We start from the raw sequence: 72,089 nt of genomic DNA on the forward strand, positions 1-72,089 counted from the left end.
AGTGTGGGAAGACCGGACATTACGCCAACGAGTGCAAAAGGGTGTGTTATGAGTGCCGTGAAGAAGGGCATGTTGCTAAGGATTGCCCGAAAAAGAAAGAGGCGGAAAAACCAAACATTCCGCCAAAACTGAAGGCAAGAGCATTCCATATGATCCTAGACGAAGCAGATGACAATGCGAGGATTCAGGAATGACGGCTTGACATCCAAGGATCGAGTTATAATGTAGCCATAGAATCATATGATGTAGCCTGTTAGAGGCATAGTCTAGGGTGAACTTGAACACCTATGTAATCGTTTCAAGAAATAATATAAAACCTTTGTTTTGTTATCTGATGTGTTAAGTTGTTTTTTTTTCTTGTATGGTGACTTGGAGAGACTGTGGGACAATACTTGGGACGAGTATGAGTAGGTGTGAATGGTAGTAGAGGCCTAAACTACCGGAAGCACAGGACTCACACTTGGATCAGGGAAAGTCACAAGGTTACCAAGAAGCCAGTAATTGATTTCGTTTTATTCAAGTATGCCGTTACCATTGTTTCGGTAATGACTAAGAAGATTGTTGTTATCCCAACCCTAGTGGTCATGTCACATTGAGTCCGACTACGATGAGTAGGTTATGTGGTTCAGAGAACCAAGTTTGATATAGCGTCCGACTTAAACCAAATGATTAAAAATCAAAGCGACCAATAGAAGTATCGGCTCGACGCTAAAGAAGTTGGTAGCTAGAAATGATACATGTTAAAGTGTGATTATATCACATTAGAAAGTGAAGGAAGGCATAGTTTATTTTAGAATTTAACTCTAAAAGACCTAAGTCTAAACGAGCATCACATGATGATACGTCGTAATCTGGAGTCTAACCTGAAGAAGATAGCAGGTGCACAATTAAGTACTACTTACAGACAATAAGTCTAAAAGATAGACTCGAAGGAATAAAGAAGTTATAATTATTACCTAGGATGAAGAGATGACGTATGGAGTCATTATACGAGCCCTGTTTCGTTGATGATTCCGGGACGTAATCATCCTAAGGGGGAGATAATTGTAACGCCCGCAGATCCGGGCTAGTCAATTTAGAGGCAATAGGGGTCGAAAATGACTTTTCGACAAAAGATTATTTAGAATAAATAATCTTAACCAAATTGTAGAATATGTCACAAGGTTTCCGTACATATAAAGAACGCCGAAATCCGAGTTATAACGAAGAAGTTATGGCCCGTCGAAGTTTTACGGCAAAATCAGCACGACACCGGGAAGCGTAAATAGTGAATTTACGATAGAGCGAGATTTATCCTTAGCAATCTAAACAAAAGTCGTAGAATATGTTAAACTAAGAGCGTCGATAAAAAGAACACCCAAATCTGACTTCGTATGAGGAAGTTATGATTTTTCTAAGATTCGGCTTAGCAGTGCACGACCCGAAACTCGAATTTTAGTTCGAGCGGTTTTTGGCTTACGTGACCTAAATGAGAGTTCAATATCTCATTAATAGGAACTCAACGGTAAAAAGACAGACGAAAACGGAGTCGGTATGAAGGAGTTACGAATTCTTCGCGGTCATTTAACAGTCTAAACGCCTCGTACTGTTAAATTTAAGATCGGTCGAGAATTAGCCGACGGAGTCAAAATGGAAGTTGTAGATATTATTTTTACCTACGTGTGGATATAAAGAACGTCAAAAACGGAGGTCGTATGTGAAAGTTACGGATTTTAGAAGTCGGAAGTGTGCTGTGCGAAAATGGGTGATGTGGCACAATCTTGGCCATTGCTTTCTCCCCAAGTCTTGCCACTAGATGGTGACATGTGGCACCAAGTTCAGCCATTTTCACCCTATAAATACCACCTCTCCCACCCTCATTTTCTTCACACCTTTCCCATTCTTTCTTCTCTTTACTCTCTCTCTCTAGAACCTCTCTCTAGCCCCGAAATCCCCCGAAAAGCCTAGGGAACCTCCCTAGCACGAGGCGGAAGCCCCGGAGTGCTCGACGGCTCCGAGAAGAAGAGCTTTTCGGCTCGGAAACGCTGCTCCAAGCAAAGCCTGGTTTTCTATAAACCCACTGTTTCGTCGAAAGAAATTATTTTAAAGTAAATGAAGCGCTGTCCAAGTACCGAGTCACCACCTTCTCAGGTGAGTGCATAGTTACTTTCAGCTTACACATAGATATGAAGTATTTTATATAAATTACGTGCTGTGTGTGTATATTATCTGTATACTTGCTATCTATGCTGGATGAACGTTTTATACATGTTTTCAATGATTTAAACTGTATATGTATTTTATATCTACAAAATGTGTTGGGTAAAACATGGGTAGATGTATTAGTTGCTGTGTGATAAAATGAAATAATGAGATGCCTCGTTATAGATGTTCTTGATGATCTAGTCATCTAGCGGAGTATAGATTACGACCACGGACTATTCTAGACAGTCTAGTGGAACACTAGCAGGCTCGCAACCTGTAGGTGTTTATTCGAACTGTGTGTTTAACCGAACTGTGTGTTTGTTCGAACTGTGTGAACTGTGTGCTCACCAGATATACTCCATCCCAATGATAGTCCTTTGACTAGGTCCCTTGTGTTAGATGTTTTAGGGACGAAATGTGAGGATAACGGGAATGGGTAATTGGGTTGATTGTTTGATGTTTAAAAAAATAATAATTATATTATTGTGGGTTGAAAACCCTATGTACTCACCAGGTTTCCCAACCTGACCCACTCAGTTTATTTATATCACAGGTGTTGATACGAAGTCACTTTACACTGAGAGATTTAAAGAGATGTAGATCACTAGTGTAAATAAATGTAAGTTCTGTTTATGCTTATGTTTCTGTATTAACGATGACATCCCAAACATTTTGAAATGAATAAAATACATTCCTTCGAAAATGTTTTAATAACGTATTTTTCGTGTTTTTCTGGGAACAAATTCCGCAACCTTTTTATAAAATGAAGTACTCTGATTTTTATAAAGCATAAACAAAATCGGTCTTTTCTGGCCGTGATTTTGGGGATGTCACACAAACAATATGATTTCTCTTTTAATATATCATTCATATAATATATTAATAAATCATAATTATTCTCTTTCTCCATAAATCATCCTATCAAGTTGCTTTGGCGAAGGCAACCCAAAAGGATCATGCTTGCAATCAGCTCAAGTACATACCAAAATAGTTATGGGCTTAGACACTAATCCAACAAATTTTGGGGTTTTGCACCCTATTTAAGCATCTTAATCCCCACCTTATGGCCTCATTTCCAACCTCTAAGTCCCAAACCTTAATCCACAAAACCTTAGAGCTTTGTGTGAGTATGTGAGCCATTTTTAGTAATATTTGTGTGTTCTTGAAGCTTGAAGAAGAAGAAGGAGCTAGAAGGTTCAAGGAGAAGATAGTAGATCCAGAGACTTCTTCCATCCTCATTATTTTCTAGTAATCAAGTCTCTAACTTGGCTATTAGTTCATTAGATCTCCTTATTTCCATTTTATGAGGGTTTTGGTTCAAGAATCTTGATCTTTGGGACATGGACGTCCCAAGTGAGTATATATTAAGATCTGGAATTATGGAGGGTTTTCATGGCATAAAGGTGCAAACTTTATGACCATTAAAGCCCCATGTAAGCCATAGAGTGTCATTTTGGCTTTTTAAGCTCCAAAAGGCCATGCATGGAATGAAAAGTGGAAGCTTTACGTGTTCATGGAGTGTTTTGGGTCTAGATCTATTTTAGTATGCATTAGTTTGGTGTATGGATGGCTAGTGGACCAAGATCTAGGTCCTAAAGAGTTAGGGTTTGAGCTAAACCCATGAAGTAGAGGTATTAACGGGTAAAGTTGGAAACTTTACCCTTAAAAGGATGTTCTCCAGTGTGCATGAGGGATAAGAATTTTAGATTTGAATAGTAGGGGCTTAACCCATTAAGATGGCCCAAACAGACTAGGGAACTCGTCGAGTCCATAGAGGAACTTGACGAGTTGAGTCGTGTTGTCCCGTTTCAGCTTAAGGTAGAACTCGACGAGTCAGTGAAGGGACTCGACGAGTTGATTTGCCAAATCGCGACTATGAGTAGCTAGGGAACTCGACGAGTCAGGGAAGTGACTCGATGAGTTAGATCACGATTTCAGGGTTCTAGGACTCGGCGAGTTGGGTCAACCTAGAATGTTGAATTTGACCAGAGGTAAAATGGTCATTTATCCTTAGAAAGATTCTTAGTTTTTGACTAAGTGTTTATTGTGATAATGATAGTCAGGGAGTTGTTGGAGCAGCCATCAGAGATTTCCTCACACGAGATTTTAGCAACGAACTTGAGAGGTGAGTTTTTCTCCAGTAGGAATGGTTCGAAGGCACCAATGTCGGCCCGTTTATGTATGTTAGCATATGCCGGACTTAGGTCCGATGCCAGGGTTAGCCTGATGTAGATTATATGTTGTAGACTTCGGTCCGATGTCGGGGCAAGCCCAGGGAATGTTTTTATGCTTGATGTCTTCGTGATTCTTGCATGTATCTGTTTATATGTTCTGGACTTTGGTACGATGCCCGGGAAAGCCCGAGGAATGTTTTTATTGCATGTGTTTGTTTATTTGTTCCGGACTTCGGTCTGATGTCAGGGCAAGCCCGAGAAATTTTAGTTTATATGTTATGTGTTATAGGTTACGGGCTTCGGTCTGATGTCGGGATAAGCTCGAGGAAGGTTTAGCTTATATTTTTATGTTATGTGTTTATGTTATATGTTTTTTGATATGTTATATGCATGCCAGACTTCAGTCCGATGCCAGGCGGGGCTCGATGCCAGACTTCGGTCCAATGTCGGGCGGGGCCTGATGCCGGATTCATCAGATGTTTGGTGGGGCCCAATGTAGTGAACAAGGCTCAATGTATACTATTATGTGTTTATGTATATGGTATGTGGTAGTTTGGGGAGACTCATTAAGCTTCGTGCTTACAGTTTTCAGTTTTTGTTTCAGGTACTTCCGGTAGCAAAGGGAAGAGCTCAGGATGATTGCAGTGCACACACCATTCTTTCAGCCTGGGATGATTAGACTTTTATATTTTGAAACATGATTTTGATACAACATTTGGTATGATGATTTGAGATACATAACTTATGATTTTATTGTGATGTTTGATGGGTTACAGCTTTTCTTAAATGATTTTAAAACGAAATTTTTGGACTGTTTCACAAGCTCCATCAAATGATGAATCAAGCTCTAAAATGCAAAAGACTGATGTTAGAAACATTTACATAATTAACTCAACACTTAATTAACTCCTAGAGATTCCATAAATAGGCTCCATTTTTGAATTTGGTGTTGCATCAAACCTAATTTGGGATTTTATGAAGAAATTAGGAAAACTAGCGATGAGAATTACCTTTCCAAGCTTGCACACCTTTAATTTAATATTCTTCAAATCCTTTAAAACTCTCTCTATTTCACAAAAGCTTCTCCAAAATCACCGATATAACTCTCCATTTCCCTCAAAAATCATGTTTTTCATCTAAGATGGTGTTTTACTAATCGTATTTAAAATGCTTTTAACTTTTTAACTTATAGATTATTAATTTATAGCGGCGTCAAAACCAAGTTTTTAAAAAAGTGATTGCATTCGTTTATCCGATATCAAAACGCTATAAGTTGATAAACCTTTTTTAGTGTTAGACAAAATAACAAAAAAATATTTCCTAAAGATGTTGGACAACTATAAGTTATAAGAAGTTTTAATAAGTTAGGAGTTACTAACTTATCCAAAACAACTTATCTCCGGTTCCATGCCGTTATATGTTGTTTTTGCAAAGCAGTTTATCCAAACACCCATTTTAACTTATGCCGATATGGAACAGATAATAATTTAAAAAACTTATTTTTTAAACTTAACCAAACTCCATTTAGAGAAATAACTAGTTAATCAATATTTTTGGTTTGGCAATACAAACTTTCCATCTTCTTAGTTTGTAAGTAAGTGGCATTTGTGAAGGATTTCAACCAATTAAGAGTTTAGACTTTTGCCTCACATTCACCCTTTTTCTAACAATTAATACGTTGACTAAGTCAAACCAAGCTATAAAAGGTTTGGTAGTTTGACATTATTAGTCCCCCTTGTCTTATTTTCAAGTTAATAGTTCTATTAACTTCTTCATACTCAAACATCCACTTAAATATTACTTAACTAATTATTTTCTTCTATTATTTATTATTTTAATTGTTTCTTTGTTTATTAATTTTATTCTATTCAATTAAATCAAAATTTTCTATCCCTTAAATAGGATGTTACAAAATATTTATTATTAGGTTTGATGTTTTGGACAATAAAGGGAATACAATGTTCAAATAAATGTGACAATTATTTATTTTTGAATGATAAAAATTATTAAATGTTATAATTATAATATTAAAAGAATTTGTTTGATATATAAATTGATTTGAAGGGCTAAAATGTCTTTTGGATTTTTAAAGGGGTAATAAATAGCATAATGGAAATCTGAAATGCAAATAAGTTAAATAAAATTAATCAAATATGAAAAAAAAAATACAAGTTAAGGGGTAAATTTGACATTTCGAAAGTAGCATAAATGTTAAAGAAAACGGGTTTGGGGTAGTAGTTGATAACATACCAAACTTCAGGGACCGTTCTTGTGAAAAAAGCCCAATTCTTGATCACATGTCTTCATTCTACACAATGATCGGGTGGGGGAGGGGGGTCTATTTAGACTTGCAAATTAGGATTTCTCAAAAAGCTAACTGATCCTAACCTTATTTACTCTTCTCTTTTGACCTTTTCATTTTACATGAAAGTCCAACCACGAATGTAAATGAAACCACTGAGACCATCCTTGTAATGAGTTTGATTTAATGCTTTGAAAACCGATTTTTATTTGAACATGGTCTCATTGGCCAGTTTAACGGGTCGGGTCAGTAGCGGATCCAGTCATATTCATAAGTGGGGTGCTTAAGTAAGGCTACTATAATCTCCTTGGGTCAATGAATTAGAAATAAACAAATATTTACAGATTATCTATATGAATTTTAAGGTAATTGTATGTCAAGTGGAGTGCATGCATCCCACTAAAACCCTCCTCTGCATCTGCCACTACCGCCGGTTCAACTCAGTTTCCATAATTTTTATGTATATCTATTTTCTACACATATATGTATATAAAATAAATGATTTTCTTATATCCGACAGTGGCAACGGTGTTCATTAGCCTATAAGTTGTGTACATTCCGGTTAACCTGATCGATCGAGCTGTTCAATTTGCTTTGGAAATTGGTTTTTGTTGTAACAGGTTAAGTGAAATCCAACTATCAAAGTCTGATAAACTGGTTCAAACGGTTTTTTACCAGTTATATAACATCGATTCAACCTACTTTGTGAAGAAACCGTACGCAGGCCCGGCCCAAGGGTATGGTGAGCTGGGTCGTTGCCCAGGGCACCAATATAGCAAGGGGCATCAGATCATGTCCAACTCGTATGGGCAAGGTAAGGGAACGACCAAAGGGATGTTGAAACGTGAATGAAATGGGCGGCAATTCTCGATTGGTGAAAAAATCATATCGAAGACGAAGAGACTGTGAGGGCTACGAGGAGTCGGAGAGACTGAAGTATTTAAGTATTTCTAGTTCTATCTTTTAGAATCAAAGAGTCCATGACTGATTATTTTCTTCTGGAAAAACATGTTGATTTCTAATTCTTCCTTTCATACAAAGAGGTGAGGGTTGAGGTTTTTCTAATTCCTTTCTTCTAAACAACATTAAAAGTCACATGACTAAAAGTTATTTTGATATTTCTATTTTTCAAGGACTGATGTAATGCCATTTTCTAAAATTCTGATATATGATTTAGTGATATAAGTCTGTTTTTTTTTTTTTTTTTTTTTTTTCCCTGATATAAACATTTCTGATATTTTCTGAAGTTCTGAAAATTTGATATAAGCATTTCTATAATCAGTGCAATATTTTGTTTGTTGGTTATTGTTTTTTTGTCATTGTTGTTTTAATCTTATGTTTATATAGGATATGGATGGCTTTAAACACGAGGTTCATAATAATAAATTATAGGTTAGGGTTGTTTGTTTTAATTTATGTACATATACGAATTAGGATTTGTCATTTGTTAGATCACTTTTTTTTTACAGAAGTGTATTTGTCTTAATCTTCATTGCTTGTGTATACTCATGAAAATGAGCTATTTACTTACCAATTCAACCAAATCTTGAAAGTTAGCTCAAATCACACTTATATGTATTCATCTCAATTTTCCCTACTTGTGCAGAAATGTATGATTGTTTAGTTGCTGGAGTATTTTTGTAAATACGAAATAAATGGATAAAAGGAAAAAAAAAATTCCCTCTCTCTTGATTCAGTATGTTGATGCTACAATAGCAATTTGCAAATGTGGATTTGATGTTGAAGCAAATCTCTTGTTAATGCATAAAAGCTTGCATGTTGTACTTGAGCTTATGGAAGAACCGGTCTCGATTTCAAGAATTCATACATACTTTAAGATTTAACCAATGTAACTTTGACAAAACTTTTTTGTTCTTACTATTTGTAAAATTACATGGCTGTCCTTTTTGTAGACTGATACTTGTTAGATAAAAAAAAATTGCCTATACTTTGAGCACTAAAAGAATATGATTCAATTTTGTTTAATAAATTTACATTTTTTTAGTTTAGTACAAATATAAGGGAATATAAGGGCATTTTTAAGTGCCTTTGCCGGGGGCATGAAATATCTATGGACCGGTCCTGACCGTACGATCCGATCAGGTCTAGAAATTAACATAAAACCGGTTGTTGTTGAACCGTTTACGTTCTTAGTTCACAAACTGAATAGTTCAAAACAGGTTTTTAAAACATTGGTTTTGATAGATGTATTTGTCTATGAGACTTTTCTTAAACCACGGATGCCAATCATGTTTCTAATTATTATTAAAACTACTATATCATATTGTTTTTTCAAAAATAATATTGAAACCTAACGATCCAAATGAAAATTTCATTTTCTTTTTGTAAATTTGACCTCAACATTCATGACCGGTTAATGAGTTAAGAGTTCTCTCAAAATAAGAACAACATTTATACAAAAAGAAATAAACAATGGTTGTTTTTGTAAAAAGTCTTATCTTTTTAATTTAAATATTTGATTCTATATATATATATATATATATATATATATATATATATATATATATATATATATATATATATATATATATATATATATATATTAAAAAAAAACTTGTATTAAATTACGTATCATATTGAATGATATATTTTTTCTAAAAGAAATAATTTATCATTTAGGATAATATTATAGAATAAAATTTATCTCTATTATAATGGTAAAGTTTGTGAGATTCGTCATCATAGTGTACTTGCTTTTATTGTCATGTTTTCTCATTGTACTTCTATAAAATCAAGATTAAATAGGTGCCGACTTGGGACCATGCATGTCTCATTGCACCTTTTTACAAAGAAATATTATTTATTATGAGAAACGGATAAGAAAAATATGGTTTTATATCCGTTTTATACCTGTATATTAATATATTATTGATTATATATAATAATACAAATACACACACAAAATATCATATGTTATTTTATTTTAACTGGATTCCAAACAAATTAGGTAATATATACGACTACATTGTGACAAAAAATTTAATATTTTAATTATTTTCTTATTTATAACAAATAACTTGATTAAAATTACATGTAAATTTAAGATTATGATGAATATTACACATTTAGATAAACTAGAATCAAATAATTGTAAATTTTCATTCAAAAATAAAAATTATATGATTACAAGTATCGATGAATACTTAATTAAGTAAACAATAATGGCATGGGATTCTTGACCATTGGTGTCATTGATGGCCTCACTCAAACAAGAAAAGGCCAAAAATGAAAAGTTTAATATTTTGGGGATAATTCTCGCAAGAAATCGTTCTTCCCGTTTCATGAGTTTTTAATTCCAAAAGCACCCCACATGTTTGAAAATTGTGCTAAACAACATCCATGTTGGTTGCGAATGCCCTCAAATGTATTTGGTATTCAACCACCCAAGTTTAACATAAACTATTTAAATGTTAATTAATTACAAGTGGCAACACTAAGTCATTTAAAATATTCACCCACTTAAATTCTCATGTACACCTCTGAAAAATGAATTGAATTAGAAAATTGATATATATATATATATATATATATATATATATATATATATATATATATATATATATATATATATATATATATATATATATATATATATATATATATATATATATATATATATATAGAATCAAGATCAAATAAGAAAGAAATTTTTGGTAGGAAGGTAAGAAATTTTTTTTCTACATATTTTTTTCACGAACAAACAAAATGAATCATTAGATGATTCATTTGTAAGATGATTCACAAGAAAAAATTCTCAAAAAAACATCTTGATGATTCATTTATATAATGATTTTGTTGTTATTCACTAAAATTATCATAAAAGTAAATTTTTTCTTAATTTACTTAAAAATGAATCATAAAGATGTTTTTTTGAGAATTTTTTTTTATGAATCATCTTACAAATGAATCAATTAGTGATTCATTTTTTTTGTTCGTCAAAAAAATATGTAGAAAAAAAACTTCTTACCTTCCTACCAAAAAAAATTTATTACCGGATCTATATCCTATATATATATATATATATATATATATATATATATATATATACATATATATATATATATATATATATATAGAGAGAGAGAGAGAGAGAGATTTTTCTAATATGTACCGTAAGAACACATATAAAAAATATTAAATATCACAAATATTACCATAACTAAATGTAATGCATTAATAATCTTTATATATATATATATATATATATATATATATATATATATATATATAACATCTCCAAATCATGATAAAAAATTTTGTTTTTAAATATGTTATTCATAAAACAGTTTACTTAAAACATTATCGATAACATATCAATCCATAAAACAACAATCGCAAATTTCAAAAATCATATCATCAATAGTAATAATGTCAGAGTACAATCCCATGGATCTCTAAAAAGCGGAATCAAGTGTGTGCGATGCGCTGCTACCGTGCCGACTTCTTTCCCTTCAACGAAGAGGTACCTTAAACCAAAAGTGAAACCGTTAGCACAAAGCTTAGTGAATCTCCCATCATACCACATACCATAAAGCAAACATACTGTCGAACAATTCTGGGGTGCCCAACCTACCCATGCCAAGCAGTTATGGGATGCTGACCTACCCTGCTAGGCGATTCTGGGTTCCCGACCTACCCATGTCAGACAGTTATGGGGTGCTGACCTACCCTCCAATTTATTCCAACTGAATCTGGAGAGCTGACCTACCCTCCAGTTTATTCCAAAGGCTTATAGACGGTATTAAGTGTTGTTCGCTCTGTTTGAGGTTAAGGGTTCAAGTCCCTTTTAAAACATAGGTGAAATTAGTAGTGATTTAGGAGTAGACTAGAAAATTGTCGTTCCAAAAAAATATGATTTACAATAAACAATTGTTAATGACCATAAATATTAAATGATTTTGTTACGCTTAGTTCCCAAGGTTTAGCAAAGAAGAGAAAAAGAAGATGAAAGAAAATAAAGAGAGAAAATAAGAGAAAGAAAAATGCAGGATAATTGTATTTTATGTTATTGAGTTGGAGATAAATAAAAAAAAAATTAAACATTTTGTTCGTTTCTATGTAAATCCTTCCAAATTGAAAGGAAACTATTTTCTTCCATTTTCTTCCATGAATGAAACCGAGTAACACTTTGTTTTTTTAACTTTCTTCTTACTTCCACTTGTTTCTGTTTTTTTTTTTTTTTCTCTCGTTAAGTTGAACACATGAACAATGTGTTAGAATTATACATATCAAATGATTTCTTTATATCGGACGACGGTGTGATCACATTTCACTGTCACCTTAGCACCAACTTATTTTCTTCTTATTTTCATTTCACTCTTTAAAATCCAGGAAATTGTCAAACTTCACTTCATTTTACCTTTTTTGATAAAATAAAATTACTATAGTATTAAAAACTATAATTTAATAAGAAAAAATTAATTAAAATGGTTAATAAACACAAAATTAATGAAAATATTCCATTGCTCAAAAATAAAAATTACATAACCAAAATAAGAAAACATTATTAAAATATAACAATAATTAAAATACTAAATCATGCCGAATTTTGCCCAAATCCTAAACAAAATGTTAAAATGATTGGTATTTATAAAGTAGTAAATGTTTTTTTTTTTTTAAAATCAAATTTATAATGGTTGAAGAAGAGAAAAAGATGAAAGAAAATGCAGTAAAATCTAATGGTATAGTTCTTCATATCGTTTTCAAGTTTCACCACACTAGGAGTGTCGTGTTCAGCATTGCGGTGAAAGCTCAAATTCACCCCCACCATACCATAAGATGGGGGTACTCCTTCCGTCCTTAAAGTTACACTTGATAATATTTGTATCTCAAGCCTAGACATGTAAAAAACAAATCTAGGTGAGACTATTAATTGAATCTCTAGCCTAGACATGTAAAAGAAACAAAGAGGGTCACAACAAACAAGTCAAAACCTAATAAATAGGGAACAAATCTTTTAACCTGTACTTGACATTCACATTCATATACGTACCAAATCTTTTGTAACTCAGGTTCACATATTATTGGCTAAAAAAAAGGGTTTTCTCTAAAGTTATAAAAATATACATAAAATGGACCACAAACCTAAATGACAAATCTAGTAACATAAACAATACCCCTACAAAAGAAAAGACTGCAACAAAGCATCCAATTTTAGTAGAGTGGTTGCAGAGTTGTTGCAATTTCAACATTTATATCAAGATAATGATAATCCCACAAGATTAACACTTACTTATACACCACCATTACTCACTAACCAATTTTCATCCATAAAAATCATGAAAGCGAAGGACTCACCAAAAACTACATGGAAACCCTACTGCTGTTCGGCTGAAAACAAGGTTTTTCACAGCTTCAGCCGTTGCAGACCCTCAAAATCGGAATTCTCGAAAAATGTAGCCCCATCACCTTCTTTCAGACGCATGTCTTTCTCAGATCTAAGCAGGTCGTCTTCTATGCGTCTTAATGAAGACATACAGAGCTTCGGACCAGACTTGTTTGATTTTAAACTGAGTGAACTCCGAGGTGTAACTCAGAATTTCTCGAGTAATTTTTTGCTGGGTGAAGGAGGGTTCGGGAAAGTGCATAAGGGTTATGTCGATGAAACCATGAGATCCGGGTTGAAACCTCAACCCGTTGCTGTTAAGCTTCTTGATATTGAAGGATTACAAGGTCATCGAGAATGGCTTGTAAGCTTCTTCTTTTCATTCGTCTCTATTAGTTTAATCTAATGGTTTCTTTTCTTTACTTTTTAAAAAAAAATAATAATAATTTTATATGTTTTAAAAAATTAAAGGCGGAGGTGATATTTCTGGGTCAACTTAGGCATCCTAATCTGGTGAAATTGATTGGATATTGTTGTGAAGAAGAAGAGAGGCTTCTTGTTTACGAATTTATGCCTCGTGGAAGTTTGGAGAATCATTTGTTCAAGAGTAAGTTTTTTTTTTATATAAATATTTATTGATTATTGATTTGTTGTTAAATTTTAGGGATTGTAGAGTAATGATTGATAAGGATTTTGTTGTTAAATTTACGTAGGGATTTCGGTTTGTTTGGCATGGGGGATTAGGATAAGAATTGCAATAGGCGCGGCGAAAGGTCTTGCGTTCTTGCATGGTGCTGAAAGCCCCGTTATATATCGTGACTTCAAAACATCCAACATCCTACTTGATTCCGTATGTATATAATTATATTAGGCTACAACATTATTATTATTATTATTATTATTATTATTATTATTATTATTATTATTATTATTATTATTATACAAATATGGACATGATTTAACAGTTCTCATGAAAATTGGCAGGATTTTAATGCGAAATTATCTGATTTTGGGCTGGCAACAATGGGTCCAGAAGGATCGAACACTCATGTTACTACTAGAGTTATGGGCACCTATGGATATGCTGCCCCTGAATATGTCAACACTGGTAAGATCTCTCTAATGATTTTTTTTTTGGTGTAAACTAGGTTATTACTTTTTATATTTAATATTAAATGACTAGATAAATTAACATAAAGTGAGAATTTATTAGTCAAGATTAAGATAAAATATGTTATGTTTTGGTGTAATTAATAGTGCTATATCAAATTTGAAGTAATTTAAGCAAATCAATAATTGAGATTAGGGGCGGTGCTCAATTGAAGTAATTTAGCAAAATGACAGAGATATATAAGATAAATAATTATATAAAAAATTTAAAGTAATAAAGCAAGTTCATTATTTTTATTATGCTGACGTCACTCAAAAGCCAAAAGGAATGGAATCATATGAACTTCTTTCAACTGCCCCTCTTATTCGGGTTTCGGGAGGGCTCCAAATAAAAATCAGCAAACTGTAAACCGAACACTACCAACTGAACTGCATCCGAAAAACCCAGACCCGCTAACCCAAATAAAGTGTGGTTCGGGCTTTTTAAACCGAATACACAAGAATACAAGATACTCTAGTTATCTTCATTTTACCAACTTTCATATATTTTTAAAATCAACCCTTATGTTTGTTAGTATTTTACAAATCTAACCCACATCTTTTTTTTTATTACAATAATGAATGGTGTTGAGCAGGAGATGCCCTAAGAGGCTTACAATTCTAATTTGTTTAATCGATGTGGGACAAATTATTACAATTCATTTCTATTGCTAATGAAATATCGATATGTTAAATTATTGTAGGGCACTTGACCACAAAGAGTGACATTTACAGCTTTGGAGTGGTGTTGTTAGAGCTATTGACAGGAAGAAGGGCAATGGATAAAAAGAGACCAAAAAGCGAACAAAATCTTGTTGACTTTGCAAGGCCATATTTGACTAGCAGCCGAAGGGTGCGTGCAATAATTGACCCAAGGTTGGGTGGACAATATTCGGTTAAAGGAGCCAAAGAGGTTGCCCTTTTAGCCTTATATTGCGTGAGTTTGAACCCTAAAGATAGGCCCAAAATGCCTGTGATCATTGAGACCCTTGAAGGTGTTAAGAATTTGAAAGATATGGCTATTAGTTCTGGACAGTGGGCCCCACCACCTACACAGAAGACAGCAAGAAATGCGGTTTTTATGCCCAAAGAAAGCAAAGATATGAATGGAGGAGGTCGGATTTATTGGAAACAAACTCCTGTCAAGACAATGAGCACTAAGGGTTAGTGAATTGGGATCAAGATTCAGATATGTCCCATTGTTAGTGACTCAATTCTGGTTTGGTAGATATTATGTAAATGATAAAACGCATATATGTACATAAATTTAGATGAATAAGTCGTCGTGTATACATATAAGTGCCTTGTGTGCAACAAAATGGTGCAATACATGATATAAATTAATATGTATGAATCATGCTAGAGTTGACAATGAGGGCATCAATTGCGTACTTAAAACTCAGACTATTTGGAGTGAATCCAATCTTTTGCATCCTTTTCTGAAATTCCATTGACTTACCCATATCACCTTTCTCACAAAACCCTTTAAAAACCTCATTATAGCATTCATTGTCACATACTTGAAACTCTTCTGCAAACAAGATCAATAATGACTCAGCTTGATTCAGATTCTTCTCTTTACAATACCCAAAAATCAAAGATTTAAATATTGTCATATCAGGCTGGATGCCTACTTCAATCATATCCCTCATGAAAGCTTCACCCTCCATGGTTCTTTTTAGTCTACACAAACACTCTATGATTACTCCATATGTGACAAAACTTGGGTTCACATTCTTGAAAAACATCTCGTCTTTTATCTGTATAGCCTCATTTACATAATTAGATTTACAAAATGAAACGATCAATTCATTGTAGATTTTAATCATACAAGTTTCTTCACCATCTTTCACTATGCGTTCCCATAGACTCTTGGCTGCAAAAGGTTTATCCACCTGGCACAAAGCAATGACTAGATCAATTTGAAGATCTCTAGATACTGATATTCCAAATCTTTGAAGCTCTACAATAAGATTCACAGCTGAAATCAACATTCCTTTCTTTTTATATCCTTCTATAAGTACTAAACAAGTGAACTTGTTAGGGGTGACCCCTTTTCTGATCATTTCATGAAGCAACATGCGTGATTCTTGCATCATTTCCTTGTTAATGTAACCACATATAAGAGTATTGTATGAGTATATGTCTGGGTTTATCCCTATTTGAATCATTTTGTGGAATAACTTATGAGCGTCCTTTACATTACCTTGTTTACAAAGCCCGTTTATCAGAGATGTATGAGTAATCAAATCTGGCATCACACGTCTTATACACATGATGTTATAAAGATAGAGTGCATCTTTTAATCGTCCTCTTGTGACATAGCTATCTATTAATGTGTTATATGTGACAATATCAGGATCAAATCCTTCGTCTTCCATCTTCTCTAGGAACCCATTCACCTTATCAACATCACCACTCTTGCATATAACATGAGTTAATATGTTGAAAGTAAACGTGTTACCACGTACTCCGATTTTCCCCATTTCTTCATAAATTCCCCAGCATTCATTGATTCGATCCAACTTCAAAAGCCCATCTAAAAGAAAGTTGATAGAAATGATTTTTGGGACAAAACCAAGCTTCAACATCTTCCTAAAAGTAACAAAACCATCGCGAACCAAACCAGCCTTTAGGTATGCCTTGAGAAGAATATCAAATACAACTGGTTCCCAGCTACAATCTTTGGTGCACAGAACCAAATTTTCAAAAATACTTGCCTTTTCAGGTTTATTCCTGTTGAGCTCTATTAACTCGGAGAAAAGCTTCATTGTCTGTGGAAACTTGCGAGACCAAGCTAATATATGCAACATAAGACAATAGTTATGAATAGTTGGGAGAAACGCTAGATCGTTTTTAACCCAATTGAAGAAGGTAAGAGCTGCAAACGGATCAGATTGGCATCTAAGAAGAACTCTTGAGACTTCTTCGGTCCCCAGATGAGGGATCATGTCTTTCTCAAGAAGAGCGGTTCTTCTTTCTTTGAGATTTGTGCATATAGTATCAACGATTTTGCTAGGGTTTTGGGTGTGAGGGAGAAAATTGTAGAGTGGGTTTAGGAATGAATCTGTTTTAGAATTGGGTAAAGTCTGTAGGGATGAAAAAGCAGCGTTTGACAAGTGATGGATTTTAAGAACTGATTTGAGAAGGGTTGGATTCACTGGACTTCGATTCATTACTTTTAAGTAGGGTTTAATGCTATCAAAATTCAAAACATGAGAGCTGCATACCTAATTTCGATTATCTGGTCTGTTTTGACGTTCCGAAACTTCGCAAACGCATTGAGCACTTTCTAAAATTGGATTGGAACAACACGATCGTCGACATTAGCGGGTTTCGGAGGCTGGCGAAGTCAGGTGGAGTAAGGTTGTGAGAGGCCGTTGGTGCACAACCGCGCAATTTGCCGTTCATAACATAGCGCAACGGCGCCTACATCGGTCAGAACTCGGAACTCGGAACTCGGGACTAAAATTGTGTTTTTAAACGATAAATTTATTTTGTAATATACTCATGAGAATATCATAATGCCAGTATTTTTTTTAAGGGTTTTTCAAAAAAGTAGCCCAAAAATTCAAAATTTTTTGCAGGTGACTTAATATTTTTGTAGGTTGGTGACACCAAAATTTTAATTTTTTTTCCAAAATTTAAACCTTGATAATTTTTTCTTATGATTTTTTTAAAATGTATTATTTGTAACAATAGATTTGTATGGACAATATTATATTCCAAATTTAGATGTCAAAATTAATAACTTTTCAAATCTAAAGTAGTAGGTTATTCTGTGAAAAATATGAAAACTAACATTCAATTTTGATCATTTATAAATTTCGTATACAAACTCAATTTTAGTTGTGTTATTTGTAACGCTATCCATGCATATATTACATTCCTAATTTAGATGTGGTAAAATCATATTTTTTTAGCTCAAAAATAGCATATTTAGTATAAATTATGAAGAAAAAAAAAACTTATAACTTTCAGATATGAAAAAAAAAACTTATAGCAGCTACACTGGGCGTAGTCCCGGATAAGGTTGCCAGCTTCGCACAGCTAGCTCGCACTCGGACAGGACCCGGATAAGACCGAGGAATGCTGGGCGTACCCAATCTTGGACGCGGGGCGTAGCGAAGGAGCAATGTGTCGATCATCGGACGCGAGGCTGGGCTTCATCGGACGGCTCAGACCGAGCCACATCGCCTAACTCGCATCAGGTCTCGCAAAATCGAGTGCCAACTTCTAAAATTCGTATCTTTTTCATACGAGCTCCGTTTTTACGTTCTTTATATCCACGAGAAGGTGGGAACATATTCTACAACTTTCGTTTAGACTCCGTTGGCTAATTTTGACTTTATTTTAAAAGTTATATTATTAACAGGCCGAGACGGGATTGGTCCATTAAAATCCATAACTTCTTCATCCGACGTCCGTTTTCGCTCATCTTTTTCTCGTTACGCTACTCTTAGCGTGATCTTCGATTCTCGTTTAGGTCGTGTTGGCTAAAAACCTCTCGATGTATTATTCGAATTTCGGGTTGTACACTGCTAATCCGAAACTTCGAAAAATCATAACTTCCTCATACGAAGTCAGATTTGGGCGTTCTTTTAATTGACGCTCTTAGTTTAACATACACTATGACTTTCGTTTATATTGCTAAGGCTAAATCTCGCTCTATCGTAGATTCACTATTTACATTTCCCGGTATCGTGTCAGTTCTGTTGCGAAACTTCGACGGGTCATAACTTCTTCGTTATAACTCGGAATTCGGTGTTCTTTATATGTATGGAATCCTTGTGAAATATACTACAACTTGGTTAAGATTATTTATTCTAAATAATCTTTTGTCAAAAAGTTGTTTTCAACCCCTATTGTCTCTAAATTGACTAGCCCGGATCTACGGACGTTACACAATGTCGGCCCATTATGTTAATGTTTATGTTTATGATTATATATAGAAGGAAGACCCGGGGGTAGCCTTAGGAACTTATTGATATATGTTCCAGGTTACGACCTGATGTCGGGCGAGGCCCGAGGAATGTTAGGATGCTGGAGGTCTTTGTGATTCCTGCATGTGTCGGTATGATAGGATCCGGACCAAGGGTCTGATGTCGGGGTAAGCCCGAAGTACGTTAGATAATAGTATGTTTCCGGGCTGGGGATCCGATGTTGGGGTATTCCCGAGGAAGATCCTTGTAGGGAGGTAAGTGTGGGCGAGGTCCCGTATCCCATCGCTAGCTGAGTATGGATGAGGTTCCATATCTTGATATTAGCAAAACATGGGTGAGGCCCGTGGTAGGAAGGATGTGAGTGTGGGCGGGGACCGTATCTCACTACTAGTAGGAGTGTGGATGGGGTTCCACTACTTCAGTAGCAGACTAGGGCCGGGGCCCAAGTTAGGTGAGGCCTTAGATCAAGCTATGGTTAGGGAATGTTTATGTATGTTTCATTATGTTATTTAATTGTATGTATGTGTATGGCGAGCGAGGCTCATAGACAGGCGGGGTCTAAGGGAAACATATATGTATACCGAGCGGGGCTCGATGCTAGGTGGGACCTGATGCCAGGCGGGGCCTGACAACGGATGGGGTTCGATGGCGGGCGAGGCCCAATGCAACGGGCGGGGGCCTAGTATGTGCTTATATGCTCACGGTTGTATATGGCATGTGTGGATTAGTAGATATGTATGGTATGTGGTAGGTTAGGGAACTCACTAAGTTTCGTGCTTACGGTTTTTAGTTTTGGTTTCAGGTACTTCCGATAGCGGAAAGAAGAGCTCGGGATGATCGCATGGCACACACCAAGGAGTTTAGCCTGGGATGTTTACTCTGATAAAATGAATAAGTGTTTTGGGAAAAATACTCTGATTTGTCATATAACCCTTTCAGTATGTTTGAAATGATCTAATGCTATGATTTAGTAATATTTTTAAAGAAATTTTTGGTCATGATTTTTTTGGGATGTTACTGTTGGATAAGGTGTCTAAGTCCATAACTATTTCTGGTATGTACTTGACCCGACCCGGCATGGTCCATTTGGGTTGCATGGCACCATGCAATTGGATAGACTAAAAGAGAGAAATAACACTTGGAGATTATTAATATATTATAAGTTCTAATATATTAATAATATTATTTGATTAGTTTGATCAAGAATTAATTTAGAATTAATTATGTGATCAAAAGATAACTAATTAAATATATGGGTTGATTATGTAAATCATCCATATCTTGTATAGTGGGCTAAGAGGCTCCATGGATTATCAAGTTGGGTTCCACCCATTGGATGCTCCATGGGAGTTACAAACCCATGGGTCATGGAAATGAAGAGTCATGACACATTAGGGTTTAACCCTAGATGTGTCAACACTATATAAGAAACATGTTCTCCACCTAAAATTGGATATACACTAAGAAACAAGAGGGCTTGGCCGATTTTGAGAAGTGTGTGTTCTCTCATAAGTTCTTCCAAGAGCATTTGGTGTTGTGTGAAGCATTTGAGGCATCACACTTGGGGTGCTAGGCTCACAAGGTTTCAAGGAACACAAACAACAACAAGGTAAGTTATTCTATCTATACTTTAAGTTAAAATTATTCCCCATGTATGCTAGATAGGAATATAACCTTGGAATTCAACTTTGCATGATAATTAGACAAACATAGATCCAAGGTTATTAGGGTTGCATGTACACTTAGGAAGTGTTAGAATGCTCAAAACCCATCAGTTACAAATATGGTGGGGCATTTGGCCAAAAATGTTTGAGTTTCACCAAATGTATTAGACTTTTGCCAAATGAGATGTTAGCATGCCAAAATACGCTCAACCTTAAAGAGCATGCCAAAATATGCTATTGGCCAAACCAAGTGTGATGTTAATGCACTGAGATTGTAACATTTGTTTTTCCAGGTATGCTTCTTCCATGTTTAATTTAATTAAGATTCTAATTATAAGGATTTTTGGCTTGCCCACGATGTGGTATTGTCGAAATGGGGTGTACATTCGCAATTGATGCCACGACGTGGCAAGGTTTTGTCCACGACATGGTGGCTATTTTTGGTAGAAACCCTAGATCTTCGTGTTGTACCTTATTTAAATGCACAAACTCCTAAGGTTTTCCTTATTTGGCAGCCTCCACCCTCTAAGATCCTATCATATCCAAACCCTAGCCTCAATATATGTATTTGGTGTGTATATGTGTTTGAATCCACTTTTATGAAGATTAAAGGAATAAGGAGTTCATTTTGGTGCTTATTCGCTTGGATCCAACTTTGATCTTGCATCCTCATCATATTTTTGGCATTTTGGAGGTATAAAGTCTTCACCTTGCTCATTAAATCTCTATATCTAGCTCTAGGTCATTTTATGAGCTTTTTTGTCCATATCTTCTTGTTCTTGGAGTTTGATTGAACTTCAGAACCCTTATGTGCCTTATTCGAGTTGTGGACCATGGTGGTGGTTAGAAATGAGACTTTCATGTCTTAGTTTAGTGCCAATGCAATGGATGCAACCATTAAGAAGCTAGGATTTAAGATATTGGCTTAGTGGGATGTCTTAATGGATAAAGTTGGAAACTTTATCCATCAAGACCTTGGAAAGGTTCAAATACGAGACTTATAGCTCATGAGGTTAAGGATTAAGAGCTTAATTTGTTAGGCTATGGGAGAACAGTTCCCACAACGTGAAAATCTTCTTGTCACGGCATGGTGGCTGGTGTCACCACGAATGCTTTGTCGTATAGTTGCCACAAAGTGGAGGTCAGCTGGGGCTGACTTTAACCGTTAACTTTTTGACAAAGTTGTCTTTCAGTAAACATGAAAGTTTTAAGGTGTAGAATGACAGGGTACTTTTATATTTGTTGATTAGGTGATTTATAGTATCAATCTTTGTTGTCAGAGAATTGTTGTGTTAGTTTACTATTTGTAAGGTGATTCATCTCAGTATATTACCTATGTCACAATGGTGAACCTTATTTTCTAATTATTTGTATATGTATTTATTGATTTGTTGATAAATTCGGGACTACTAAAACTCCTCAGGGTTGTTGATAACTCATAGTATCGTTGATATGCCATAGGGCTGTTGTGAGCCCATAGGATTGCTGATAGTCCTTAGGACTACTGATAGTTCCAAGGTTGCTGGTAACCCATAGTTTATTATTATGTTATGTTGTATGTGATATTTGGGGAACTCACTAAGCTTCGTGCTTATAGTTGTTGTAAGAACCCAAAATTTTGATAAAGTTGACTTTTAGTCATATATTAACCAAAAGGGCAATTTGGTCATCTATGAGAAAAAAATTAAATTATGAAGTTGTGACTTCATGAAAATAGACAAGATAAGTTTAAGTCACTAAGATGAGGTTGGATGAGTAAGTTCAACAGAAAGAATGCATGAGAAGATGCATTTTTGGTCAAAGGGATAAAATGGGAATTTTATGTTTTTTAGGATAAGTTTGTGACTTAGTAGATCAATACAAGTATTAAGTCAGTGAGAAACGACTTAATAAATGTGTAGAGTATGTTCCCACCTCCACGTAGATATAAAGAACATCAAAAACAGGTAAGAAACGAATAAGATATGAGGGTTAGAAGTTGGGACCAAAGTGTCCCAAAGTTGGAATGGAACCAGCTAAGGTAACTGTTGTTAATCAGTTTCCACATCATTGAAAGTGTATGCCATGACACAGAAAGCATTTAAGCGGTCGTTGACTTTAGTTAAAGTTATCTTTGCGGCATGTAAACGAGACAAATTAAGTTTTGTTTAAGTTTTCATTATCCTTATAAACACCACCCAAGCCCTAGGGAATGAGCTTCGACAATTTTGAGAAGGAAAGAGGGGAAAATGGAGGTCAGGGGTTTTATGGCTTGAATTGATGATCAAGAGTTCATGAGTAACCACTTTCTCAAATTTTAAGCTAGTTATAGCTTTAATAGTGTTTTGATTAATTGAGCTAGCTATGTTACATTAGAGTAAGAAAGCTTGTTAGAAGGGTTTAAGAAGGTACTAAGATGTGATAACTGTAGAAATTAGGTCATCGTTAAAGGAACAGTGTTAACCTAGTCATTGTTGTAATAGACCTAAATGTGTAATAATATATGGTTTTGTTTTTTATAGGGTTTTAAACTTTGAAATACATCCAAAATATCAATTAAGTTTTGGATTGATATGAATCCCTAATAAACGAATAGTTTCATTATACATAAGGAATGAGTTAATGCATATGACTGAAAGAGATACGTGTATTAGACATTATTATTGGGTATCAATAGGCTCATCACCTAGTCCATGAAAATAGGAAAAATTTCACATAAAGAACTTCTAAAACGGAGTTCGTATGCACAAGATGCGACTACTTTAAGAATCTGTATGTAACGCCCATGTTTCTAGGCTTGCCATTTTTAGCAATGTAATACTCTAGGTTAACCTTTGTAACCCAATTTGAAATAATAAGAATGTATTATTTGCGAATTATGTGTTTTATACTTATCTGTTTAATTATGTGATTTGATTTAATCAAGAATAAAAATAAGCGTAAAAATGAAATGTTATATAAACCCGATATTGATGCACGAAGATGTAGTGGTTGAGACGAGGTTTCCGAAAATATAAAGAATGCTGAAATCCGAGTTATAACGAAGAAGTTATGACATGTCGAAGTTTCGTGACAAAACCGGTGTGGCACAGCATGACGTAAATAGTGAGTTTACGAAGGAGTGATATTTAGCCTTAGTGATCAACACAAAAGATGTAGATAATGTTGAACCGAGAGCATGCATAAAAAGAACGCCTAAATCTGACTTCGTATGAGGAAGTTATGATTTTTCGAAGTTTTAGCTTAGAAGTAGACAACCCAAAAGTTCGAACTGAGATCGAGCGAGTTTTAGCCGAAACTTTCTAAACGAGAATCTAAGATCTCATCGATGGTAGTGCAACCACATAAATAGGGATGAAAACTGACGTCAGACGAAGAAGTTATGAATTTCTAACGAAGTTTTTCTATCCCGGCCTAATAAAAATAAATAATAAAAAATAAATTTAAAATTAGCCAACGCAGTCTGAACGAAAGTTGTAGAGCATAATCTCACCTACGCGTGGATATAAAGAACGTCGAAAACGGAGCTCGTATGCGAAAGTTATGATATTTTGAAGATCGTGGCACACATATCAAAGCTTATCCGAAGCGTACGCCCAGCGTAACCAATATTACGTCCAACGTACTTGGAAATTACGCCCAGCGTAATCCCAGATTCAGCACCCTATAAATAGAATGCAAGAGCTGCCAATTTCTTTTGTTAAACTCTTTCTTCTCTTTAGTTTTTGCCTCGATTTGCATGCCAATTATATCCTGAAGCCCCGATATCATTCCCGAGCCCCGAAGCAAAATCCGAAGCCCTGAGGATCCCGAGAAGTGGGATTTCCAAGCCGAAGCTCTACCCGCGAGGAGTCCAGTGTTTGTGAAGATCTACCGAAGAATACTACTTTTGCAAGTCGTAGTGTTGCCCGATCATCTTCTAATCAAAGTGAGTGTATAGTCCCTTTCAATACACAATATTATACAAGTAATCGTTGAATGTATTTAAGAATACGGGTTGTGTGAGGGTATTATTATTACCTTCTAACACATAGACTTATATGACTCTCCTTGAAATTTCTTGTTATGTGTATACATATTACTTGCTATTTGGATGAAGTATTGAAAGAGCATGCTATATAGTTTTTTTTTTTTAAATTATGTATAAAGCATGTATATTTTTATCTACTAATATGTTGGGTAGAACATGGGTAGACAGTTGGTGCGCAATGAAATAAATTGATGAGAGGCCTCGTTGTTGGTGTTATTCTAGTCATTCAGTAGAGTATAAATGACGACCACGGACTATTGTAAACAGTCCTGTGGAAAGCTAGCAGGCTCATAACCTGTAGGTGTTGTGAACGATGTGTTCACCGGTGTACTCTATCCCCCACATGGTTGCCTTTAGGACACTTATTGTTGAGGAAGCCCCTCTGCAATAGTGATCGTCCCGATGAAAATCCTAGATTAGATCCCTTGAGATAGATGTTATTTTAGGGACGTAAAGTGAGGATAACGGGAATGGGTAATTGGGTTATTATTGATTGTTGAATTAAATATAATTATTTATTGTGGGTTGAAAACCCTATATGCTCACCAGGCCCCCAAGCTTGACCCACTCAGTTTATATGTATTACATGAGTGGTGCAAGTGCATAAGATGGACGAATCATCAAGTTGTTTTGTTTACAAGTATGTATATGTACATATTTGTTGAATGACTTGTAATGTTATCGTTTATGCTTTATGGCCTGTATCGGAACATGACATCCCGAATTTTGATTATGAAATGAAACTATATTTCTTTATGAAATGTTTTGATAAAAATCTATTTTATCATGTTTTGTTTTGGGGAACAAATTTCGCATCTCTTTTAAAATCAAAAGGATTTTCTCTGAAAATGTTTAAAAAGCATAAATGAAACCAGTCTTTTCTGGCCGAGATTTTGGGGATGTCACACTGTACAACCGAGTAATAGCTTAATGCCTGATAGGTGTCAAAACCCGACTTCAAATGAAAAATGAGAGCTCTTAGGAAATAATTTTTATTTGTATCACCCGATACTTGCAAGTAAATTCCTTCCCTTTAAATTTTAGGTTTTTATGTTTGGTGTGTATCTACATAGGGCTTAGATGGCCTTTTACATGTTGCGTAGAAGGGTATGTTCAAGATGGGGTTTTAGTGATCTACGCAAGGTATAGATCTGGGTACACAGCGCGTACCTGCCTAGAGCCCAAACCCTAATTTTAGGATTTTTGAACCCTATTTAAGGGATCAAACTTTCTTGAGGCCCTTCCATTCTCAAACTCCATTCCCCCAAACGTTCCCTTTGAAACCCTCGTTCCCTTTTGGTGTATTTGTGAGCTTAAGAGTATGTTTGTGTGATTTTTGAAGAAAGAAAAAGGTAGTGGAGTTGCTTAGAAGCTTGAATCGACTTTGGATCCAGAAGTTCCTTCCCCTCATTAATCTCCAGGAGGTATAAAATCTCCATCTTGATGAGTTTTATGACATATCTAGCTTAGTTTTAGGTTTTCATGCTTTTGTCCCCATAAACCTGGTGTTTATGAGTAAGAGTTATGCTTGACCATTAAAGATTCATTTCATATTTTTTTAGGATTGTTAAACCATAAAAATGAGAGCTTAGTCACTCTCATCCATCCATGCAAGTGTTTTTGAACTTTGAATGACCTTTTGGAGTTAGATTATGAGTATGTGCCCTTGGTGTCACACCCCTGAACCAGGACGGTAGAAACGTCCGAAGGCAGATGACATCATTGTATAGTATCAATAACAGTTGAATTCAAATGAAACATAGCAACCCATACATCATTGAGAATACAAGTTTACATGTTTCACACATTGTGGTTGTTCAAAATTACACATCAAACGACTAAAAAGTAGAAATCTATGATGCAAAAACTCTTGTTCTCAAAATGAATTGAATACCTGTTTACGGGTTCCCTGAGAATACAAGTGATTTTGAAAAGCGTCAAAAATAATGTAGGTGAGCTCATAAGAATTTTTGTATGAAAAGTGTATGTAATTGTTTTGTTTAAAATGGTTTTGTATACTTCTAGAAAATCCAATATTTTCTATAAAAATGGGTTGTAAGTCTTATATCCAAGACTAAAAATGTATGTATGACTTTTGTATATTTTCCTTGTAAAATGATAGTGTATGTTCCCCAAAAATCCAATATTTTCTAATTTATGAAGTGTAGTCTTAAACCCTAAGACCAAAAATGTAAGAAATGTTATACTGTAAGATAGTATGTAGTTTTATTCTCTTATAAAACTGATGAGGTGTAAGCTTCTCGTAAACCAAATAGTATAGTTAATCCCTACGTAAGTTATTATAAACATGTTTAATGTGACTGTTATGCCTAGACAACGTTCTTCAGACGTCGGAATCGGTAGATATTTGTCACTCTAGACTTTTCGGTCTAACTGTAGCGAACAACTTAGTTGTGGGGTTGTCAATCCCGTATAGATCTATACACAACTATCTCGCTCTCCATCCAGGAGACTCCGGTTATAATGCAGGACTTAAAATGTACGTTGGATAGGTACGGTGAAGAGAATGTCTCACTAGAGCATTAACGGATTTACGTGAACTACGTCTCCCTTTCTCTTGTATAATGAAATAATTATATCATTGAAAAATTATGAATGTGTGGTTTTGTGACTCCACAACTATACCAGTTATAGTTTGCCGAATATGTTTTTGTGTGAACTTTTTATATAAACTTTTATATAAATATAAAGTTGAATTCTTGTCTAATGTTAATATATGTTATTAAAACATAATATCCTTGGGTTTTAACCCACCAAAACACTAATGACTAAAATATAACAATTTTTACTAGAAAAGCTATTTTTAGTAAAAATTTCCAAAATTTGTAGTTTGTACAACACATATTTTTCCTGTTGATGTTTGTTATCACGAAAAGAGTTAAGTTTTTGTTATCTTTACATGCTAACTTCACATTATACGAATTTTGTGTAGAAAAGAGTGATGATATCTAAATTTTATACAACTATTATACCCACTCTCAGCCGATGCTTAAAAGGAGGGAGGAAAGAGAGGGTTTGTTGTATGAGGGGTATTAGTATGTGTAGTATGGATGTTTGGAGAGTATTCATGTGTCTTCTATGGATGTATGTAGGGTAATACATTGTAAAGATTGATGGTCGCATGTCATGGTCAACTCTTCAGGTCTTGCACCCAATCGAAATCCTATGAGGTTCTCGTTCTTAAGGTGACCAAAATCACCTCTCCCTAGCATATGGATCTCGGTCCGAGGGTAGGGGTTCTCGATCTGAGGGTTTTCTTGGCCTACCTTGAATGTTTTCGATTACAATTTGAGGTTTTTATCTTATTAATCCAAACCTAGACATCCTTAATGCAATTTGAATTTGTAGAAACTTTTGATTAAATTTTAATATAATCTTTTCAATTTTTTATTACAACGAAGACGTGATGTGGATCCTATTTTATCTGTAGATGCACTTTGCTTGGATCTAACTTCCTGGTTGTCACACTTGGTATGCATGAAAATGAATAAAGTCAGAGACTATATCGATTAAGGCATTTATATAGTATAGATCTAGAAGTTTGGTGGCTTAACCTTTTATATTAAGAGCTTAACGATAAAGTTGGGATTTGGCTTAGTATCAAGGGTGTAACTCTGGATACACATTTTATAGCCTCATTCCCCCCCCCCCCCCCCCCCGCCGGTTTTACTCCCTTGGGCTCTACGCATGGCGTAAAGTTGTTGCACATGGTGTAATATTGCTGAGTGATGACTTTTGACTTTTTGACTGTTGCCCGTTGACTTTGACCACATTTGACTATAGATCAAATGGGGTAATTTGATTAGTATATTGAGGCTTCGCCCTTTTTTGTTGTTTAGGTGACATGTAGAGCCGGTAATTAGAATAGTGATCAGTTAAGCTATCTGCTAGACTTTGAGGTGAGTTTTCCTCACTATACTTGTGGGTCGAAGGCACCAATGCTGGCCCATTAGGTTGTATTATATATCCTGGTATATAGGATCTTGTTATGCCGTAGTGACCTGTTAGATTGGTAGATTTGTATGATTACCTATACTTGTTGATTATTTTTTATCTGTTGCATATGTCAACATATTGGTGGTTGGGTTGAGGTGGGAGGCCAACAAACCCTATATGCTTGAGTTGAGGTGGTGGTACTACATCGTGCGGTAGACCAACAAACCTAGGATGGTTGGGTTGAGGTAATATGCCAACAAACCCTGGATTGTTGGGTTAAGGCAATATGCCAACATATTGGTGGTTGGGTTGAGGTGGGAGGCCAACAAACCCTATATGCTTGAGTTGAGGTGATGGTACTACATCGTGCGGTAGACCACCAAACCTAGGATGGTTGGGTTGAGGTAATATGCCAACAAACCCTGGATTGTTGGGTTAAGGCAATATGCCAACAAACCGTGGATGATTGGGTTGAGGCCACGGGCCAACAAACCCTATATGCATGTATTGTAATTGTTATCGTATTATCGTGTAGAGTATTTTGGGAACTCAATAAGTATTGGCATACAATTGTGGATTTCAATGTTTGAGGTACTTAAGATGATCGGGGGAAGGCAAAGACTTGATCGTACACATCATCCTATGAATTTTTATGATTTGAGAGATGTTTTGATAGCATGATTTGTTATGATATTTTGGAAAACGATGGCTAACTGTTACATGGTTTTTATGAAAATGACTTTGAAAATCAAAAAATTCAACTATGATTTTTGGGATGTTACATTATTCCCGAACATTTTCCCACGAATCTCAATCAGTTTAGTAAATTATTGTGTTGCTAACTTTTTATGCCCGAAAATACCCCGAGTTGTTAAGAATAGGGTTGAATGGCTAAGGTTCACCTTCTTCCCCAAGTAATATTCGTACAACCTGTAGAATCATTTCTAGGTTTTGAATCAAAAAGTTAGTTATATATTACGAATCAGGTTTTAATGTAGTATTTGATTCAAGAGCTAAATTTTCCATCACGTCTCATATCGATTCTTTTACGAAGTGAAAGTTCGTGACTGTAAACGGAAAAATGTTCGAAAAAACTCTTTCAAATGCTTAGTAAGGACTGTTTTTCTTAGAAAAATGTCTGGTATTTGATTTAATTATCGAAACCATCGTCACCTACTTTTCATGAAACGCCTATCACCTACATACGATAAGAGTTAAAAAGCTAGAATTGATTCGGACCGTCAGATGGCCTTCGTTCTCAGCCCTTGGATCGGATTGGAAGTTCATATAAAAGGAAGAGAGGTTCCTCCCTAAATTCTTGCACCTAACCCTCTCTTCCTCTCTCCCCTTCGATCTCTCTCCCTCTCGGTTACCGATAACTCTATGAGCCACCGCTAACAACCCATCTCCGCCTCGTCGGAAGAGCGAGAACCGCTGAAAACGTCGGTTGTCGTTCCCTTTTCCTCTAAGTAATCACCAACAAGAATTCCTCCAACCAACCTAAACCCTCCAGGCTCCAACAACTTCCGACGAGTAAAACGACGACGACAAATACCGTCCACCACCGTTGTTCGTCGTTATCGGAGTAGTTTTTCAGCAAGATTTGTGTGGTTTTCCGATCAAGCTCCGATTGGGTACTATTTATGCAGGTCAAAAAAATTATTCACCTATCAAGTTACTATTCATCGAAGTGCGAAACTACCAAATTTCGAAAAATCGTTTTCTCTTTGGTTTGTCATATACGCTTCAACCAAATGAGTGTCACGACACCATTTAAAGTCTTTTATCGTTTTTTTTTTTTTTTTTTTTTTTTTTTTTTTTTTTTTTTTTGGTGGGGGGGGGGGGGGGGGGGTGGAGTGGGAGGAATACATGAAATAAATATTTTATTTCTATTAGGTTTATAGAAATGGTATTTAAACTATATCGGGCATCTATTTAATCAAAATATATAGTAGGTTTGTATTGTAATAATGCTATTTCAATACCCAATACAATAGTCTTGCTGTGAAACCTTAAATTAAGGAATCTTTGTAGTATTGTATATTATTATGGGATTAGTACCCAAAAACTTGCTATTAAAGTTGGGGTTATTAATAAACTTCAAATTCATGTGAGCCTTCTATGCATCAGCCTAAGTATCACTATACTTAGAAAGACATTTGTCATATAACCGTTAATTACAAGAACGGGAGAATTATGTATAGATCTATACGAGCTGACACCCCCACCTACAGTTGCTAGCTACAACCTTGACAATCGAGTCACATTGGGTGATAATTGTCTTTTCTACTATTTGACACCCTGATGAAGCGTCGGGGACGCATATCAGTCTAAACTAGCTCGGTTATGACACTCACATTGAATATAATATGTATAGGAAACATGAAATACCTATATCATATATAGGAATATAGGAAACTTGAAATGCTTATATGTAATATCTTTTTATCATGAACTTAGTTATATCAGTCAGGATGATAAATATACATTATATATATGATAGGAAACAATCTATATATCCAAATAATGCTTTTCGATCTCGAAAAGTACTTAGCAACTCTAATATAGTTATACTTTAAGGAGAAAGTATGTTTTGATTCAGTTATTACAAACCTGTGAACTCGCCAAATTTTTAGTTGACACTATTTCAAAACACTTGTATTCTCAAGATGTTAGAATATTGGAAGACATACTATAAGTATGATCATGAGATTGCATTCGTCTTTTATGTATTAGTATTTCCTTTATTATCTATTTATTATGGCTTATTTTGTACCTTTCATTTTTCTGGTACCCTAAACCAGGGGATATTGTAACCTACTTATTTCAATGAATAAAAGTACATGTTTACTACATTATTGTTTATGTTCAATGTATGCTTATTACTGTGACCCATGATCTCATCTCACCACCCGATTTTTCCGCTTCCGGCTGGGGGTGTGACATAAGATGCCTTAAACAAGCTTGTATGTGATTCCCATGAGTGGAATCAATCCAATGAGAGTTAGAGTTTAAAACCCTAACTAGTGATTAGAGTATGAATTGATGCATAAGAGTAGATTATGATGAATTAGGCATAATGGGGTGCTTAATTCATTAACTAAGTGAGATTAAGAGATACATAATGAAAAGATAGATTAAGGATCCATTAAGTGGTTATGTTAAATTTTAAGAGGCTAATAGAACAATATGAGAAGAAACTATTAAGAGGCTAATAGAAGAGTATGATAATATCATGTTAAGAGCCTAAGATAAGAGTAAAAAGGAAAAAAAAAATAGAGAAGAAAGATAGAGTACGAGAAAGAGAAGGAAAGAAAGATCATAAAAGTGTAACACCCACAAATCTTGCGTGTCGAGAGGTTGTACATTGAGTTCTCTGAGTGCAAGTTCTGGTTGTGTAAGGTTCAGTTTCTGGGACATCTCATTAACTAGGACGATATTTTGGTCGATTCGTCCAAAATTGAGGTAGTGATTCAATGTGAAGTTCTAAGATCTCCATCTAAGATAGAGAGTCTCCCTGGTCTAGTAGGTTATTATAGGAGGTTTATTTGAGATTTCTCCAAGATTGCAGTTCCTCTCACGAGATTGACTAGTAAGGATGCCACTTTCCGTTGGGGGCTTAGGCAGCAGGTGACATTCGATACTCTAAGGCAGATGTTATGTGAGGCACCAGTTCTGGAACTCGATAAGGGAGTTAATGACTTTTTGGTATACTGTAACACGTCAATTCTAATCATGAGTGTCGTTCTAATGCAGATAAGGCATGTGATGGCTTACGCTTCGAGGCAGTTGAAGTATAATGAGGTGAATTATCCTACTTATGGTCTTGAGTTGTGGGTAGTGGTTTTCTCCCTCAAGATTTTGCACCATTATTTATACGGGTCTGTTGTACTATCTACACGGATCATAAGAGTTTGAAATACTTCTTGGATCAACAAAATCTAAATATGAGGCAACACAGGTGGCTTGATGTGGTTAAGGATTATGACTGTGAGATCTTTTATCATATGGGGAAGGACAATGTGGTGGTTGATTCTTTTGAGCCGTAAGAAGGTTGGTACTCCTATTTGAGACCTATGTTTGGGTATGACCATCATTTCACCACTTATGGATATGATCAGAGAAGCACATGTTGAGGGAATCACGATGGAGAATTAGAAAAAAGGAGAAGATTAGGGGCAAGGTTATTGCTTTTGTTACTAATATGCATGATTGTTAACTCAGTGGGGAAGAGTTCGGGTTCCAGTTTCTGGTGGAGCATGCCATATAGTGTTGGAGGAATCCCATAAGTCTAAGTTCTCGATTCATCCTGGTACGAAAAAAATGTATTGAGACTTGAGAATCAGTTATTGATGTCCCTGCATGAAAGGAGAGATAACGTGGTACATCGAGAGGTGTGTGACTTGTCAGGAGGTCAAGGCCGAGCATCAGAGAGCACATGCTAAGGTGCAGCCTTTAGAGGTCCTTGTGTGGAAATGGGAGCAGATCACTATGGATTATATTACCAAGTTACCAAGGATGACCAAGAGACTTGATGCTATATGGGTTATTGTGGATCGTTTGACCAAGAGTGCCCATTTCCTTGCTATTCGGGAGAGCTTCTCAGCCTAGCAATTGGGTGGAATCTATATTTGAGAGGTTCTGGCTCGTCATGGAGTACCTATTTATATAGTCTCTGATCGAGACATTTGGTTTACTTATAGGTTCCAAAATAGGTTTCATGAGGAGTTGGGTATCAGGATGCATTTTTGTAATGCATATCATCAACAAACAGATGACCAAAGTGAACGGACTATTCAGACTCTCGAGGACATGTTGAGGGCCTATATCATTGACTTTGGTGGGAGTTGGGACTCCTCATTTCCTTTGGTTGAGTTTTCCTACAACATCCATCCTGCCAACATTAGTATGCCTCCCTTCAAGCTTCTCTATGAGATGATATGCCTGTAATGCCCATTAGTGAGGGTTAAATGATTTGAGTAATTATAATAAAAGTTATTCATTTTATTGAATAATTTAATCATCGATTAGGATAATTGTTAGTTGTGCGTGCTACATGACTACAAAGACAATTTTTCACTAAGCGATAGAAATAACGTTTTTAATAAAAGATTATTTAGGACAAATAAACTTAATTAGAGTTGTAGTAGGCATGATGACAATTTTGTGGGTATATAGAACGCTCAAATCTGATTTCATATGAAGAAGTTATGATTTTTCAAAGTTTCAGCACAGAAGTGTAGACACATAAATCAAAATTTAAATCTTTTGATTGTTAGCTGAAATAATCTAAATGAGAGTTTAAGATATCGCAAATAGGATTTCGTTGATATAAAGACAGTCAAGAACGGAATTCGTATGAAAGAGTTATGATTTGTATACGGGTTTTAACACTCTAATCCATTTAAAAATATAAAATTAAAAATAAAATGAGAATTAGCCAACGGAGTTTAAATGAAAGTTGTAGTACTCATTGATAGATATGTGTGGATATAAAGAACGTCAAAAATGGAGCTTGTATAAAAAATATACGGTTTTTAGAAAATAAAAAAAAATTGGCGTGCAAGTGTGCTTCTAGGAGGAGCAATGTGTGCCTACAAACTTGCGACACGTGGCGAAAAATAGAGGTGGGGCATCGTCGACCAAAAAGACACAACATGCCTCTTGTCTGCCGCATGACGCGCTTTCTAAATCCCTATATATTGAGTTGATTTTAGCCCATTCCAGTTACATAATTTAGTCTCATTCACTTTGAGACATTTTCCATCCTTCAGTCCGACTTTTTCCGAACTTTTGAACATTTTAGCAGGTCTATGAGATACCAAGGAGCCTGATGAAGAGGAGCTTTTAGGTCGGAGTGTTACCCGTATAATTTCCTGGCTTTCACTAGAAACTCTGATGTTGAAAGGGATAAGCTGAAGAGATTTTTCCACTTAAGTCAGGTGAGTGCATGGTTACTTTCATGAACATGATTTTAATACAAGTATTAATTAAAGTCGTAAATATCTGTCGAAAATTTAAATGTGAATTATATGCTAATTGCCTGGAATATATGTTAGTTGTATATATGATGTGCGAACCAAATATGGTTCTATATTAAATAAGATGTATATATATATATATATATGTATATATATATATATATATATATATATATATATATATATATATATATATATATATATATATATAATATTATTACATGATAAATATAATAAGAAGTATTATTGTTGAGAATATAAATGTTCATTAATACCTAATACTATGTGTTAAATATATACACTAAATTAGGATAATGTTGTCCAAAACAATGTTGGTATTATAACTTGATTATAAGCATTATAGTCTTGCCTAAGTGATAAGATAAGACTTATAAATGATGTTTAGTTTGAGTTAAGTTTATTAGATGTGAGGTTTACCATGTACTGTAAAGATATTACATGAGCATAAACTTTGGGGTGATTATGAGTATTTTAACCTTATTTAGTTATACCCTAAGGGATGCTTAGTTCAATTAAGTTTGGATATTAGGGGACATCTTATTAAGAGTATGCGTGTGCTGAGATTGATAATTAGTGGAGTGCATCCTATGTATAGAATTACTTCTTCTGTACAGAGTCTCTTTCAAAGCTCTATATCTTAAGTGTAGTTATGCTAATGTATTATTATGTGCTAGGGTACGAGTCTTACTTGTACCAGGGTACTATATTATGCTAAAAGTACTATCATGCACAAAGTCCTTTTTCGACGCTATTACGTGTCAGGGTGAACAGACTCATACTAGATCACTATATTAGTATTCCCTTTCTATTTTTTTAATGAGCTTTGGGTGTTAGTCTTTCCTTTCATGAAGTAATTGAGGGAACTTCGTAGACTATCAAATAGAGTGTGTCAGTAATAGACCAATACAAGGTATGTTTGATGTTATTTTCCGGATAGGGTGAGTATGGGGGTAAAATACCTCACGACCAGACCACTACTAGGCACAATTATCTAGATGACCACCCCATATGTAATTGTTTTGTGATATTTTGAGCAGGGGTTCAACAATGTGATTTATTCCATTCCCCGAATAAATCACATTGTTGAACCCTGCTCAAAATATCACAAAACAATTACATATGGGGTGGTTATCTAGATAATTGTGCCTAGTAGTGATCTGGTCGTGAGGTATTTTACCCCCATACTCACCCTATCCGGAAAATAACATCAAACATACCTAGTATTGGTCTATTACTGACACACTCTATTTGATAGTCTACGAAGTTCCCTCAATTACTTCATGAAAGGAAAGACTAACACCCAAAGCTCATTAAATTTAATAGAAAGGGAATACTAATATAGTGATCTAGTATGATTCTGTTCACCTTGACACGTAATAGCGTCGAAAAAGGACTTTTTGCATGATAGTACTTTTAGCATATTATAGTACCCTAGTACAAGTAAGACTCGTACCCTAGCACATAATAATACATTAGCATAACTACACTTAAGATATAGAGCTTTAAAAAAGACTTTGTACATAAGAAGTAATTCTATACATAGGATGCACTCCACTTCTACTGTCAAGGAATTCCCGAAACAGTATCGTCAACTTGTTGTTCACATTGATCCTATAGGTTAGATCCCATAAGATCATTGTATAGGATCAATAAGTGAGGATAAATGAGACGGGGTATATATAATATACATGTATTAATAATAAGAATCGGTTTTGCAGGTTTAAGATATATCAATATGAAAATATTATGAGGTTGAAAACCCTATGTATCTCATCAGGTTTCCCAACCCGACCCACTCAGTTTATATGCATCACAAGTAGCAACACTAAGATTTGAGTAGGATGCTGAATGATTAAAGAGGAGACCTGCAATGGAAGATATTTTGATTTTCAAAGCATAAAGATTTTTCTTTTTTGGTTCTAAAATTTTGGAAATGTCAGAGTTAGTATCAGAACATTAGTTTAAGCGAACTAGGAATTATGAGAATTTCTCCTTAAAATTTTAGTTAACATGTCGTAACAAATTGAATATCATTAAAAATAAAAAAAATAAATGATCACACAAATTGAATAAAATCAAACATAAAATAAAAGAAATGATTACACCTATGAGAATTCCTACGAAAATATCATATTTTCAAACCTTATTGAAAAGAAAAATTAAATATCCTCTTACCATTTATTCCTACTTATATTCCTACTCACATCAAATATTGACATTTGTAATCTATTAGTTCCCTCTTTTAATTTTCTCCTTTGATTTTGATACTTGCATTGATCTAGTGAGTAGGAAGATTGGTAGGAAAAAAATATAGTAATATATTTGATTTCTCGAAAAGAAACACCGTATTATGTAAAAAAAATTGTATTTCAAAAAAGGGAACATAACTTAATAAGATAATTAATTTTTCAGTTTGTTCACATATGGGTAACAATTTTTTTGTACGTATCTAGGTAATAAACTTATTGAAAGTGTTCACATATGATCATTATGACTTGTTGTAGCATGTTACATCTGACTACAACAGGTAATAATGGTCATATGTGAATATTTTAAACATGTTCGTTACATAGATGTGTATAAAAAAAATAGTTATCAAAATATGAACAAAGCGAAAAGTAAGAGTAAATTACACAAATGTTCCCTGTGGTTTGGGAAAATTTGTGTGTTTGGTTTCTAATTATTTTTTTTAACTTGGATGATCCATACTATTTATTTTTATTGTCCGCTTGGTCGCTATCTTAGTTTAAAAAGACTACTGTGCCCTCATTGATTTATTTTTGTAATTAATTTTATTCTTTATGTATTTATTTTTTATATGTTTAAAAAAGGGAAAATTTCATATACGTCCTTGCAAATATGAAATATTACGTCTATATCATTCCAAAGTTTATAATTACATATATGTCCTTGTTAACCTATTAAACTCACATTTATACCCAAAATTATATTTTAATTAGGTTTAAATAAATTTAATATGAAAATATTTATCTAAAATTTTAAAATACATATGATATTACTAAAATAGCCTTCTTGAATTAAATACTAAGAACAAACTCAAGCCAACAAATTATAAAAAGGTGGAAAATATTTAGCTTTTTGCTTATTTGAGAACGAACATTAACAATGAAAACCATGATCACGACAGAAATAAGCTTCACATTCCTTTCATTTTCCAAAATAAGTACTACTTTTATTTGTTGTTCTTTCACGCCATTGGATGTTCACCAATGTGACTAATATTTCAAAAACAGTGGAAATCAAAACAATTACCTATCTACGATTTGGGCTTGAAAAGGTGTAATCAAGACACAAACTAACAGCAACAAGGTTTGCTAGGTTTAATACTAATAGCATTAACTATGAAACAGGGGAGCAAATCAACAATAAAAAATGAAACAGACTTATGAATTACATTTACACTCAATTCTAATGTTCCAATTGATTTTGATTTTAAGGGGATTCAAATCCGATTTTATTCCTTTTTTCTTAAGATTTTGTTGCACAGGATAGGTGCTCCATTTTCTTGAATTTTTGCTCTATTTTCTAGAGATTGGGATTCACTCGGTCAGATCCCATCAAAAGATGAACAATAACCGTTATAAAAAATGTAGTTGGTTCACCAAAAACGAAAATAACCATTATAAAAAGGGAAAATCTCATATTTTGGTTGAAATTGTTGAATTGAGATGAGAATTTAAGAATTTTCAGCAAGAAAAATCCAGGAGCTTTGGGAGGGGTGTAATAGGAGGTAAACTGATCGTGCATTGCTGATAATGATTGTTGACGACGATGACACTCTAGTAAATAAATAGTTTAGTTTTCATATTTAATGCAAGAAGGCTACTTTAGTAATATCATATGTATTTTTTTGAATTTTAGATAAAAAATTTAATATTAAATTGATTTAAACATAATTAAAATAAAATTTTGGATATAAATGTGAGTTTAATAGGTTAACAAGGACATATATGCAATTACGAACTTTAAAAGGATATAAATGTAATACTTAATGTTTGCAAGGACATATATGAAATTTTACCTTTAAAAGAATTAATAAACCCCACATATCTGTATTTCCTTACCATCTCATCTCTCATCCTCCTCAACTTTTATTTCTTTTCCATCTTTAGTGATATCGACGTCTTCACCATCCCTTATTTCTTCGGTCCTTCAACTCCAACGAATCAACACGAAAACCCACTAAAGATGAAGAGACAGTGGGTTATGGTGTTGGTTCGCCAGAGTTCAAGGCTGTGTTTTAAAAATCGCGCCTAAGGCGCTAGGTGACTTAAGGCGACAATGGAAACGCCTCCAGCCTCTAAGGCGAGGTAGTGTATATGAGGCATCAAATCTTGCTGGGAATTGGCGATTCTTTGTGAGGCACCAAAGGGCTCACCTTTAGGGATTCATGTACCGAGTGTTGGGTATTGGGCTCAATTCTACCCTATACCTATTGATGATGTTATTGCTTTTTAACTGTAATCATATATGTGTCGTTTAGTTCAATTCACGCTTCACATACATCAATGTCGACTCTGCATTACTTCTGGGTATTACAATAGGTCTCGACAATCACTATAAATCCATGTATCTTTTTCCCTCATTCTCTATCAATTCATGTAGTTTCATTCTCTTGTTTTCTGTATTCTTTTGCTTCCATTATTCTGAAGTCTTTTCTTGTCACCCCTTCTTATCATTCCACTGATACTATGGACACCAATAATCCTATTGTTGACACTGAAGAAGCAATGGATCTAGGCAGGAGATATGGTACAACTAACCCAAAAAATAGGCACAAGTTTACTTGCAAATTTTGTGCAAAGTCAACTTATGAAGGAGTATACCGACTACAACAACATTTAGTTGGAGGTTTCAAAAATTGTAAAAGATACCCAAAGTGTCCTGAGCATGTGCAGGAAGAAGTGAAGAACTATATGATCCATAAAGAAGTAGAAAAAAGTGCAAGAACTACTAACCATTCAAATGTAGTGGCACTTGATGACTATGATGAAGATGGCGATGGCGTGGGACAAGGAAGTAGCAAGCCTCCACCTAAAAAACCAAGACAAAAGGGTCCTTTAGACAAGTTTTATGCCAATAAACCAGAAGACAAACTCAAAGGTAGAAAATGTGGAAAACAACAAACAATTAACGAAGTATGTCGAACAGACCTTAGGGACCATGCTTGTAAGGAGATAGGTCGTTGGTTTTATGATGCAGGGCTACCTTTTAATGCAATCTCTTATGATAGCTTTCATATTACAATGGAATCTGTTGCACAATTTAGCCCGAGATTCAAACCTCCAAGCATGTATGAGCTTAGAGTTCCTCTACTTAAAAATGAAGTGAAATCCACCCAAAAAGTTTTGAAAGATTACAAGAAAGAATGGGCAGTAAAAGGTTGCTTGATTCTATCAGATGGATGGAGTGATTCAACTGTTCAGAAAGATATTGTGAACTTTTTAGTGAATTCTCTTAAAGGTTTAATTTTTTTTTAAAGTCCTTGGATGTCCCAGAAATCAAAAAATATGCAAACGCATTGTTTAAAATGCTCGATGATATGGTGGAAGAGATAGGAGAGGAGAATGTAGTGCAAGTGGTGACAGACAATGCATCTAACCATGTTAAAGCTGGTAAGTCACTAAGTCTTAGTAACTCTTTTACCTGTTAGTTACTATATTGAGTACACTTGTCTTATTCTTTCATATTTCTCTCAAAACTATTTTAGGATCAATGTTAGAGGCAACAAGATCACATTTATACTGGACTCCTTGTGCAACTCATTGTATCGATTTGATGTTGGAAGATATTGGAAAGATCCCAAAGGTGCGGAATACTTTGAAGGGATCTATGTTCTGCAATGGTTATATTTATAATCATGTTGGCGTTATCAACATGATAAGGAGGTTTCCAAATTAGAGAAACCTACATAGGTCTGCAATCATGAGATTTGCAAAATCATTCATTACTCTCTCCTAAATGCATAAACAAATAAATAATTTACGGAATATAATCACGTCTCCAGAGTGGAACAATACCAAGCGGTCAAAAGATGTTGCGAGGAAGAGATTAACATCAACTTTTTTGTAAGAAAGGTTTTTGAGAAATATAGTCTATGCTTTAAAGTTGACTGGACCTCTTGTAAAGGTTCTTAGAATGGTAGATGGAGACAAAAAGCCAGCCATGGGATACATCTATGAGTCCATGGATAGGACTAAAGAGACTATCACTACTAGTTTTTTGCATATAGAAGAACATTATAAAAAAGCTTTTGAGTATATTGATGCAAGATGGGATTGCCAACTCCATAGACCGTTACATGCACCTGGGTTTTTCTTCAATCCATAATTGTATTATAAAAATCCCAAGAATACAATGTGTGCTGAGGTTATGAATGGATTGTATGCAACCATTCAAAGGTTGGTACCTGATTTGAGCACTCAAGATAAGATTAGGGAACAACTAGACTTGTATCAAAATGCCCAAGGTCTTTTTGGCAATCTAATGGCCATAAGACAAAGAGACAAAAGAGCTCCAGGTAATAAAAAACAGTGGATTGGTGCTTGATTTTTTTGTTACCTTATTTTTTTCCTGTTAACAACTGATTTTTTTTCTATTAACAGTTGAGCATCGGCACTAGAGCTACAGAAATTTGCTATCTGAGGTCTTAGCTTAACCTGTAGTGCTACGGGGTGTGATAGGAACTGGAGTGTCTTTCAACAACCATTAAAAAAAGGAACATATTAGCATAAAGTAGATTAAATGACATGGTGTACATCATGTTTAATCGTGTTTTGCAAAGAAGATATCAAAGAAAGGACACCGCATAACCTATTCTTTTGAAATAAATAGATGAAAGTAACGAGTGGTTGATGTGCCATATGGATGAGGAAAATGTTGAGGATGATGACTTTGTGTTTGATGGAGATGATTTAACTTGGCCTGTTGTTGATAAAGCTTCTGTGGCATCTGAGCCTAATTATTCCACTAGGAGGTCATCTATACCAAGTTCAACTTTATTAAGAGATAAAGGAAATAGTGTTGCTGAAACCTCAAATTGTAGAAGGGCTTATAGGGGATTTAGCTTGATTGATGAAGAGATAGAAGAAAATATTGGAGTTTTTGAAGATGATGGAGAGAAGGAGGTACTTGGGATTGATGTTGATGATGATGATGATGATGCTGATGAGTTTTAAGCATTTTGGTTATTTATGATTTTTGTTATGTTTTGTAGTTGTCTTTGAATTATGACATTGGTGTTTTTGCTTCTTAAATTGGTTATTAAGTTGTTTTGTCTATGAGAGGTTCTAAAATACTTTAACTCTTTTTTTAAAATATAAGCGCCTCGTGTACGTGAATCCCTCGATTCAAAGCGCCTAAAAAAATGAGGCTCTCAGATGGCTAATCGCCTCGAAGCGCTTCACGCCTTTTAAAACTTTGGTTGAAGGACCAAAAAAATAAGGATGGTGAAGACGTCGATACCACTAAAGATGGAAATGAAATAGAAGTTGAAGAGGATGAAAGAAGAGATGGTGACTGGTGGGGCCCAGATTAAATTTCTCGAATGTGGTTTCAGGTTTACGATAAGGAGATACAGATATGTGAGGTCTATTAATTTACTTCAAATATATAAAAAATAAATACATAAATAAGAAAAATAATTAAAAAAAAATAAATTAATAAGGGCACAATAGTCTTTTTAGATAAGACAGGGGCAAAACACGCAACAAAAATAAACAATAGGGACCATCCAAGTTAAAAAAAAATATGTTAGAGACCAAATGCATAAATTCCCCCAAACTACATGGACCATTCATGTAATTTACTATTATTTTTTGTTTTGTTAACTATTTCTTTTGTACAAATATAAGCAAGATACTTGTTGAAAGTGTTCACACGTAACCATTATGACCTGTTATAGCCGGACTACAACAGGTCATAATGGTCATTGGTAATTCCTGATAACACCACCCCCTGTTATGAATCCATTTAAAATAAATCATAATTTTAATTTATAATTTTAAAACATGAAAAATATTTTAAACATTCGATTTTTGTTTAAAAGTTATAAAAACATCCAAATATTAGTTATAAGTCACAACACAGAATGGTAAACGGTAAATTGCTAAATGGTAAAAGACATACAATGGTAAAAGAAATTTTATATGAAAAATAAAACACACATAGTCACACACACAAATCAATGAATGGTAGGATCGGATCGGATCCCGATCCTACGTACGATCTTACATGCGATCCTACCTCAAATATGATCCGTTTACGATCCAACTCGTTTTTCATACCTAAGATCGTAAGATCTTACGATCCTACGATCAAGATCGCGATTTTGACAACCATGATTACATTTATTGTAATTATTACATTAAAGTATTATGTGTAATTTATTAAAATAGAAAAATTAATAAAATGACATGTGAAAAAAATTAATTCAAAACAATCATAAAATGAAATTTGACAAATTGAATGAGAGTTTGACATGTGACAAAAAAACTTCATTTATTTGAATAGATTATTGTAATTATTACATTAAAGTATTATATATAATCTATTAAAATAGAAAAATCTATAAAATTGAAACATAATAAAAAAGAAATTAATTTAAAATAACCATAAAATAACATTTGATAAATTGAAGACAAAACTGCAAAAATGGTCCCTGTGGTATGATTTTTTTGGGGTTTTAGTCCAAACCCCGACTTTTTTGGATTGGTGGTCCTTTTGAGCTAGTTTTGTTGCGGATTTAGTCCCTCGATAAATTGAAATGACATTAATGCCCTTGGGGATTTATTTTCTATTTTTAAAATCATTTTTTTTTAATTTTTAATAATTATTTATTCATTTTAATAATTAAAAAAAATGTGAGGACCCACCTCCCTCCCTCCCCCCCCCTCTCTCTCTCTCTCTCTCTCTCTCTCTCTCTCTCTCGAAAAAGAAATACACCCAATTCCCCTGACCCCCCATCTTCTTCCATCTTCCATCTTCTTCCTTCTTCCACCTTCGTCCTTTATTGTTTTTCTTTTAACAGACCTTGTTTCAACAAAATGAAAATCAAGAGAGAAAAAACCATCGTCTCTCCTCCATAAACTATCATTCTCTGCCTCACAACTCTACATCTGTATGTTTTTGTGTATACGTACATCAGTGTATTTGGTCTCTGATTTAGCCCTTTTATCCCCGATTTCGTTCCAGTTACATTGGATGGGCTTTAACTTGTTGGTTTGAAGTTGTTTTTGTATATAATGTTGTTTATTGGAAAATCTTGGTAGTGATTCCAACAAGTGTCAACTGGTGGAGCTTGTGAAAGACCTAAGATCCGACACAAATGAAGGAGGTGGCGGCTAGTGTGATTTACCTTGGTGGAAATATGGAGGGCGGTCGAAGCAGTGGATCACGACAAGGAGAGGGTGAAGTGGGCTGAGAAAGACGGTGGCAGTCGGTGGTGCTCGCTCCGGCGACTCCTGCTGCTTCTCTTTATTTATTCCAGCGAGGTCGACACATGAGAAACGAGGGGAGAATGAGTAAGGGTCGGGGATGTTTGGAGGATGTTTGGGGATGTTGTACTCGACAAAATAAACACGGTGGTGGTGGGTTTTTACCATGACAGCGGGGAGTGGCGGAAGGATATGCTATAGTGGCCGGCATCAGTGGTTCTTGCTTGTAAGTGAAGAAGAAGGAAAGGGAAGGATGGTCCGGTGAGAGAGAGAGAGAGAGAGTGGGCCCTTTTTATTATTAAAATAATTATTAAAGTAAATAAATAGATATTATATTAAGAAAAATCAAAGAAAAATGAAAAATAAATACCCAAAGGGTATTACAGTCATTTCAGTTTACTGAGGGACCAAATCCGCAATGAAACTAGCTCAAAAGGACTACTAATCCAAAAAAGTTGGGGTTTGGATTAAAACCCCAAAAAAATGTATACCACAGGGACCATTTTTGCAATTTTGTCTAAATTGAATGAAAGTAAAAAAACCTTTAATAATTTGAATAGATTTGTATTATTATTATTATTATTATTATTATTATTATTATTATTATTATTTTAACGGAATTCTCGGATTAAATCATAAATAAGTGAATTCTCAGTGTTAATGTTGGCGGGGAGAAAATGCAGTAGAAATGAACAGTGACAATCACGACGGCAGCCCCCACAATCACCATTCGCAACCTCAGCAGCAGCGCCGCCCACGAGGCTTCGCTGCGGCAGCGATGGGCATCTCCACCATTACCACAACGATCAACACCAGTCCCAGGGGCGGTAGAAATGAGAGAGAGAAAGAGAAAGAACGAACCAAGCTTCGAGAACGCCACCGCCGTGCCATCACTAGTCGTATGCTAGCCGGTCTCCGACAATACGGTAACTTCCCTCTACCGGCACGCGCAGACATGAACGACGTACTCGCTGCCCTTGCCCGCGAAGCTGGGTGGACCGTCGAGGCCGATGGCACTACATTTCGCCAATCCACACCGTCTTCTAAATTGGTGAACTATTCTTCTTTACTTTCAATTATAATTTCATTTATTAGGGCTCTTATTTCTCTACATGTCAGCATGATTCCATTCATGCCAATTTTATCATCAAAACCAAAAGATCATTTTCATGATCAAATCACCTTTCCTCTCTAGGTCTTACAAGTAATGCCGTACTAACACATGATTTCTCAACAGGGTGTATATCCAGGAAGGTCAGTAGAAAGTCCAGTATCCAGTAGTTCTTTGAAAAGTTATTCAGTGAAAGCATCACTCGATTTTCCATCATCAGTTCTCAGAATCGATGAGAGCCCATCGCCTGCTTCTCTTGATTCTGTTGTGGTCCCAGGAATAGGTACCACAGAATGCGAAAAATACAGTGCCAGCTCCCCTATCAATTCACACGATTGTTTGGAGACTGATCAGGTTTGACCATCTTTGACCCTGCAACTCAAAAACACACTTCCAATCACATGGAAAATCATCTTTCACCCTGCATTTGATCATCGCAGCTTATTCAAGAAGGCCAGATAGTGGACCAAGGATTAAACTTTTTAGGCACTGCATATGTTCCTGTTTATGTGATGCTTGGAGTAAGTGTTTTGTTTGTTATCTCTAATAGTCTAATTCCACTCATTATTTCTCTACACATTCTATTAATATCAAACAATCAACAACTTTATTTTATACATAATTTCACTGCAGACTGGGTTGATTAACAAATTCTGCCAGTTGATTGATCGGGATGCTGTTAGAAAGGAGCTAAGGCTTCTAAAATCATTGCATGTTGATGGTGTATTTGTGGAATGTTGGTGGGGTATCATTGAAGCCCAGGGCCCACATAAATACTGTTGGTCTGGATACCGTGAACTATTCAACATCATCCATGAATTTGAGCTCAAGTTACAGGTATCAACATTTCCTTCCTCACTCTTCTTGATTCTATTATCACATGAGAAAAAAAAACAAAAAAAAAAAACTAATTTCTCCTTCAATTCTAAAGGTAGGGTTAGCATTTCATGAGTATGGAGGGAATGATTCTATTTCCATACCCCTCCCTGAATGGGTTGTTGAAATCGGGAAAGACAACAAAGACATTTTCTTTACAGATCGTGAAGGAAGAAGAAACACTGAATGTCTTTCATGGGGTATTGATAAAGAAAGAGTCTTGAAAGGAAGAACTGCTGCTGAGGTGTATTTTGATGTGATGAGAAGCTTCAGAACAGAGTTTGATGACATGTTTGTTGAAGGTCTTGTTACTGGTGTTGAAATAGGACTTGGTGTCAATGGTGAGCTTAAATATCCTTCTTTTTCAGAAAAAATGGGATGGAGGTATCCTGGTATTGGTGAGTTTCAGGTATATATATATAGATATACTTAATTCCCATTTTGATTTGTGTAACTAACAACAAATTAATATGATATTAAATTATTACTACCCATCTAAGACACAAATCTTTTTTGCAGTGTTACGATAAATACATGCAACAAAATTTAGTCAAAGCTTCGAGTCTTCGTGGTCAAACTTTTTGGGGTAGAGGACCTGAAAATTGTGGTGACTACAATTCTAGTCCACAAGAAAGTGGTTTCTTTTGTGAACATGGTGATTATGGAAGCCATTATGGGAGATTCTTCCTTCAATGGTATTCCCAATTCTTAATAGATCATGCCAATATAATCCTCTCTCTTGCAACCCTAGCATTTGAAGAAATACAGATATTTGTTAAGGTAATAATACTCTAGTAAAAATCTTGAAATTTAGTATATGAGAGTCACTCATTTATAATTTTTTTTTTTTTTTGTTTAGATTCCAGCTGTATATTGGTGGTATAGATCTAAAAGCCATGCAGCTGAGTTGACAGCTGGATATTATAACCCTGATAACCATGATGGATACTCGAGAGTTTTTAAGGTTCTTAAGAAACACTCGGTTGGAGTGAAGTTTGTGTGTCCAGGATCGAATCTTAATCTTTCTAGTAAAGAAAATCATGATCCAGAAGGGTTGACTTGGCAGGTTGTTTGTTGACTTTTTTTTTTGATCTTTATAAAATGATGTTATAGAATCTTTATTGATTTTGATTTTTTACAGGTATTGAATTCAGCTTGGGAGGAAGGTTTATGTGTAGCTGGTGAAAATGCGTTTCCATGTTTTGATAGGGAAGTGTTGATGAGATTACTTGAGACTGCAAAACCGAGTAATGATCCGGATCATCATCATTTTGTGTTTTTTAATTATAAACCACCATTTCCCATTTTGCCCTTGCTTGATACAACATTATGCTTCTCAGAACTTGACCAGTTTGTTAGATGCATGCATGGTGGTACATACTACATCTTCCTCAACCTCTTGTTTTAAATTTTTTTTTGCTTGTGGAAGTGAAGTTTTTGATATTTTTTTTTTCTTTTTTTGTAGGAGAAAATGTGGGAACAGAAATGTGAAATGCGAAGAAGACAATTCTTGATAACCTGATTTTATGATTTGCTAAACGTAATTTATCGCCACCAAATTGACCAACCCATAATGGATTATATATTCCAAAACGCCAATAACTTTTTACTACAAAGGAATATTTTAAATATATTGTTTTGTAAATTTATATTTTTGATTGAAAAAAATTGTGTTTGAAGATGGTAACAAGTTTGAAAACAAGATTAAAATATGGTTATTTTGTGATAGTGTTTTGGTCATTATGTGGTAACCCTTGATTTATTTGGAAAGAACCAAAATAACTCTATGGAAATGTATACACCATTAGAAAGTAGAAACGTGTAGAATCAATCAAATGTCGTTTTGTGTCGATCAAATTATCTGAAATAAAAGCAATGTGATTGATTAATCCTAGTTTTATGCATGGATGGGGTACACGTTTACGATGATTAGGGATTGAATATCGTATTTGATATGTATGTCAGCCTTACATTTGTTCGATGAACAACACATCAAGTTTTCCGTAACACGAGTTGACAGGTTCAACCACCATTTTTTCCGAATCTATACTCGATAATAAAATTAATCAAAGATCAAACTTTTGCCACTTTCAGTGGATTCACTCTGATTTTCAGCAACAATTGAATTGAAACCCAAAAAAAGCTTCAGCCTTTTCATTTTCATGGTGAAATGAAAATGAAACTTTCTGCAACTTAACTTTTTTGTAGCACCGCTGGCGTTGTCACCTTTTTTTCCAGATCTGGTCTCCAATTTCACCATACAAAATCAATAATCCAAGGATTCAAATCCACGATTCATTCTCCGTTTTTCCCTAACTGATTCAACAATGTCGAAGAACTCAAACGCCGGTTATGGCACACTCCCCACCAGCACCGCCCCCACCACCGCCAATGCCTGCACCGATCTACCGCTGCCGCTACCGCTACCGATAAATTCTAATACACTGATTGCACGTGCCAGGTTCCACACCGAAAACTTCATCGCCAGGCGTCGCCCATGGCGAGAATTTTTCAACCATTCCGCCGTTACTCGGCCACTAAGCTACGACGACGCCACCCGTCGAGTCAAACGGAACCTCAACTACTTCCGGGTGAATTACGCCATGGTTATCCTCCTCATACTCTTCCTCAGTCTGATTTATCAACCAGTCTCGATGATAACCTTTTTGATCGTATTTGTTGGTTGGTTTTTCCTTTATTTCTTCCGTGATCCCCGCAGTCCTGTTGTGATTTTCAACCATGTTTTTGATGATCGTGTTGTGTTAATGACTCTGAGTTTGTTAACGATCTTCGCATTGGCTTGCACTGACGTCGGAACGATCCTATTGGTGGCGTTATCTGTTGGGGCTGCTGTTGTCGTGATACACGCCGGAATCAGGGGCACCGATGACTTGTTTTTGGATGAACAAGAGGCCGGCGATGGAGGTTTGGTTTCTGTCGTTGGTAACAAGTAGAACTTACGATTCAAATTCATCATATCAAATCATATGGGCAAATTGTTTTATTTATTTATTTATTTATTTATTTCTCCAGATTCTTGATTGATTAGGACATTAATGTTTTTTTTTTCCACATCTGTTCGATTACTCTTGAGTTCTTTCTGTTGAAGTTTGGATATGGAGCTTGTTTATGTTTCATCTTGTTTCCATATTTGATAATTTTTTTTTGACTGAGTGGAAGGATTTGAAAATGGAATTCATAAAGCTATATCCTATAATTTTTTGACTGTGTTCATATTATAAGTTATATTTTACCGTGTAATACAATTTTTTTTTGTGAACACACCCTAAAAAAGCAAACAAAAACATTTATTTGGGAGAAACATTTGATAGTTGATAGCTGGTAGTTGAAGCTGAAAGTTCTATTTTTATTTGTATAAAAATATTTAGTTGTAAACATTTAAAAATATAAAGTTACATAAATGACATGTGAACGATAGAAACATATATTTTTCATGGACGACCTATTCATTTTGTTATCACATGCATATATATTTTAGGGCTACCCAAAATAAATTTTTGTATTATAAATTAAAAGTTTTAAACTGATACTTTTAAACAATTTTTCTAATTGGACTTTTAAAATCTAAAAGCTAAGACTTCTCTGATATCTCAAAAATTCATTACCAAACGAAGCAACGATGACTTTTACAAGATTATGTGTGCATTTGTGTTTGTTTAAAAGTACATAATATTGCAATTTAGGGGTTGTTTGACAAGATCTGAATTTATAAAAGCTGAATTTTTAAGATCCGAATTTTCAAATGTTGTTTAGTTGGAACCTCTGAATTGCAGTGTTGAATTATACAAATAACCATTTTACCCTTCTGTGTTACTTTTGCTAAATTTAACGTTCTTTATAAAATAACAGAATCAACTTCTTGAATAATTATAAAAAATTTACAAACACCATATAAAATTCAGATTAAACATAAATCCAAATTAAACATAATACTATCATTTCTTGATTATACACAAAGCTCATGCTTTCATTGCTTTGTGAAATCTTTTAGAACCATATCCATCCATAACAAATCTAATGTTAATGAGCTCCCTAAGCTTGTGGGTATGAAATATCCTCCACTGATAGACACCACATGTTCAATATATAACATTGTACTTTCATTTAGTGAATCCATAACATGCTAATATTCATATTTCATCAAGCAAAACAAAAAAGCATATGATTTCATCAGCAAAATATTATCATATTTCAGAAAAAAAAATGTAACGCCCCAAAATACGAGCCAAAAATTTCATTTTTGAAAACATATTTTTAACAAAACATTCGAATTAAAACATTTACTGATCATAGTATTTTAATAAGATATAGCATGTCTGGAAAACGTTTCAATAAACATAATAATGTTAGAGTACAAATCCCCAGGAAGTTCTCATGATGCGGAATACGAAGCATGTGTGTGATGGGCCGCTACCGTGCCAGCTCCTTCCCCTTCGAAGAAGAGGTACCTGAAACCATTGAAAACTGTAAGCACGAAGCTTAGTGAGTTCCCCTATCATACCTCATACCATACAATCACATATCATACATATTGTCAGACATTTATGGGGTGCCCAACCTACCCGGTACGACCATTCTGGGGTGCCGACCTACCCGTGTCAAGCCATTCTGGGGTGCTGACTACCCATGTCAAGCCATTCTGGGGTGCTGACTACCCTTCGGTCCTATCGACCGAACCTCGGGGACTATTTCACCCCTACTGCTACTATCACATATATCATAACATAACATATTATCAGACATATATGGGGTGCCTGAACTACCCTTCGGTCCTAGCAACCGAACTCGGGGATTGGTCCCCTCTTACTACCTCTATCGCATATAACATAACAAGCTAGCATGCAAACATATAATCACATACTGTCAGACGTATCTGGGGTGTCTGACTACCCTTCGATCCTAACAACCGAACTCTACTACTATAACATATAACATATCATGCTAGCATATAATATATCAGGTAGTAGCAAACCTAGATGATATCACAAAGACAATCATCTAACATACATCTCCTATTGGTGGGCCGACATTGTGGCCTTAGACCCACCGCTACTGGAAGGTAACTCACCTCGTAGTAGCTGCTGATCTGTGTGGGAATAGTCTGCCTGCTGCTGCTGCTACTCCGGAAATCCTCCGGCTGTAATTCCCACCAAACACTTAGTCAAATACTGCTAATCGCCCTCAGGGTAAATTGCCTATTTACCCTTAACAAGTCATGAGTTAAGTCATAGTCAACTGCCAGTTGACCAGACTCGCCGAGTTGGCTTGCCGACTCGCCGAGTCCCTTTCTCTATACCCAAGTCTTAATAGTCCTACATCCTACTCGCCGAGTTGTATGAACAACTCGCCGAGTTCGCCTTCATCCGAAGAACACTCTACTCTGTGACTCGCCGAGTTGTATGAACAACTCGTCGAGTCTGTTCTTGATCTAAGAAGATTGTCTTGAACTCGCCGAGTCATGGCATTGACTCGCCGAGTTACTACATGAGTGAGTCTGGCTTCCAACTCACTGAGTCATACCCTATGACTCACTACTCCAACTTGCAGACACAAAAGGGAACAACCCTGGGACTCGCGACCCGACTCGCCGAGTCCGATGAACGACTTGCCAAGTCGTTACCATGCAATTTCTATATAATTGATTCTGCTTGAATCCAGTTCATGGCTTACATAGATCCATGATCCTGGGACTTGATTAACACGTAAAGTTTCCAACTTTACGTGTAAATAGGCAACCATGAGGGTTTTAGGGTCCAAAATGCACCAAAAACGTAGATCTAGGGTTTTCATGCAATATGGTCCCAAAAAGGCAGTAGATCTGAGCTCCTGGAGCTCAACCATGCCCAGATCTAAAGGTTAATCAGCTTATTACGAACCCTCAAACATACACAAGCTTGAAAAAGGTTCAAGGAGGACTTTAATGGAGATATGAGGGACAATAACCAAGAAAACAAGGGGGAAACGAGTTATACCTTGGGGAACACACTAAGATAGCTCAAAGATGCTTGACCTCCTCTTCTTCTTCTTGATCTACTCTTCTTCCCACTCCAAAACTTCAAGAGGACACACCAAAAGCTTCAAACTCACAAGGAAACAAAGCTTGGACGAGATATAGGATTCTGAGGGTGAATGGGGGCGAGCTTGGACCGCACAAGCTAGCTTAAATAGGGGGCAAACCCTTGGAATTAAGGTTTCATCAAACAGTGATGATTCGCCGAGTCGCCAACTTAAGCGTGCCCCCGGACCGCATCCCTACTCAGCGAGTCGGACCTACAACTCGCCGAGTCCAAGGCTAAAATGACAATTACTTAGATAAATTTTTACGTACCAGGAACCAGGTGCTACAAAAAAAAACAAGCAAAGCACATGATTTCATCAACAACATTATCAAATTTCAAAGATCAATAACATATGTCAACAACATTTCAGCACATAACAAGTTCCACAACGAATTTCAGCAAATGAAGTAAATCAGCAACTTATATTAACTAGGAACACATTTTCAATAAAAAAGAACAAATCAACAACTAGTAACACATTCCCATCAATATATTTCACCAAATAAACATAAAATCAGAAATCACCTCATATATTTCAGAAATCAACACATTATCATAAATCAAAACTGAACCAAAACTAACCTCAAAGTAACGGTTCTCTGATATTCGAATTACAGGGGAAACACGCTAGATTTTCAAGCCTTAAACTCGAATTACATAACAAGAGAAAAAGAAAATGTTACCTGCAGAAGATACTAGAGATAACAGCGACACAAGTGAGGCAACCGAAGGCGATGCAAAGACGGCGGCGGTGGCGGCGATGTTATCGACCGAATGGATGCAGACAAAATCAGAGCAAGAAGAGAAAGGGGTGGAAGAGAACCGATGAGGGAGCTGAAGGGCTTGGCTGCCGACGACGAAGTCGGAGACGGCGTCTCTTGTAGAGGGCATAGAGGCAGTGTCTGGAGGGGATGACCGGAGGGTTGCAATCAGAGCAGTGGGAAGCGACATTTGTGAAGAACAAAGAGTAGAGGGAAGGAGATAAAGTATTTAGGCAAATAGGGAATTGGTGTTGGTTTTATTTTTCAGACACACCTTTAGATTTGAAAGTTTAAGAGACAACTTATAAATTAAGAGGCAGAAATTCATATGTAACCAAAGATTCTACATCTTAAAAATTAAGAGTTTGCCTCTTAATTTTTCAATTAAGAGGCTACCAAACAGGGTCTTACTTTGGTGTTAGACACTTGATTCTTGAAAACATGTGTCTCTTTTTTTATAATTTTTTTTTTAAAAAAATCGCATCTTTTGAATAGGAATTCAGGAAACAACAAACTAAGTCCTATCATTGATGTTTCTAATTGATAACATTAAAAAAAATTAAAGTTTCTGACCACAACTTTTAAAAATGACGTTGTCCCATTTTTTCTTGATAGAGAAATTTGTTTACTTGCTTGAAGAATCTTATTATGAAAGAAATGAGAAAAGTAACGTTACAAGAAAACATCAGTTTGCAAGGATTGTAAACATAAATATTGAAGATGAGCTGGAAAAAAGAAAGAAACAAAGTGATAATGTTATATTCTTTGATTAGAAGGGATGATTATGCCTTTACCAACATTGTTTATCAATTTAGACTTTGTTAATGACTATTTTTCTAAGATTTGTATATATTTGTATAATTCGTGTGGAAAGAAGATAAACAATGGCCTCACAATATATCCTACTGATATTATTTTTATGTAGAACATGAATCTTTTTGTATGCATATATTATTTCTTATTTATTATAACACTTTTCTACATATTGATAATGAAATATCATCCATTATGTGTGGTGATTTTATCAAACCTAGTCGTTTTCTTGCCAAAAGATAAAGGCATGAGTGGGAGTAGACTTGCCATCGGTTTTGAAAATTCTTATTGTTGATATTAATGATAATTCTAGATATTGATAAAAATCATTTATTATGTATAACCATTTTATAAAAAAAATGTATAACTATTTTATAATCATATACTATTATGAAAGAATCGAACCTATAACTCATTCATATTTTATTGAAATTGGTTTGTAATAAGTAATTATTATTTATTAGAAAGGTTTGCCATGAGTTTACTGTTTTGAATGTTAAAAGAATACTATCTTTGGTAATTTATGAAATACTAAATAAACAAAAAGTAAGGTTGGAAATCCAAGTCAGCTAGTTAGGACAAGACAAATGTCAAAACCGATAAACAAAACAATATGTAAAAAGTAAAGACCATACAACAATTGTCATAGACAAAACAAAGAACCGTTGTTATCTTTTTGTATTATTATTATTTTCTTAATAATTAATAAGATAATCGAATAGACGAATACAAGTTGAAAATTGTTGCAGCTAGATAAAATAAAAAGATTGGGTAAAATCCATACAACAATTAGGTTTAATCAAAAGAAAAAGTGAACAAATACCAATAAAAAATCACAGAAGATGTGACAATATTAGCATGTATAGTAGTTGTATACAACGATTTTTATAAAAAGTAAGTACATGTAGTTTTCGATATAAATATGTCGATCACGATATGTAACACATCTCAAATTAAGAGCAATGAAAAGGGGGTTTAAGGAAGGATCAAAACCTTAAAACAGACTACGACTTTAATATAATTTAAATTAAATGTTATCAAATCTCAACGTAATCAACATTATTCTACAATCTACACCAAAAAAGATTAGTATTAATTTCCAATGCTCAATAGTCATTAATCAACCGGACTTGTGCCACCTTTTCAAAAATTCATCCAAGTCTATTTAAATTCGATCCTGAAATTTGTCGATTGAGATAGATAATTTCATGAAAAACCAGTTTAGTTTAAAAAATTTTGGTTCAATCAAAATATATTTTGTCTAACTTTGATTCTTTTTTTTTTTTTTTTTACAAAACAAAACCACTACAACAGATTTCGAATTTTATACAAATCATTATTATAGTTTGAAATTTATTCGGTTTAACTATCCAAATAATGTCTTTATAATTTAAACAATATAGTTTGAAATTTATTTATCAAAAGCACCTCCAAGTGGAAAAATAATACTGCAATTCATTACAAATACTTACAAATCCTAGTGTTTGGAAAAAAAAACAAGAAAACCACTAAGTTGCACATTTGTACCTTTCTCAACCCTTTAAGGAAAGAGATATTTTCAAACATATTATCCTCTTTAATAAATGAAAGTTTTTTTTTACCACATGTTATATTCTCATTCATTTTGATACTTGTCATTTTGTAAAAATTTTAGAAATTTTATTTTCCACTTATCATTTTTTAGGGATTTCCATTTTCTTAAATTAAAATTCCATGAAATTGTAATGAGTTTTAAAAGGAAATAAAATCATCCTAAAAATTTGGTAATAAATTCTCATAAATATTTCAAACGATTTAATTTATTTTGCAAATTTTCAGAAGATTACATTATGTTATGTAAAATATTACATTATAAAATATTTCATATTTATATATTGATATTAAAATTTTATTTTTAATAAATCCGTGTAATACACGGGTGTTACACCTAGTACTATATTATAAAACATATTAATTATATCTTTAATTTTAAGAGATATAACTTACAAAGTTTTTTTGTAAAAATCAATTATGAACAAATAATTCATTAATACTTGTCAAAAATTTGACGATTTGAATCAATGAAAAGTAATTAAGAAATTCAATTTTGAGCAAAATGAAAATTTTAAGATATTAAATTCATATATATATTATATATATATATATATATATATATATATATATATATATATATATATATAGATATATATATATATATATATATATATATATATATATAAATGTAAATACATATTTATACTTCTATAAAACATATTTATACTTGTAAAAAACGTATTAATACTTTTAAAAACATGTTTTACATTTTAAACTGTATAAATATGCAAAAAAACATATATTATGAAATAGCATTAATGTATAATTGAATATTCTTTTCGTATATAAATATGTTTTTATGCATGAATATGCAAAAAAAACATATATTAAGAAATAACTTTAATGTATAATTGAATATTCTTTTCATATATAAATACGTTTTTATGCATGAATATATAAACCATGAAAAATATATAATTAATTTAAAACCGTAAATGTATTTCTAACTTAAAAGTTTTCTTGTGAATTTTACTTCTATATAACCTGGAAACCTGAGATCAAGTTACAAAACCAATAACAAATTATATATATATATATATATATATATATATATATATATATATATATATATATATATATATATATATATATATTACTTTCTTAAAATAACTAAAATGATTGGTCAATAATCAATCATGCATGTACACAATAGATAGTGAAAACATTTGAACCTAACTTTATATATAGGGTTAGGTTATTTTGTTTTCACTATCTATTGTGTGCAGTGTCACACCCCCAAACCAAGGATGGCGGAAACGTCCGGGGGTGGAGGACTTCATGTATAGTATCATAACCACAATTTCAATAGTAATTTAAGCAAACACAACCAACATATATATAATTGAAAAAGTTACATCACTTGTATGAATTACATGTTTCAAAATCAATTACAATATGTTGACAAAATATGAAAAGTTTGACGCCTTAACGTCCCATCCTCAAAAGCACTTGATTACCTGTTTAGTGATTTCCTGAGAATACAAGTTGTTTGAAAAGTGTCAACACAAAGGTTGGTGAGTTCATAAGCTTTTATTATAAAACTTAGTAGAAGTCTTTCACATGTAAATGTCGCGTTTGTTTCAGAAAAATCCGATATTTTCCTTAAAATCCGTATAATGTAGCCTTATAACCAAAGACCAAAATGTATAAGAAATCATTCTTACTTAGTAGAAATGTTGTGAGTTTGAATTGATATGGAAAGTAAATTTTTAAATCAACCTAAAACCTACTTAGGTTTTATGAAATCCCGTAAACTTTATGAATTGTTATCTCCCTAGGTGAGTCGCTATAATCATACTGTGACTATGTGAACCTGCCACAACGTTTCTAAGGCGTCGCGAAAATGAAATGACATTTGTCACCCGTAGACCTGCAGGTCCCACTGTAGCTAGCAGCAAGGTGTGGGGTGTCAAACCCAATATAGATCTATATACAAGTATCACGTTCTCCTTCAAGGAGATTCTGATTATAACTACCAGGAATTATATCTCGTACTCGGATGTACGGGGGGAGAGAGAGAGAGAGAGAGAGAGAGAGAGAGAGAGAGAGTCTCACAATATAGGTTAACAAGTTTACGTGAAATGTGTGTGAATATAAATCTTTCCTGTATGAATGTACCATTTCTGTACGAGTGTGTTGAGTGATGTATCATAAACTATACCTATTATAGTTTATCTAAAATGTATGTAATATGTATGAACTCTTTTATGGAAATGTATTAGTGTTATGAATTTATCAAACTATACCTTTATAGTTTAATATACGTGTTCTAAAATGAATGATTAATATTTATTATGAATGACTTAGTTTCAGTTCATGATGACAAACTAACAAGGAAACACATTCAATAATTAGAACTTATGATTATACACTTTGCTCAACATAATACAAAGTGTTATGATATTTACATGCTGTTGGCTAACTTTAGCCATTCTGCCCTGTTTTGGAAAAATCATACGAAGTCGAAAACTAGATCCGTAAATTCTGAGAGTTCACAAAATGTGTCTAGTTTACTCATAATTTTTATCACGATTTTTAACGACCTCCAACTTGGGTGAATAAGTCCAAAATCACAGACTGGTCCGGATTGTTGTTTGAAATGATAGGCAGTTTTGTAAAAATCACCATAAATTGTAGAAAAATCGTATGGAGATGTGCAAGTAGTCATTTTAAAGCTACAAACTTGAACTATTTGCACCTTGTACAGTTTTGAAAAAAAAAATGTTTAAGATGCCCAAAACAGTCCGTGAATGGAGTTGAACTTTTCTGATTAAGGCTGTTAGAAAATTTTAGTTATGTTCTTGGTGTTTTAACTTGTATTCCCCCCTTAAAAACTTGAGAAAACATGAAAATGTAGGGGTATGAACTCACCTTGAGTGATTTCAGTAGATAAGTGTTGAAGAAGAGAAGTGTTCAACCCAAGAACACTTGAAGAATCACTTGAAGATTCGAAGCTCTAACACAACCATGATGGAGTTTGTGTAAGATATCCATGATTTGAGTATAACAAGTGAAATAATCATAAGGAGGATGAATTATACTTACTAAGAGTGGAAGAACACTTGAAAATCAGCCTTGAATCTCGAAATTTGTGGAGAAAAAGCTTGAGAGAAAAGTGGTGCTTGATACTTAGTGAAATGAGAGCAAATGAGAGAAATGAGGAGAGAGGGTGTTTTGTTCCAGCTCTAAAAACGTGGGAATGAGTAGAGATTGAGTGTAAGGGACATTGAAGTGACCTAGGTAAGGTGGGGAGGTGTGGCTGGTCATAGAGTGGGTGTGGGAGTGGTTGCTTGTGTCATAAGGTAAAACAAAGTCAACACTCCACCTCTTTGTACTTTACCCACTTGCTTTTATTATTTAAATAAAGATTTTTATGAAAATATGATTAAATTGTGAATATTTAGGGTTTATTATGTTAAATATGATTTTGGGTGAAAATCCCGCGTTAAAATAATTAAAAACGGGCCTTAAACGCAAAACTATGCGAAAACCGGGAAGAAAAGCATTCCCAGCGAGACCTCTCGGTCCCTAGGCCGAGGTTCGGTCCTTGCTAGGGGCTGTAGCGGGAAACGAAACGAACAGAGGGAAGCGAAGGGAGGTGAAGGCGAAGGCGAGGGGGGGGGGGTCGGTCCGGAGATAAGAGGCGACGCGTCCGACCGAAATGTGCCGAATGAACAGTGGTGAACAGTACCTTCGGGTTCGGTTCTTCCGAGGCGAGGTTCGGTTCCTCTTAAGCGGGGTTCGGGTTCGGTTCCTCTTAAGCGGGGTTCGGGTTCGGTTCCTCTTTAGCAGGGTTCGGGTTCGGTTCCTCCTGGGCGAGGTTCGACCCTGAGAAGACCTTCGGCTCAGGAGGGTTCGGCTCCTCCTTGCTCTCGGTCCCTAAGAGGACCTTCGGGTCCTAAGAAGTGTCTCTCTTCTCGAGAGGTTTCGGTTCCTAATGTCCATTTTTCTCGTTTTTACCCCGTTTTAAGCTGTTTTTGACACGGTTAAGGGTCGGAATGACCCGAATGATTCTAAAAAGTTACGGGAAACTTTGGAGAGAGATTTGGGAGAGATTTCACATACTTAGAGAGATTTGGCATTCATGGAGAGATTTCTCATACAAAGAGATATTTGAGAGAGATTTCACATACTTGGAGAGATTTGGGAGAGATTTGACATTCTTGGAGAGATTTCTCATATAGAGAGATATTTGAGAGAGATTTCACATACTTGGAGAGATTTGGGAGAGATTTCACATACTTAGAGAGATTTGGGAGAGATTTCACATACTTAGAGAGATTTCTCATACAAAGAGATATTTGAGAGAGATTTCACATACTTGGAGAGATTTGGGAGAGATTTCACATACTTAGAGAGATTTGGGAGAGATTTCACATACTTAGAGAGACTTCAAATAGAGAGAGATAGAGTGAAAAACGATTGAGAGAGGTTTTGAGTGTGGCATTTGTGAGTGTCCGGCTTCGCAATGTAAGGTCCGTAAACACTGTTAAGCCTTGTTTAAGGATCTTACACATTCCCGATGAGTATGCAACATGGTTTTATCAGTTTAGTTCATTGATTTGCTCTAAGGCTCAGGAAATTTTAACACAAGATTTTTCCCAAGTGATGTTTTCCCATTAATATAGCAAGTTATACAGTATGAACATAACACAAACCCTAATACACAAGGTTTAATCGAGTTGACCGGTTTGACTTGATGACTCGACTTGACTCAAGATTGACGATTGTCACATCATCCCCCCGTTAGAGGGAATTTCGTCCCGAAATTCAAATTCGACTGGGACTTCAAGGGTTTGGGAAAAGATGCGGATACTTTTGCTTCATTTGATCTTCGCGTTCCCAGGTAAACTCAGGCCCTCGTTTCGCGTTCCAACGAACCTTCACTATGGGAATGCGACTATGTTTCGTGCTCTTGATCTCTCGATCCATGATCTCAACGGGTTCCTCCACAAAGTAGAGATTTTCATTAACTTCGATTTCGTCGAGCGGTATTACGAGTGTCTCGTCATACATACATTTCTTTAAGTTGGATACGTGGAAGGTAGGGTGTACGTTACTAAGTTCTTGTGGTAGTCGAAGTTTGTACGCCACAGGACCAATCCTAGCAAGGATTTCGAACGGTCCGATGTACCTTGGGTTTAGTTTCCCACGTTTACCGAAACGTATCATTCCTTTCCAGGGGGAAACTTTTAGTAGGACTCGGTCTCCGACCTGGAATTCTAAAGGTTTGCGTCGCTTATCCGCATAACTCTTTTGTCGATCACGAGACGCCTTCAGTCTTTCCCGAATTTGAATGATCTTTTCTGTGGTTTCCCTTATGATTTCAGGCCCAGTAAGGGTGCTATCAGGGATTTGCCCCCTGGCTAGCTGAGTATCCCCGACTTCGTCCCAACACAGAGGTGATCTACACTTGCGACCGTAGAGAGCTTCGAATGGAGCGACTCCAATGCTAGTGTGATAGCTGTTATTATAAGAGAATTCGATAAGCGGCAGATGGGTATCCCATGCCTTACCAAAATATATCACACAGGCTCTCAGCATGTCTTCCAATGTCTGGATGGTTCTCTCGTTTTGTCCGTCAGTTTGTGGATGGTAGGCCGTACTCATGTCAAGCCTAGTTCTCAGAGACTTCTGTAGGGACTGCCAGAATCCCGAGGTGAATCTACTATCTCGATCAGAGATAATGGATGTTGGTACACCATGCATTTGCACGATCTCTTTAATGTACGTCCTGGTTAACTTCTCCATCTTGTCTGTTTCCTTTATTGGCAGAAAGTGCGCGGACTTGGTCAATCTGTCCACGACAACCCATATAGTATCCATCCCACCTGATGTCTTAGGCAGTTTGGTTATGAAGTCCATGGTTATTCACTCCCACTTCCACTCGGGTATATCCGGTTGTTGAAGTAGTCCTGATGGCTTCTGATATTCTACCTTGACCTTGGCGCAAGTGAGGAACTTGCTCACATAAGTAGCAATTTCAGCCCTCATGTTTGGCCACCAGTATAACCTTTTGAGGTCTAGATACATCTTATCTAACCCAGGGTGAATGGAGTATCGAGTCTTGTGAGCCTCGTTCATTAAAACGTCTCAGTACCCACCGAACTTCGGTGTCCAGATTCGATTCATGAGATAACGAGTTCCATCCTCTTTGACTTCCAAGTTCTTTTCCATCCCTCTTAGTTCTTCGTTTGCCACGTTTTCTGGTCTCAAGGCTTCTAACTGGGCATCCTTGATCTGCGTGGCCAGTTGGGAGTGGATGGTCATGGCTAGGGATTTTACTCGGCGACCCGAGTATTCTTTCCTGCTTAAGGCATCGGCTACTACATTGGCCTTGCCCGGGTGGTAGCGAATTTCATATTCGTAGTCATTCAGTAATTCCACCCATCTTCTTTGGCGCATGTTAAGTTCTTTCTGATTGAGAATGTGTTGAAGACTTTTGTGATCAGTGAAGATGGTGCACTTGGTGCCGTAGAGGTAGTGCCTCCAGATCTTCAGGGCGAACACCACCGCTCCCAGTTCAAGGTCGTGGGTTGTATAATTAACTTCATGTGTCTTAAGTTGCCTTGATGCATAAGCGATGACTTTTCCCCTTTGCATGAGCACACAGCCGAGGCCTTGATTCAAAGCATCGCAATACACCACAAAATCATCGGTTCCTTCTGGAAGAGACAAGACTGGTGCGCTGCATAGGGCTTGCTTTAGTGTCTGGAAGGCGGCTTCTTGTTTATCTTCCCATTTGAACACCACGCCTTTCTGAGTCAAGGTGGTGAGAGGCTTAGCGATCTTGGAGAAGTTTTGTATGAATCTTCGATAGTAGCCTGCGAGTCCCAAAAACGGCCGGATTTCTGTTGGCGTTGTAGGTGTTGACCAATCTTCGATTGCTTTGATCTTTGAGGGATCCACATGTATTCCTTCCTTGCTTACTACGTGGCCAAGGAATCCTACTTCACGGAGCCAAAATTCACACTTTGAGAACTTGGCGTAAAGCTTCTCAGTTCTTAAAATCTCCAGAACTAGTCGTAGGTGTTGTCTGTGCTCTTCTTCGCTTCTTGAATAGACCAAGATATCATTGATGAATACGATGACGAATTTATTCAAGAAGGGTCGACACACTCGATTCATCAAATCCATGAACACCGCAGGCGCGTTTGTTAACCCGAATGGCATCACTACAAATTCATAGTGCCCATATCGAGTTCTGAATGCCGTCTTGGGGATATCTGATGGGTTTTGGTCATAAGACATCCTATGTGCTCATACAAACCCTAATGCTTGGATCTAGGTTTCTCTATTGTACATGCTTTGAATCCAAGACTATAAACCCTAATTCTAGCATGTAAGTAATCATATTAACATGTAATTAGGTTTAGAACATACCTTGATTGTTATGTAGCAATAACAATCCCAATTCCTCCTTGAATTTGCTTTGGAAGGCTTAGAGTCACAAGTGTCACTCCTCTAATGGCTTACAAACACCATAAGCAAGTGGAGAAGGTATAAAGAGAGAGGTGAGAGGTTAGAATTCGTATCTAGGACCTCTTGGGAAGGGATACACGAATTCATGACCCTAGGGGTGTTTATATAGGTGTAGAGATAGGGTTTCAGTCATTATCCTTATCTAGTTGATTATCCATTAAGCAACCAATAAGATAATCCTTGAATCCTTATCATACTCGAATTCTAAGGCTTTCCAACCTTTAATTCGTCCACCATATAAATAAGATAATCATTACCTTATTTTGTAACTATCACATAATTACAAATCAGCCCCTCTAGTTTAATTAATTACATTTGATCACAAAACTAATTCTTAATTATTGACCAATATTAATTAAACAAATATGATTTCTCCTTTAATATATTATTCTTATAACATATTAATAAATCATATTATCCTCTCTCTCTTTATTCATTTCTCCAATCAAGTTGCTTTGGTGAAGGCAACCCAAAAGGACCATGCACCATCGGGTCAAGTACATACCAAAATAGTTATGGACTTAGACACTAATCCAACAGTCTCCCACTTGGATAAGTCTAACAACTATTCTGCGTATGACTTCAGATCCTGATCTGCAATCGTAGCTTTCCAAAGCCGTTGTCAACTCTGATCATATAAGATACGCGTGTCCTTAGATAAGGGATCATATATTCCTCCTTTCTAGATATCGTATGAGATATGATTTCAAATCATTCTCTTTGTACTATATCTCAATTTCCGATTTATGACGACAGACTAATTGAACAAATCAAATTAGCCCTACCCCGGCCGAGCATTTACGTATGTCATCACTAAACCATCGAGGGGCCCAAAGATATCGCTTTTATCCTACTTTGGATAAGAGGAACGGATAAACTTTGATACAATGCTCGCTTGCACTCACTCACCGAATTACACACAACAATATGTTTTATAACACCAAGTTACTGGTGCGTTTACATATTATCAATGTGCAACCGATTCGCAAGATACAACTCACACATCTCAGTTTCAAGAATATAAGATGTTATCGTCTCACTAATCACTCGTAATACAATTCATGGAGTGATCCAAGTGAGCGTGGGTTTAATCCAATGCTCAAATCATATTCATAAGCACTCATGAACGTTGCAGCAAACATTTGCTTATGTCTAATACTCTTCTAGACAATCCACACACCAATTCACGACAGTCTTCATTCATATCTACTTCCAACATATGAACGACTGTGGCCCGTTTGAATAATTCGATTATTCTTAATAAACTCAATTATTCTGGAAGTCAAAACATGCAAAGTGAAACACAAAAATAATACTAATCCCATATGGCCTCAAACCTTTGAGTATAAACAAAACACGTTTTATTTATCACCATATCGATTACTCATTATTTGTTGTTTCGGGTAATCAACTTTATAGTTGAATTATTACACTTGTCCCATGCTCCTAGCATGCACACAATGTTTACCTATGGTTCTTACTTTTGTGAAATAGACAAATTGAACACGTTTCCAATCATTCTCATTTTACAACTCCAAATCCATTTTCTTAAGTGTAAGAATATCAAATTCTTGTTACTTATAGAATATACTAGATTCTAACACTTTATGCAACGATCCTTTCGTAATGTCACTGCACCAAAGTCTCAAAGACTATTGCCAATGATATTACAAAGTCCTCTATCGGAGATTGTTACAAGACAATTCCTTAGATATGATGTCTCTCTCTCAAAGTACATTCCTTTGAACATCCTTTTGCATAAAAGTTTCTAATGTAGACATAGATTTTCAATATTTACTTCCCAATATGGACACGCTTCCATATTTTCCATATGACAACTAATTTCTTAATAGAATCTTATCTATTCGTAATGATGTCGATATTGTCCATCCAATATGGAAACATTTCCATAATTTCCAATACTATACTTCCAACTACTCACAAGCGACCAATTTTCGTCGAACTTCGAATCGTCCTTTGATAGTTGTTTAATTATTTTAGTCAACACCGATTCTAGTCCCTTTTCCCTCTAAATGCACTAGACATTTGGAAAATCTTAGAATGGTCAAACATTAAATCATTTGCAATCGATCCTATACTCGAAGCGTATGGGACACGACGCATAATGTTTTGTTTGCTATGTTCTCAAAATTCGAATTGTGAAGAGGAATGCCGTAATCATAATCGAAATTTTAAGAACACACTATGTACCCTTGACTAAATTTATTAACATTCCACAACCTAATCCTTTAGATTTGAAATGAAGCATAATATTCTCTCCCTTAATTATAGCAAAACAACTTTATAACCCTTACTACTTTGCAAGGTTTAACTCTTGTTTTCTATAATTAATATTGCTAACTTTGCAATACGTGTCTTAATAATCATACAATCATAACATTTATGCTCCCACTATCATGATGATTATTATAAAACATAACACTTATGCTCCCACTAGCTTCAACATGTATTCATAAACATCTTAACTTTCAGAAAACAATACTTATTGAATTTCTTAAGTTCATGTTTCTAATACTTAGTGCTTTGATAATCTTTTATCAAGGCTTCTTGAACTTATACACTTTTGCCTTAGATAGTTCATATGTGTGTCTTAACAATTAAGACTAATTGCCAAACCTCACAATTCAAATTATGGAAAGGGATGCCGTAACCATGATCGAATTCGAGAATGCAATTTTACAATCACTATCTTTTAAAATCTTTCTTAGTGAAAGCATTTTCTCACAATCATTTTCATGAAGGAGGAAATCTTATGACACTTAGATTTAAACGGTGTATGTGTTCCTATCCATGTGAATTTGTTAAAACCAAAGTTTACGACAAATTCAAACTCATATGGATCGAACTTCCTTAATCTTGATTTCTTGCCTTATGGTAGCACAACTGCCCACCACGTTTTCCAAGTAGTTAAGCAGCTCACCTTTTCCTATCAATGTACTTTCCATTAATCAAGGTCCTTGCCTTTTATGCATTCAAATGAGAACTCATAGGACTCACATGCATAATTAACTCGATTGGATTGGCACAGAAACAAAATAATGTCTTCACGATAGGTTGTAAACCTCAACTCGTGTGCTAGTGATAATCAATAAGGTTTATTTGATTTGTTCTTGAAACCTTTCAAGACCATTAAGACTCCCACTGACTCCTTGACATATAAGATTCTCTTGTCAATAAACATTTGTTGACAACCAAATATTCAAGAGTTAGTGTAGCTTTTATCAAAACACTTCATAAAATGGTCTTAGTTGGTCTTTGTCTTATCCAAGACATCACAACTTTCCACAATTGATGAATGTTATAAACCTTCTTAATACTATTCACTCAATGTCACAATCTTGACTTTAAGACTTGTTTTGGAACGAAGTATGATTGACTTCTTGATTTGACCATTTCTTCAATCTTTGATTCCTCTTCTTGGACATACAATTATACCAAGACTCACTTAAAGGATCAATTGAGATATGGTTCTAAATCATTAAGACCTATCATAAAGCATAAAAGCTACTCTCCCTTCTTCTTAGAATGGAGAAACTCTTATCTTTCTGCCTACTTGATTCTTCTTATTCGTTTTGCTATTGATCTAAACCCTTTAATCAATTCAAAATTACACTTAATCTTGTAAGTGTAATCATATTTACTAAGCCTTTAGTAAATCATGACGAATATATTTGTTACTCTTATGGTGAACTTGATCAACACACAACTTTGTGTACTCGATCTCCTAATCCTTCACTTGACACTTAGTCAATGAATTAGTCTAATTTCCAAATACGAAATTTCTCATTCATCATGCAACCAAGTTGCGTGATTCCAAATTTCTGTCCAATTGAAACTTTGGGCGATGAGAAACTCTCCCTATTTGGTAAATTCTCGACGTTTTCATAAATAACATAACTAAGAATCATATCCATTCGTTGTAGAAATATGTAAACATCAATTTTCATAACGATTTCATTGCAAGGAAATAAACAAACAAATAAGTAAGTCAAAATTTGTTTTATTTATAAAAGCAGCGGAAAATCATTTGTCCTTACAATGCAAAATCTATTGAAAACTATGTAAAAAGAAAATTTCTAACAACTCTATCATAACTATCTAAGCTCAAAATCCAATCTTCAAGTCCATGCAATCAAGATCCATCTCTTGTGATTAGATTCATCTTGCTCTCTTATCAAGCTTCCTTTCTTTTCACCGATCCTTCAAAACATTCAAATGCAATCTTATCACATCATGTATTAAGAATCAATGAATAGGAACTTAATGGAGTTAGATAGTGGATTCTTACCTAAAGCGTAGTCATACTTTTGACTCTCCCATCTCTTAGATCTCTTAGGTAAATAGGGCAACTTCGTCTCCAATGCCCCTTCTCTTGGCAATAAAAGCAAATTGACTCCTTTTGAACAACACATGGAACTACTTCAGACATCGCCTTTCTCTTATGATCAAACTTTTCGATCATTGCGTGGCTTTCATTGCCATTGTCTATATCTATAGAGGTCTTGAAGGCAGATTCACCAATCAACTTTGCTTTTCTATTGCGCCAAACCATTGTTGATTCAGCAGCAATAAGCATATAGGTGAAATCTATAAGGGTCACGTCGCGGTTCATCATATAGTACTCTCTTACGAACTCACTATACGAGTTAGGAAGTGACTGAAGAACCCAATCAACAGTCATCGCTTCACCGACAACGGATCCCATCATTCTTAATCTATCAATGTGTGACTTCATCCCTAAGACGTGTGCACACACCGACTTGCCCTCTTTATGTTTACTTGCCAAAAGGGCTTGAGTGATATTGAACATTTCAATTTTACAATCTTGTGGTTTAGGGAGAATAATTGGAGGAGGAGGAGGAAGTGAAGCATGATTTCTTGTTCCTAGATCGAATCGTGGAATATCATCTTCATGTGGAATGCTTGTTCCACGGGATTTGAGAAGACCATAGTTGTCGAACTTTGACATCGGGAGAAAAACGAATTCAAGTTAGTTGATTGATTGAGTCCTTGGTAAATCACCCAAATGAAATTCCAAGGCTAGGACCCAACACAATATCCTACAACTCGGGAGAGGGATGCCGTAACCCAAATTGCAGAACATTTGAAGGTAAGTGAATCACGATTCATTAGTTTCCACCATGAAAAACGAAAAAGAACTTTAACTTTTAAATCTATGAAAACTCCTAGATCCTTTGAGATTCATTGAACATTTCAATGGCATGTTTAAATCTCGATATGCCCCTATTGTTTGTGACTGGGATGCCGAGGATCACAAAGCGGGTGTGAATAACCATGCAAACTACATGGTGCCCTCACATGTTACAATCACCTATTCGATGTGCCGGTAAACCACACACGCTCCACCGAACTATGACAAACATTGAGTCACCCTTTGCTACCTTTGCTTAGAACCATTTAGTGTGCCGGTTAACCACACACGCTCCACTAACGTCTTCGCAAGGGCACAAAGTGTAATTTCATGGAATTGCATCAATTCACTTTTGCCTAAGTAACTAAGATTGGGAATTTGAAAAACATTTAGTTACTTGGTATTTCATTATACTTATAATGGAAGGTTTCATCCTATCCTACCCGTTCGGCTAACGACCCTCCACTAGTCAAGAGTGCGGTGGGTAAGAGTGGATACCCATTCAATCGCCATTTTATAGGCAATTTCCTTAAACACCCCTTATAGACCAGCTTCGTGAATGAGGCCTACTAACGGTAAGACTGACTTTTACTCATACATATATATAATGTTAGACTTTCAATGTTATATATAGTATAGGGTGTATTTTATACTTTTAAAATACTATGTGGTTAACTTTAACAATTACACTTTTAATTCAATTAAATGGTTAACCTAAACTTTTATGGATTTATTAAACCTCTTTTAATTATACTCCTTAATTAATTAATAAAACCATAAGGGTGTGATTTGAACTTTTCAAAACATTACTAGGGTTTTAGAATTTAACATTTCTAATTAAACCTTTAATCAACTTTTAAATTCCAAAACTTGAGGGCAAGTTTTGAAACCTTTTTCAAAACATTAGGGTTTTAACTATTTAAATTTCAAAACTCCAAAACTTTTGGGTTCAAACTTAAACTATAAAACCTAAAGGGGAAAATATGAAACCTTTCATAACAACAAGGATCAAATAACAAATAATTTTAAATTAACATTTAATCACATAATTATCCATATTTGATTTATTTAATGATTTCTTGCAAAACAATTTATCAATTTACTCAAAATAATTAGTCAATTATCTTATAAGGAAACAATTATCTTGTGAATTGATAATTATCTTTAATTAGATCAAGAATATAGTCATATATATCATAAAATCGGATTTATATTGATCTAACATGATAAGGTAACTATCCAAATGCAAAAACAGCAAGAAATCCCGAGATAAGCATTATCTGACGCTCGAACTCGCCGAGTACCACACTGTACTCGCCGAGTTGAGGTCTACTCGCCGAGTACACTGTGGTACTCGCCGAGTTCCTCAGCCATAAAGCCAAAAAAACGATTTTCCAGTTATACAATGCATCAATACAATTGAAACCAAGCTAGTCTCTGATACCACTGATGGGTTTTGGTCATAAGACATCCTATGTGCTCATACAAACCCTAATGCTTGGATCTAGGTTTCTCTATTGTACATGCTTTGAAACCAAGACTATAAACCCTAATTCTAGCATGTAAGTAATCATATTAACATGTAATTAGGTTTAGAACATACCTTGATTGTTATGTAGCAATAACAATCCCAATTCCTCCTTGAATTTGCTTTGGAAGGCTTAGAGTCACAAGTGTCACTCCTCTAATGGCTTACAAACACCATAAGCAAGTGGAGAAGGTATAAAGAGAGAGGTGAGAGGTTAGAATTCGTATCTAGGACCTCTTGGGAAGGGATACACGAATTCATGACCCTAGGGGTGTTTATATAGGTGTAGAGATAGGGTTTCAGTCATTATCCTTATCTAGTTGATTATCCATTAAGCAACCAATAAGATAATCCTTGAATCCTTATCATACTCGAATTCTAAGGCTTTCCAACCTTTAATTCGTCCACCATATAAATAAGATAATCATTACCTTATTTTGTAACTATCACATAATTACAAATCAGCCCCTCTAGTTTAATTAATTACATTTGATCACAAAACTAATTCTTAATTAATTATTGACCAATATTAATTAAACAAATATGATTTCTCCTTTAATATATTATTCTTATAACATATTAATAAATCATATTATCCTCTCTCTCTTTATTCATTTCTCCAATCAAGTTGCTTTGGTGAAGGCAACCCAAAAGGACCATGCACCATCGGGTCAAGTACATACCAAAATAGTTATGGACTTAGACACTAATCCAACAATATCCTCTTCCTGAACTCGTAGTTGATGATAGCCCGACCTCAGGTCGATTTTTGAAAAGTAGCTGGCTCCTTGGAGCTGGTCGAAGAGGTCATCGATTCGGGGTAGGGGATAACGGTTCTTGATAGTGAGTTTGTTTAGTTCTCGGTAGTGTATGCACATGCGAAAAGATCCATCCTTCTTCTTTACAAATAGGACTGGTGCTCCCCAGGGCGAGAAGCTTGGCCTGATGAACCCTTTGCTCAACAGTTCATTCAACTGACTGGATAGTTCTTGCATTTCTACCGGTGCTAAGCGATATGGAGCCTTGGCGACGGGGGTAGCTCCTGGGATTAAGTCGATCCGAAATTTGACTTGTCGTGCGAGTGGTACACCTGGCAGATCGTCTGGGAATACATCAGGGAAGTTGCATACTTCTGGAATTTCTTTGATGTCCTTCACCTCTTGTTTCTTGTCTACGACGTGGGCTAAGAATGCATGGTATTGCTTTCGGAGGTACTTTTGGGTTTTAACACCAGAGATGATTTGTAGGTTCGCACTAGGTTTATTGCCATAAACGGTGAGAATGTTGCCATTCGGCAGATTGAGGCGGACGGCCCTTTCGTAACATAGAATGTCGGCACGATGAAGGCTTAACCAATCCATACCAATGATTATGTCGAAACTTTTTATGGTGACCGGCATAAGGTCAATTTGAACAAATGGTTGTCTAGAGTGAGAGTAAACCCTATGTAAATATCGTTAGCGCGCTCAACCTTTCCATTTGCTATTTCTACGACGTAAGAATCTTCTAGTGGTTGGGAATTTTGCTTAAGTATATGTTTGAATTGGTGACTTACGAAACTTCTTTCTGCCCCACTATCGAAAAGTACGCATGCATAAGAGTTATTGAGGAGGAACGTACCAGTAACCACAGAGGGATCCTTGACTGCTTCTCCCTGCGCTAAAGTTAGGACTCTCCCTACACCCCCAGTATTAGGGGCTCGTGCCTTGGGGCAGTTCCTCCTGAAGTGTCCCGTTTCACCACATCCATAGCAGGTTTGGCTTGGTCCGGTGTTGGCGGTCGTAGCGGCTTGAGCGGCGGGTTGGGTAGTCGCTCTACAGAATCATGCGATGTGTCCCTTCTTGTTGCAGTTATTGCAGTGTAACTCTCGACAAGCACCGTTATGGTGGTAGTTACACTTGTTGCACTTGGGAAGAGTTCCCGTGTACTGTTTCGGCGGCGCTGGAGTGACAGCAGTAGTGGCAGCACGGACAGCAACAATCTGTTGCTTTTTGGCGGGGTCCTGCATTGGTTGTTTCTTTTTATTGCCCCAGAACTTCCTCTTGTTGTTCCCTCCTTTTGTTCGGTCGGTGGTGGTTATCATGGTACCACAGCTAGCCCTGTGATCTATGAGTTGTTGTGCCAATTCCTTGGCACTCTCAAAGGTAGTGGGTTTCGAGGCCAATACACTATCTTGAATCTGGGATGACAGCCCCCAGAGGTATCGTTCCACCTTCTTCTCTTCTGGAGTGACCATTGTTGGACAGAGAAGTGCTAGGTCATTGAAACGGGCAGTATAAGTTTCAAGATCAGTGCCTGTCATTCTGAGGTTCCAAAGTTCTTCTTCAAGTTTTTGTATTTCGCCACTTGGGCAGTATTCCTTTAACATTAAGGCTTTCAAATCCTCCCAGCTGATAGCGTTAGCTACTGCAAGAGTAAGTGATTTAACTCGGCCATTCCACCAAGTAAGTGCTTTTCCAGTGAAAGTGAATGTCGCATACTTGACCT

At 35.3% G+C, this 72,089-nt stretch overlaps 4 protein-coding genes and 1 pseudogene across 5 annotated transcripts; 4 read left to right on the top strand and 1 right to left on the bottom strand.

Annotated features, from left to right (window-relative positions):
* Positions 1 to 12,830: 12,830 nt before the first annotated feature.
* Positions 12,831 to 15,474, top strand: LOC145034655 (putative serine/threonine-protein kinase PBL15). Its single transcript, XM_078983124.1, has 5 exons — positions 12,831 to 13,370; positions 13,478 to 13,613; positions 13,720 to 13,856; positions 13,991 to 14,114; positions 14,860 to 15,474. The coding sequence occupies exons 1-5, from the start codon at positions 12,960 to 12,962 to the stop codon at positions 15,321 to 15,323; spliced, it is 1,272 nt and encodes a 423-aa protein (XP_078839250.1). The 5' UTR covers positions 12,831 to 12,959; the 3' UTR covers positions 15,324 to 15,474.
* LOC145034654 (Pentatricopeptide repeat (PPR) superfamily protein) lies at positions 15,396 to 17,635 on the bottom strand. Its single transcript, XM_078983123.1, has one exon. It carries the CDS (start codon positions 17,329 to 17,331, stop codon positions 15,496 to 15,498), a length of 1,836 nt encoding a protein of 611 aa, XP_078839249.1. The 5' UTR covers positions 17,332 to 17,635; the 3' UTR covers positions 15,396 to 15,495.
* A 21,807-nt stretch (positions 17,636 to 39,442) lies between these two features.
* Positions 39,443 to 41,081, top strand: LOC145035230 (uncharacterized). The gene is made up of 4 exons (XM_078983809.1): positions 39,443 to 40,186; positions 40,234 to 40,366; positions 40,462 to 40,559; positions 40,881 to 41,081. Exons 1-4 carry the CDS (start codon positions 39,443 to 39,445, stop codon positions 41,079 to 41,081), a joined length of 1,176 nt encoding a protein of 391 aa, XP_078839935.1.
* A 3,751-nt stretch (positions 41,082 to 44,832) lies between these two features.
* On the top strand, positions 44,833 to 47,965 carry BMY2 (beta-amylase 2). Of its 2 annotated transcripts, XM_078983127.1 has the most exons (10): positions 44,833 to 45,236; positions 45,423 to 45,650; positions 45,737 to 45,817; positions 45,930 to 46,133; positions 46,228 to 46,581; positions 46,692 to 46,952; positions 47,032 to 47,238; positions 47,314 to 47,419; positions 47,513 to 47,545; positions 47,638 to 47,965. In XM_078983127.1, exons 1-10 carry the CDS (start codon positions 44,874 to 44,876, stop codon positions 47,661 to 47,663), a joined length of 1,863 nt encoding a protein of 620 aa, XP_078839253.1. In that variant the 5' UTR covers positions 44,833 to 44,873; the 3' UTR covers positions 47,664 to 47,965. The 2 variants fall into 2 exon arrangements, with proteins under 2 accessions (XP_078839253.1, XP_078839251.1); XM_078983125.1 differs by having other exon boundaries at positions 44,834 to 45,236; positions 47,314 to 47,545.
* Positions 47,966 to 48,094: 129 nt separating this feature from the next.
* Positions 48,095 to 49,389, top strand: LOC145034657 (PRA1 family protein E pseudogene; annotated as a pseudogene).
* Positions 49,390 to 72,089: the final 22,700 nt, after the last annotated feature.

This window comes from Lactuca saligna, chromosome 3, assembly GCF_052625555.1.
Source record: "Lactuca saligna cultivar CGN05327 chromosome 3, ASM5262555v1, whole genome shotgun sequence".
Lineage (NCBI taxonomy): Eukaryota > Viridiplantae > Streptophyta > Magnoliopsida > Asterales > Asteraceae > Lactuca > Lactuca saligna.

Excerpts from the sequence above, each read along its gene's own strand:
- LOC145034655 (XM_078983124.1), top strand. The coding sequence starts at position 12,960 with ATGAAAGCGAAGGACTCACCAAAAACTACATGGAAACCCTACTGCTGT. Across the intron at positions 13,614-13,719 it reads GGAGAATCATTTGTTCAAGA|GGATTTCGGTTTGTTTGGCA; the intron begins GTAAGTTTTTTT and ends AAATTTACGTAG. Across the intron at positions 14,115-14,859 it reads CCCTGAATATGTCAACACTG|GGCACTTGACCACAAAGAGT; the intron begins GTAAGATCTCTC and ends AAATTATTGTAG.
- LOC145034654 (XM_078983123.1), bottom strand. The coding sequence starts at position 17,331 with ATGAATCGAAGTCCAGTGAATCCAACCCTTCTCAAATCAGTTCTTAAA.
- LOC145035230 (XM_078983809.1), top strand. The coding sequence starts at position 39,443 with ATGGACACCAATAATCCTATTGTTGACACTGAAGAAGCAATGGATCTA. Across the intron at positions 40,187-40,233 it reads CAACTGTTCAGAAAGATATT|TCCTTGGATGTCCCAGAAAT; the intron begins GTGAACTTTTTA and ends TTTTTTTTAAAG. Across the intron at positions 40,367-40,461 it reads ATCTAACCATGTTAAAGCTG|GATCAATGTTAGAGGCAACA; the intron begins GTAAGTCACTAA and ends AAACTATTTTAG.
- BMY2 (XM_078983125.1), top strand. The coding sequence starts at position 44,874 with ATGAACAGTGACAATCACGACGGCAGCCCCCACAATCACCATTCGCAA. Across the intron at positions 45,818-45,929 it reads CTGTTTATGTGATGCTTGGA|ACTGGGTTGATTAACAAATT; the intron begins GTAAGTGTTTTG and ends ATTTCACTGCAG. Across the intron at positions 47,546-47,637 it reads TGTTAGATGCATGCATGGTG|GAGAAAATGTGGGAACAGAA; the intron begins GTACATACTACA and ends CTTTTTTTGTAG.